Genomic DNA, 72,089 nt, shown 5'->3' on the forward strand with positions numbered 1-72,089 from the left:
TGAACACCCTGAAATGGACCCACAATTATATGGTCAACTAATCTTTAACAAAGCAGGAGATAATATCCAATGGGAAAAAAAAAAGACAATCTCTTCAACAGATTATATTGGGGAAAAGAGGACAGCAACATACAAAAGAATTAAACTGGACCATTTTCTTACACCACACACAAAAATAATTCAAAATGTAAGAAAGATCTATATGTGAGACAGGAAACCATCAAAATCCTAGAAGAGAACACAAACAGTAACCTCTTTGACATTTGCTGTAACAACTTCTTACTAGATATGTCTCCAGAGACAAGAGATACAAAGCAAAAATGAACTATTGAGACTTCATCAGGATAACAAGTGTCTGCACAGTGAAGGAAACAACCAACAAGTAAAAGGCAACCTTCAGAATGGGAGAAGATATTTGCAAATGATAAAGGGTTAGTACACAAAATATATACAGAAATTATCAAAATCAACACCCACAAACAAATAAACCAGTTACAAAATGAACAGAAGCCATGAATATACATTTTTTCAAAGAACACATACAGATGGCCAAAAGACACATGACAAGATGCTGAACATCACACATCATCAGGGAAATACAAATCAAAAGTACAAGGAGCTATCACCTCACATCTGTCAGAATGAATAAAATCAACAACATAGGAAACAGCAGATGTTGGTGAGTATGTGGAGATGATAAGGGGAACCCTCTTACACTGTTGGAGAGAATGCAAACTGGTGCAGCCACTCTAGAAAACAGTATGGAGATTCCTCAAAAGGATAAATATAGAACTAACCTACATCTTACCAATTACACTACAAGGTATTACTGAAAGGATACAGAAATACTGATTAGAGGTATACATGCTCCCCGATGTTTAGAACAGCATTATCAACAATAGCCAAATTACAGAAAGAGCCCAAATATCCATCAAGTGATGAAATTATAAAGGATATGTGGTATGTGTGTGTATTTTTTTATTAGCCATAAAAAAGAATGAAATCTTGCCCCTTTCAAAGACATGAGTGAACTAAAGAGTATTATGCTAAGTGACATAAATAAGTCAGTAAAAAACAAATACCATTTGCCTTCACTCCTATGTGGAATTTAAGAAACAAAACAAACGAACAAAGGAGGAAAAAAAGAGAGGAAAACCACAGAACAGATTCCTAACTAAAGAAAACAAACAGGATGCTGACGGGTAGGTGTGTAGAGGAATAGGTTAAATGGGAGATGGCAATTAGAGAAGGAACAGGTTGTGATGAGCACTGGGTATTGTATGTAAGTGATAAATCATAAAATTCTACACCAAAAACTAAGGTTTCACCATATGTTAACTAATTGGAATTTAAATAAAAACTCAAAACAAGAGAAATGAAGTAGAGCAAAATAGACTACAAAGAGTAGTGGATGTGAAATCAGAATGCTAAGAATTTAGTATAAACTCTCAGTTTATAAAGCTGTGTGACTTTAGATAAATCTTACTACTCTTAGCTTCACTTCCCAGCCATACAATAAAAATATTTTGATGTAGGTTAGTTCTACATTTATCCTTTTGAGGAATCTCCATACTGTTTTCTAGAGTGGCTGCACCAGTTTGCATTCTCTCCAACAGTGTAAGAGGGTTCCCCTTGTCATCTCCACAACTCACCAACATCTGCTGTTTCCTATGTTGTTGATTTTATTCATTCTGACAAGTGTGAGGTGATAGCCCCTTGTACATTTGATTTGTATTTCCCTGATGATGTGTGATTGGTTTAGCTGTACAAAGGTAAAAAGGAAAAGTCTGCCTAAAAAATCTCTTGATATGTGATGTCTGCATAAGCAAAATGGATTAACGTTGATTGTCATTATGGAACCTTCAACCTCTGCCATTCAAAGGAGTCGTATTCTTCCCAATAATAGGATGGAAAAATGGAAATACAGAGTATCAGATATATATTCTAATACCAAGTGGCAGAAAGAACAATCAATAATATAATGTTACCCTCCTGTTACCTAATGTAATACATTCAAGATCACTTACCATGTTCCAGAAGAAAAACAAATTCAAAATACAAATGGGAAAAAAAGAGACAACGTGTTTCTTATTTAATGCTATTAGTAAGCAGGAAAAAAAAAAGGGGGAGAAGATATCGTGGTATTGGTGAGGAAAAGAAGACCTATTTCATAAAGACTAAAAATATTGTATGACTCACTCTCCATTTACCATATCAGGAAAAATGCTAAGAAGATTGCCACTAAAAGCATTTTATTTAAACACACAGAATCTCCATATATATTATATATGTAAACAACTACAAAAAACTGCAAAGATAAACACTGTCTCTGATCAAAACACTCTCTTACTCAGAGTTTTTCTCACAGCAAGTTTAATGTCTTTGTTTCTCAAGCTGTAAATGAAAGGGTTCATCATGGGAACCACATTGGTATAAAAGACAGAGGAGATTTTCCCCTCATCCATAGACCCAGCAGAAGATGGTTTAAGATACATAAATGCACCTGAACCAAAGAAGAGAGTAACTGCAATTATGTGGGCAGTACAGGTGCTGAAGGCTTTGGACCTGCCTTCAGTGGAGCTGATGCGCAGGATGCTGGAGAGGATGAAGCCATAAGAGACAAAGATGGTGACAGTGGGCACAATCACATTGATGCCCTCCACAATCAAAACCACCAGCTCATTCACATACGTGCTGGTGCAGGAGAGCTGGAGCAGAGGGAGGATGTCACACAAGTAATGGTTGATGGTGTTTGCATCACAGAAGGTCAGTCTCAGCATGCATCCAGTGTGGGCCATGGCTCCTGAGAATGCCATCAAATATGAACCAAGCATAAGGAGGGAACACACATTAGGGGACATGACAACATTATACAAAAGTGGGTTACAGATGGCCACATAGCGATCATAGGCCATGGATGTCAGCACATAAGCTTCAGAAATACCAAAAAAACAGAAAAAGAAAAGTTGGGTCATGCACCCCCTGTAGGAGATAATATTTTTCTTGGATGTGAAGTGAATCAGCATTTTGGGTGTAAACACAGATGAATAAAAGAGGTCTATGAAGGACAAATTGAAGAGGAAAAAGTACATGGGGGTATGGAGGTGTGGATTCAGCCCGATTAGAGTGACCAAGCATAAATTTCCCAGCACAGTGACCACATACATGAGTAGAAACAAGCAGAACAGGGGGAGCTGGAGATCTGGTAGGTCTGTGAGCCCCACCAGAACGAATTCAGTCACAAGAGAAGCATTTCCAGGAGCCATTCTTCTCTAAAGGGATCTGTGAGCACAAAAGAAAAAGTTACACAGAGAACAATTCAAATTTTCCCACCATATCTCCTCATAAGAGTTGGGTTTGTTCTGGGAATATCTGAGACTAGCCCAACCTGGACTCACAGAATCCCCTTTACTATTATCATGAATCTAGTGATATGAGCATTCCCTCATTAGAGACTTTATAAGCTGCATAAGCAAACACATTCAAAACGTTACCCACAGCAAGAAGGCCGGTGCTTCCATATGCCAACAGGATTGTTGTGAAAACCAAAGGTTAAGGGAGAAGATTGGACCAAGAGAGAATCGTCTTCTCTCATTTCATTTCTTTGACCACATGACCCTTCCCCTAACCAGTAAATTGGAGGCAACAACCCCAGCAAACTGGTGCTGGCTTCTAATGGGGATTAGATTTGATGTGGTGGGAATGAAGAACATTCTTTCTAATTCAAAACTCAAGGACCAGAGTCTAAGAGTGCTTAAGTTCCTGCCCCATGTCACAAGAGTTAAAACCATAAATGTACAAGAGTGAGAGATCTATCTGTCCATGGAACTGAATGATAAATTGCATCCTTTGAACCTAATAATGTCTCTGAACCTTCCCTGCACCATCACCCTCCCCTCAAACACGTCCTTCTACTAATTTCAGGTAAGTCTCAGGGCTGCAAAACCTAGAAAGAAACTGGCATATCTTAGATCCCTGGACTTCCATCACAAAAGGAAGACATGAATATAAATGGAATTCAGAAACTCACCCTCTTTAGGCAAGAACACCTTGGTTCTTCCTTACCAGAATTGACCCTGTGCTCCTGAAACGGCAGATTTAGTCCTCAAAGGTTGGCTTGTTTTGATCATAGGAGCACTTACCCCACAAGTGATTCTGATGTGTCCTGGAAATCCTTCTGAACCACAGATAGTAACTTCTGACTCTGAGTCCTCTTAAGCAGCACACAGAAATAAACAGCCTTGATTATTATCATTTTTGCCACTTGGTAAATCACAGAATTCTTAAGGTGAGTGGAACGATATAATGTACTCAGTCGTAAACAGGGCAAAAGCTTACTCAGTCTCTCCCACAGGGAATGGTTTCTGGTGTAATAGGGTATTGAGGGGATGTATTTACACAAAGGACCACTATATATCTCTAATTCCTTAGAGACTTAAAATTTTATCCGAGGCGTCCCTTCACTATAGGGATTGGACATCCCCCAAGAGGAGCCAAAAATAAATTCCAACTTCCAGGTCAAAAATATGGCAGAAGAAACCCTAGAACCTCCTGGCCTCCATGAACACTCTAATTCAAAATGTTTCACATACATATTCCTATTTTAAAAAAAATCCAGACAATAGTTAAGGTAGTCTGTTCCCAGTTAAACTACGAATCTAGTCACTTTAATACTGTTACAGAAATTCCAGATGTCCCCTTGTTTTAACACTTATCTTTGCACAGGACCTTCAAATTAGGAAAACTTCTCAGTTCCTGGCTTCTTCCTGGGGAGGATAAGAAGTACACCATATGTCCAATGCTCCAAGTTTTATTAGGTGTGTTAAGAAGACTGGATTCAAGATAGTCTGTGTCAGCAAGTAGAGGGGATACATGACATGGCATACTTTAGCTGCCCAGAGAGAGAGACATAAGAGATGGTGGTTTGGGTGCCCAGAGTTCCATCACCTGTTTCAGCATAGAGCAAACAATTGAAAACCCCTTTCTTACAGCTTCTCTAGGGAGAGGGGGAAATGTGCACTATGTGTCTAGTAACTCAATTTATCTGTGGCTTCCTGAGGAATTGGCTTCAGTGTTGTTCTTTTAGAATACAGACACAACCTGGCACACAATGGATGGGGGTGGGGCCTTGAGAGGAAGCAGGGGGAGGGCTACAACTAAGAACAAAGAGACTTGAGAGATCTTCAGTCTCTGACTGAGTTTGTTGGTGGTGCCTTCTCTAGTCCAAGGCCAGTCCATGAATATTAGGACAGATGTGTGTTTTGTCTACTGTGCAGATACCAATGTAGAGAGTCAATGAAAATGAAGGCAAGTTGAAATACTTTCCAGAAAGGACTAAGAGAAATCTCCACAAAGTGACACTAATGAAATGAAAAGATATGACTTGCCTGACAGAGAATCCAAAACAACTGTCATAAAGATGCTCACTGGAGTCAGAGAGCAATACAGAAAGCAAGAGAAAACTTCAATACAGAGCCAGAAAACTTAAAATTATTCATCAGAAATCATAGAGTTGAAGAATGCAATTTCTGAACTAAAAAATTCAACAGAGGTATTCAACGTCCCTGTAAATTATTCATTCAGAAGGGCAAACTGAAATAAGAAAGAAAGAAAAATAGTGAAGAAAGCATAAAGCACTTATTGGATGCTACCAAGTATATCAATAAATACATTTCAGAAATCCCAGCAGGAGAAGAGAGTGAGAAAGAACCAAAAGCATATTCAAGGGGAAAAAAGACTGAAGATTTCACAAAGCTTGTCAACTTCTCAATACTGTGTCCTATTTATAGAAAGATAAAACCCAGAAAAATTGCATAATGAGTATATATGAATACATAGACCAAGGGTCAACTACTTACCACTCTCCAGTTTGCTTAACTGAGCTAGCGTTACTTCCAACTTCAAACTCAGGTCTATTTCTATTTTGAAAGATGTTGCTCATCCAGGCAGATGAGATATAAAATGCTCTAATCCTATATTCAGAGACTCCACATAAATTTACAGACTGCTAAATCACCTCTAAACTTGAATTATGATTGTGATATCTGGTTCTGATTCAATCATTATACTTTTTAATACCTCCGGTGATTGAAGCAGTCTTTTCTTTATCCCTAAATATATCCACTTTTCTATATTCTCAAATTATCACTACAGAGCTGTCAAAATAATGCCTGAAGAAGGTCTTTAAGAAGAGACCTTATCAAAATAAATTCTGAAAGCAGCAACACAAAAGAAACCCCTAGCTTACAAAGGAACACACATAAAGCTAGCTACATATATCTCAAAAGAAACTTAGATAGCCAGTAGCGAGTGGCATGATATATTTTCCATGCTAACTGGGGAACATTGCAGGCAAGAAGACTCTATATAGCACTGCTATCATTCAGAATAGAAGGAGAGTAAAGTCTCCCAGGCAAACAAAACCTAAAGGTAGTTCATGACCATAAGTCAGCCCTGCAAGAAATATTATACAGAAATCTGACTGGGAAAGTAAGACCAACAGTGACAAAGACTAGAAAGGAACAGAGAAAACCTCCAGAAACAATGACAAATAAGTAATAAAACAGCACAAAATTCATATCCATCAAGAATTACTCTGAATAAAAATGGCTAAATGCTCTAATAAAAAGACATAAAGGGTCAGAATGGATAAAAGAAAAGCAATACCTATTCTTTTGCAACCTCATTTTAGAGATTCATTTTAGACCTAAAGACACCTGCATATTGAAAGTGGGAGGATGGAAAATATTTACCTTGTAACTGGATGTCAAAAGAAAGCCATAGAATCAATACTTACATCAGACAAACAAGATTTTAAACCAAAAACTGTACCAAGAAATGAAGAAAGGTACTTATATCATAATAAAAGGGATTATCCAACAATGCTCTTACAATTAAAAGATTTATACCCCCAACATGGGAGTATACAAATATATCAAACAATTAATAACAAATGTATAGGAACTCATTGATGATAATACAATAATAGTAGGGGACGTTAACACCCTAATTACATCAATGGACAGATCATCTAAGAAAATCAACAAGGAAACAATGGCTTTGAAAAACATACTAAACCAGATAGACCTAACTTATGTATTCAGAACATTTCACCCTAAAGCAGCAGAATACATAGTCTTTTCAAGGGCACATGGGACATTCTCCAGAATAGAAAACATACTAGATAAAAAATCAGACCTCAACAAGTACAAAAAGATTGAGATCACAGTATGCATATTTTCTGACCACAATATTATGTAACCTGAAATCAACAACAAGGAAAAAATTTGGAAAGACCACAAATACATGGAGGTCAAGCAACATACTATGAAACAATGAATCAGTTAACCTGGAAATCAAAAACAAACTTAAAAAAATATGGAAACAAATAAAAATGAATACATGACAATCCAAAACCTTTGAGATGCAGCAAAAGTCATCATAAGAGGGAATTTTATAGCAATATAGACCTACATCAAGAAACAAGAAAAAGCTTAAATGAACAACCTAATCTTAAACCTAAAGGAGCTAGAAAAAGAACAAACAGGTGAAGCTGAAAGCTAGCAGAAGAATAGACATAATAAAGATTAGATAGAACTAAACAATATAGAAACTGAAAAACAATAAAATAGATCAATGAAACCAGGAGCTAGCTCTTTTAAAAAGTTAATAAAATTATAAAACCCCTAGCCAGACTTGTCAAAAAGAAAAGAGAAAGGATCTAAATAAATAAAATCTTAAAAAAGAGCGATAAATGACAACCAATACCACAGAAATACAAACTACTATAGAAGAATATTATGAAAAACTATTATAGAAGAATATTATGAAGAAAGAGATCAATTCCTTGAAAAGTATAAATTACTAAAACCTAGAAGAAATAGAAGAAATAGAAAACTTGAACAGATCAATAGCCAGTAAAGATATCTAATCAGTAATCAAACATTTCCCAACAAACAAAAGTCCAGGGCCAGATGACTTCACGGAGGAATTCTACCAAACATTTAAAGGAGAGGTAATACCTATACTTCCCAAACTATTCCAAAATATAGAAATGGAATGAAAACTTCCAATTTCATTCTTGAGGTCAGCATTATCCCGATGCCAAAACCAGAGAGATATTCCACTAAAAAAGAGAGTTACAGACCAATACTCCTGATTAACATGAATGTAAAAATTCTCAACAAAATACTAGCAAATCTAATCCTTTAGACTAGTAAGGACTAGCAAATACAGTCCTTTAAAGATTTATTTTACTTATTTTAAAGAGAGAGAGAGAGAGAGAACCTGAGGTTGCCAAAAGGCAGAGGGGGAGGGGGAATCTCAAGCAGACTCTCAGCTTTGCACAGAGCCTAATGTAGGTCTTGAACTCATGACCCTGAGATCATGACATGAGTGGAAATCAAGAATCAGATGTTTAATTAACTGAGCCACCTACATGATCTAAAAAAAGTACCTTAAAACAACCATCACCATGATCAAGTAGGATTTATTCCTGGGTTGCCAGGGTGGTTCAGTATTTGCAAATCAACCAAAATGATACGCCACATTAATAAAAGAAAAGACAAGACCATAAGATCCTTTCAACTGATGCAGAAAAAGCATTTAACAAAATACAACAACCATTCATAATTTAGAAAAAAAAACCCTCAACAAAGTAAAGGTAGAGGTAACTTACCTCAACATAATAAAGGCCATATATGAAAAACTCACAACTAATATCATTCTCAAAAAAAATTCTCAAAATTGAGAGCTTTTCCTCTATGGTCAGAAACAACACAGGAATGTACTCTTCCACCACTGTTATTTAAGAGTACTGCAAGTCCTTGCCTCAGCAAGCAGACAACTAAAGGAAATAATAGGCATCCAAATCTGCAAGGAAGAAGTTAAACATTCACTACGTGCACATGACATGATATGTTATATAGAAAAACAAAAAGACTTCATGGAAAACAAAAAGAAAAGTAAAAAGAAAAAATTGCTAAAAACTGATACACAAATTCAGTTTAAAGTCACAGAATACAAAATCAGTGTAGAGAAACGTGTTGTGCTTCTATAAGCCAATAATGAAGCAGCAGAAAGAGAAATCAAGGAATTGATCCCACTTACAATTGAACCAAAATCCATAAAAATACATTGGAAAAACCAGACCAAAGAGGTACAAGATCTGTACTAATGAAAAAAATTCAAGACAACTTTAAAAAATGGAAAGATATTCACGCTTTTGGATTAGAAGAACAAATTTTGTTAAAATGTCCATACCAAATGTATGCATTTAAGGCAATCTCTCTCAAAATACCACTAGCATTTTATCACAGTTAGAACAAACAATCTAAAACTTGTATGGAACCACAAAGACCCTGAATGGCCTAAGCAATTTTCAAAAGGAAAGCAAGCTGGAAGCATCACAATTCCATACTTCAAGTTATTGCAAAGCTGTAGGGTACTGACACAAAAACAGACACATAGATGAATAGAACTGAATAGAACACCCAGAAATGGACCCACAACTGTATGGTCAACTAATCTTTAACAAAGCAGGAAGGGATATTCAATAGAAAAAAAAGTCCCTTCCACAAATGGTGTTGAGAAAACAGGACAGCAACATGCAAAATTATGAAACTAGACCACTTTCTTACATCAGACAGAAACATAAATTCAAAATAGATGAAAGACCTAAATGTGGAACAGAAACCATTTAAATCCTAGAGGAGAACACAAGCAGTTACCTCTTTGACATTGGCTGTAGCAACCTCTTACTAGATATGACTCTGGATTGAGGCAAACAAAAGCAAAAATAAACTACTGGGACTTCATCAAGATAAAAAACTTCTGCACAGTGAAGGAAAGAATCAACACAACTTAAAGGAAACCTACAGAATTGGAGGAGATATTTATACATGACATATGCAATAAAGGTTAGTATCTAAGATATATAAATAACTCATAAAATTCAACATCTAAGAAACAATCCAGGTAAAAAACAGGCAGAAGGCATGAATAGACATTTTTTTCAAAGTAGACATACAGCTGGCCAACAGATACATGAAAAGATGCTAAACATCACTCATCATCAGGGAAATGCAAATAAAAACTACAACTGAGATTTCACCTCACACTTGTCAGAATGGATAAAATTAACAACGCGGGAAACAACAGATTTTAGGGAGGATGCAGAGAAAGAAATTCTCTTACGCTTTAGTGGGAATGCAAACTTGTGCAGCCACTCTAACAAACAGTATGGAGGTTCCACAAAATGTTAAAATGGAACAAAACCCACAATCCAGCAACTTTACTACTAGGTATTTACCCAAAGAATACAAAAATACTGATTTGAAGGGATACATGCCCTCAATGTTGATTCAGCATTATCAACAATACCCAATTTATGGAAAGAGCCCAAATACCTACTGAGTGATGAAATGATAAAGAAATGTGATACACACACATGAATATTAGAGGAGAAAAAAGAATTCCAAAAATAAATTCTTAACTACAGAGAAAAACTGGTGGTTACCGAAGTGGAGGGAGGATGAGTTAAATAGGTGATGGGGATTAAAGAGGACAAATGTAATGAGCACTGGGTGTTTTATGTAAGTGATATATCACTAAATTCTATACCTAAATCTAATTTCACACTATATGTTAACTAGCTGGAATTTATTTTTTTAAAGATTTTATTTATTTATTCATGAGAGACACAGAGAAGGAGAGAGAGAGGCAGAGACACAGGCAGAAGGAGAAGCAGGCGCCGTGCAGGGAGCCTGACGTGGGACTCCATCCAGGGTCTCCAGCATCAGGCCCTGGGCTGAAGGAGGCACTAAATCACTGAGCCACCGGGGCTGCCCAACTAGCTGGAATTTAAATAAAAACATGGAGAAAAAAAGAAAAGAATGTAGAAGAGTTAACAAAATGAAATTATATAATATGTTATGAGAACAATCTCCTCTTTAAATCATCTATACATAATGACATATAGCCTACTATAGGCCTATACAATGGGGCTCTCTATGGACTTTGCTCCTCCTACAGACACTGGTGGAAATTCCTCACTGAGTAGTAAAATCATTATCTCTGCCCCAGACCAGTTTTGATTACTCCACATATTACTTCTAAGGGTTTCTTCTGTGTGAGCCGTTCTGTACTTGGAAGGCTGGTAGCTTTACCTGAACCTTTATTCTGAGTCTTAGCTTTTTGATTACTGGAATATTTAATTTAACTACAGGTATAACCCAAGTTTTTCAGTCTTTATTGTGTAGGTCAGCATGAATACACATATCAATGCCTACAAAATATACACTTCAATCAATATTATAAAATGACCAGCTTATAATGACCATGCAGATGTATAAATAGACTATTCCGTGGCCCAGAGCCATCTATCTGCCTCCAGGTTCTCCCATCCTGAACCTTGATACTGTTGCAATCATGCTCCAGCTTTTGTTCACAGCTTCATAACTTCAGTGGATCCTCATGGTGTTCCACCTCCACCCAGAAGAAGGAGGAAGAGAACATAGAAGTGATTAAAGAAGTCTACCCTTATGTGATTCCAGATATTGCATGGGCCAGTATAAAATAAGAATATATTCACACACCCTAACTTAGGCAATAGAGCTTACAAATATAAAATGGGAAAGATACTTTCTTGACATTTTGCTTAGTTTAGCATTTTGGTTTTATTTGTGTCCTGAGACTTTTTATTTACTGCAACCATTTTCATGTTCACATTTTCATATTTTAAAGTATAGTATGTTAATAATAATGATACCCTGATATATTTAGAATCAAAACACCAAGTCCTAATCTCAGTTCTACCACTTACAAGTTGTAATATGAGACAAACCATAAAGACATTTGAACATTTGTTTCATCATCTATGAAATGAAAATTAAGATTCCCTCTCTTCTTTGTCTCACCTGAATTCTCTTTGGAATTCATAAACTGAGGGATGTGACACAGCAGAAAAACTGAAACACATTAAGAGCAATGGTAACACCCTGTCTGTCTCTATATTAATATTTGAAGTGGGTTAATTTAACTTCATGTCAGACAGAGACTTTCAGCAGCCCCTTTGATACCACCAGCCATCCTACTCACTGAGGAAGCTAGGAGTATTCTTCAGAAGGTAAAACGTCACGCATGATTTTCATCTTCAAAGGTACATATTTCGTTCAACCAAGCCCTGCAGAAAAACCAACTACTTCACCTGGTGGTCAGCTGATAATACAAGGAAATGTCCCAATGCACAAGAGAAAAAACTAGTATGTCAAACTCAGATTAAAATACCATGTCTGTCCCCCTTCATGGATATCAATTCAACAAAACCAATTTTAAGAAGTAATTTTGACCACATAGATTTATTTTATAATCTATCTACTCTGTTGCATTAAGAAAATCTACATTTATATCCTTCCCTTACTATGCCTTATTTATATTTGTGACATATTCCCCAATGCCACACATTGCTGGTACTTAGAGGTACAAAATGCTGTGTGTATGTGTGTGTGTGTGTGTGTGTGTGCATGCAAGTGACTGTGCATGTGTGTTAGTACAATGTGTGTGCATATGTATGTGTGTTTCCATGAACAAGCAAATGATAAAAGCAATAATCATTTCCTTTTCCTAGATTTACAAGTACTTCCTGTTCAGCCCTTCCTCTCAGGAGCTGGAACCAGGAACCTTCTACCTGAAAGTGGGTTGCATACCATGCAATCATGTTAGCAGTGATCTCTTAAAATATGACTTGAACAATGTGTATGTGTGTGTCAGTGAATGTGTGTGAGGGTGTGTGTGTTAAGGAGGCAGTGTAAGGAGGAATGGAGAATGAGGTTCAATACATTTAGGGATTTAGCAATTAAAAAGACATGGAACTCAGAATCTCTGTACTTCTGCTTTAAAAAAAAAAAAAAGTTTTATTTATTTACTCATGAGAGACCCAGGGAGATAGAGACATAGGCAGAGGGAGAAGCAGAGGGAGAAGCAGGCTCCTTGCGGGGAGCCTGATACAGCATTCGATCCCAGCACCCTGGGATCACAACCAGAGCCAAAGGCAGATGCTCAACCACTGGGCCACCCAGGTGTCCCATACTTTTGGTTTTTATGACACCTTAACCTCATTGTTCCCTGATCACACTCCTCCCAAACTTGGTTCCAAGTGACCATAGCAGCTCACTAACAGAAAGTTTACATTAAGCAAATTCAGAAAGTAATCAACTTTGCTTCTGGTCCTAAACAAGGAGGATTATTTGAAGTTATTGCCAAGGAAGTCCAAGCTTTCATACTGACTCAGAGACAACTCTGTCCTAGGACACAGGTGCAGACAAATCCCATGACTTGCCTATTTGACTCCTAGCTGTGACAATTTCAATAGACTCATATCTTCTCTCCTAACTTGTTTTATGGCCATTCACATAACACAGAAAAGCAAAAACCATAAGGGATAACTCACACAAAGTCAGGTGTGTATGTGACACACCTGACTTGTTCTCCTCTTGAAAAATAAAAGTCACCAAACACAGATAGTGCTTAAATTACTAACCACAAACTTGTCAGCCAAGTTGCTTTGACTAAAATATTGCATATCTCAACTTTAGTAAACTGTCTTTATAATTTTTTAAGTTTTAATGACCTTTTTCCCAAATAACATGAAAAAAATGTAATTTAACTCAAAAGAAAGTTTGTTCTTTCTGCAATAAAAAATTATCATTTCTCAAAGTCTTTGTCTGAAATGAGGATTTCACTTGTATTTTGAGGTTTGTCAAGGGAAAGATTAGTGACTAGGTTTAATACATAATTTTAGCTACCTCAAATAGTGATAAAATATATAACTCAGTGCACACATCTTTGCAACGTCTATAAGGGTTCCTGAATAGCACAGACATTATTTATATATTGACATTTTTTTCTCAATAAAGAACACAAGTTCATCAAAACAGGTGATAAAACAATAAAATATAATGAAAATAAACTATTTTGTATAAACAAAACTAGGTAAATGAAAATCAAGTAAGTTGATGTGGAGGTCAGGGGGTGTGGTGTGAGACGTCATTTAAAGCCGTAAGTCAGTGACTATATGGTGACAGTAACTACACGTATCACAGTGAGCATCTCATAGTACATAATGAAATCAGATCATTATGTTGTATACATGAAATTAATACAATATTTATGTTAACTATACTTAAAATAAATTTTCTTTGTGAATACATTGGACTCCAAGTAAAAACATGAATAAACAAATTAATTTTAAAAAATAAATAAACTGTAGTCAAGGTTTTAGTGACATGGAACAACTGAAAAACAAGCCAACAAACCAGTGATGCTGAATTTCACAATACCTAAATCTGAGTCAAAATTTGAAAAATGGTAAATTATCAAATATTATTATTTTCTTAGAAATATTTAAATTATAATTTGATTAAGGATTATGGTTTTTTGGTTCAAGTTTTTATTAAATTCTAGTTAGTTAAAATACAGTGTAATATTGGTTTCAGGTGTAGAATTTAGGATGAAGTCTCTTTAAAGTAGTCAGTCTTTTTTTTATCAAAATTTTATCAAAGCTCTATGGACAGTGGGGAATATTACGGTACTCTAAAGAGCAGGATACAAATTCAGATTGAAATGAGGTTTTTAAATCACATCGTCCTTTTCTTCAGAGCAGTTTCTTGTTTATTGTCCATGTGGTTTTTGGGTCCTGGCCTAATGTTTGTTGCTGGGTCCCTTTCTATGCCATGCCCTCATCTCTGAATTACAAGCACCTACAAACATTCTAAAATCTTTTTTTAAATGATTTGCAGAAAAAGTTCCCTGTTGCGCCAATCATCTCTCAACCATCCCAGCCTAATAGGACTTCTCTTTTACAAGAAAAAGAACTATCAAACTATTTTCTTAAATAAAAAAAAAACACTACCCTGAGAGATATTCTTATGTAAGCCAACAAAGCACAGTTAACCTTCAAAATAAAAAAGTTTTCTTATATTTCATGATTATTGAAATAAAAATAATAAAATGAAGTACACAAGAAAGTGTATTTGAAAAAACAATAGACTTGAAATTAGGAGGCTACACTTGATCTAGCTGTTTCCTTAATAAGCTGTATAACTTAACTCATTAACTTTTCTCAGCTTCCACAATTAGGTCTATGCAATATATATTGACAATCACTTATATGTCCTATGATAAATATGAAATCTCTGCCCAAAGAGGCCTAACACATAATGTTTAGCTGGAAAGTGGATTATATTATATGAATGTCTGGAAACTGCGTTATCTGTGAAACACAGACATTTCTTTTTTTTTTATTGGTGTTCAATTTACCAACATACAGAATAACCCCCAGTGCCCGTCACCCAATCACTCCCACCCCCCGCCCTCCTCCCCTTCTACCACCCCTAGTTCGTTTCCCAGAGTTATCAGTCTTTACGAAACACAGACATTTCAAGGAGGTACATTAGAGTCCAGTGGAGAGTGTAGTCAAGAGTACAGATTATCTGATTCCTGATTCCAAAACCCCCATATGTACAAGATCACTCTACCATGAAAACTTTACATTATCATTTACAGAACTGTTTATCCTTTTCAAGGAGAAAAAAAATGAATTCCATAATGACAATGTGAAAAACAAAGATCTATATACTCATTAACCCTATTCCTAAATGGCTGAAGTGGTGAAAAGGAGAAGATATTGAGGAAATGTTGAGGAAAGAAGATCTACTATTAAAAATTGGAAACAAATTAGGCTCTGTGTTCCTCCGTGTCTGACACACAGCCACATCTGGTACAGTGCCAGCCACATCCCCAAACTTGATGGTGAAGGTCAGAGTAAGTGGATTTAGTTGGGCAGCTGATCAACAGGGCTGCTTTTAACTCCAGAAAAGTGGATGCTGTTGCCATCAAAGACCCATTCATTGACCTCAGCTACATGATGTACATATTCCAGTATGATTCCACCTATAACAAACTCACAGGCACAGTCATGGCTGAGAACAGGAAACGTGTCATCAATGCAAAGCCCATCTCCATCTTCCAGGAAGAGATCCCACCAACATCAAATGAGGTGGTGCTGGTGATGATATGTTGTGGAGTCCACTGGGGTCTTCACTACTATGGAGAACTGTGGGTCTTACTTGAAGGTGTGGACAAGAGGTCATTATCTCTGCCTCTTCTGCTGGTGCTCCCATGTTTCTGATGGGTAAGAGCAATAAGAAGTATGAAACTCCCTCAATATTGTCACCGCCACCAAGAAGACTGTGCACAGGCCTAATGGGAAGCTGTGGTATGATGGCTGAGGGGCCGCCAGAACATTATCCCTCCTTTAACTGGTGCTGCCACAGCTGAAGGTAAGACCATCCCTGAGCCAAAAAGGAAGCTCTCTGCATGGTCTTCTATGTTTCCACCCCTAAAGTGTCAGTTGTGGATCTGATTTGCCACCTGGAGAAAGCTACCTAGTACCATGACATGAAGAAACTAGTGAAGCAGGCATCAGAGGGCCCCCTCAGGGGCATATGGGGCTCCACTGAGGACCAGGTTGTCTCTCTCAACTTTAATAATGAAACCCACTCTTCTACCTTCAATTCTGGGGTTGGCACTGCCCTCAGTGACCTGACTATAGCAAGCAGGTGGTCAACTTTATGGGTCATATGGATACCAAGGAGTATAAGCCCACTGGACCAATAGCCCCAACCAGAATAAGAAAGGAGAGAAAAGCTCTCAGCTGCTGGGGAGTCCTTGCCCCAACACGTACCCAAAACACACTGAGAATCTCTTGACCTCTATATGGTTTCCATCCTATACTCCCTGCAAGGGAGAGGCTTGGGGAGCCCTATCTTGTACCATCAATAAAGTATACATTACTCAGCCAAAAAAAATAGAAAATAAATTGACAGATGACTCAAATTTCCTTCACCATGGGAACAAAGATATAGGATGTGAACTCTTTCACCTAAACTATTCTGATGAAAGAAACAGAATATACCAGTCCTATAACTACACCCACAGATAGTGATTGTGATCAAAACATTCTCCTACTCTGGTTTCTTCTCAAAGCAAGTTTAATGTCTTTGTTTCTTAAGCTGTAAATGAAAGGATTCATCAAGGGAACCGTAGTGGTGTAAAAGACAGAAGAGATTTTCCCTTCATCCATAGACCCAGCAGAAGATGGTTTAAGATACATAAATGCACCTGAACCAAAAAAGAGAGAAACTGCAATTATGTGGGAACTGCAGGTGCTGAAAGCTTTGGATCTGCCTTCAGTGGAGCTGATGCGCAGGATGCTGGAGAGGATGAAGCCATAAGAGACAAAGATGGTGACAGCGGGCACAATCACATTGATACCCACTACAATGTAAACCACCAGTTCATTGACATACGTGCTGGTGCAGGAGAGCTGGAGCAGTGGGAGGATGTCACACAAATAGTGGTTGATGGTGTTTACATCACAGAAGGTCAGTCTCAACATGCGTCCTGTGTGGGCCATGGCACCTGAGAATGCCATCAAATATGAGCCAAGCATAAGACTGAAACACACATTAGGAGACATGACAACATTATACAAAAGTGGGTTACAGATGGCCACATAGCGATCATAGGCCATGGATGTCAGCACATAGCATTCAGAAATAGCAAAAAAACAGAAAAAGTAAAGCTGGGTCATGCACCCCTTGTAGGAGATAATATTCTTTTTGGATATGAAGTTAATCAGCATTTTGGGAGTAAACACAGAGGAATAACAGAAGTCTATGAAGGACAAATTGAAGAGGAAAAAGTACATGGGGGTGTGGAGGTGTGAATTCAGCCCAATCAGAAAGATCAAACCCAAATTTCCCAACAGGGTGACCATATACATGAGTAGAAACAGGCAGAAAAGGGGGAGCTGGAGATCTGGTAAGTCTGTGAGCCCCACCAGAATGAATTCAGTCACAAAAGAGGAGTTTGTAGGAGCCATTCTTCTCCAAGGGGATCTGTGAGCACAGGAAAAAAAGGATTGCATTAGAGAAAAAGCCAGCTCTTCCCACAATATTTCATCCTACAAGAGGGGATATACACTGCGAATACCTGAGGTCTGAGACTAACCAAATCTGGATCCAGAATATCATCATTTACCCCTATCATGATACTAAGAAACACACTAACTTCCCTTTTATTAGAGGTTTATAAGCTAATGATAGCAGAGAGTACCGCAATTAACCCTAGAGAGGAAATACAGTGCTACCATATACATACATGACTGCTGGAAAAACCAAGGGAGAAGGGAGAAGCAGGATGAACAAAGACACAATTGTCCTTCTCTGGACTCACCATTTCCTCATTCATCTAAACCTCCCATCAAGTAAAATTGGGTGCAAAGACCTGAGCTCTAATGCACATTAGACATGGTGTGGGAAGAACCTAGAACATTGTTTCTAATCTAAACCTAAAGGACCAGGGTCTAGGACAGGCCCCATGCCACAAATAAGTCATAAATCAAGAAGAGTAAGCGCTCCATCCACGGAAAGGGAACTTCCTGACAGAAATACTATACCCCTGAGCCCCTTAAGCCTCTGAACATCCCCTAATCTCCCCTAGAACAGATTCTTGCTCACCTGAATCTCAAAACTGCACAAGATAAAAAAAGGAAGTGCATATCTTTGATCTCTGGATTTCCATCTCACAACAAGAGAGACATTAATATAAATGGAATTCAAGAACTTACCTTTCTTTGCCCAGAATATCTCAGTGCTTTCTTATCATTGTTCTTTACCCCTGCAGTTCTGGAACTGTAATTACAGGTTCTGAGGCTTTAGTCTCTTTGATTCCAAAAGGATGTTGCATAACACTTAATTTCAGATATGCCCTAAAAACCTTTCCAAACTACAGATCATAATTTCTGATTATGACATTGGATTCTCTCAAGCAACAGGGGAAAATAATCTTTATTCTTATCTCATTTGCCATTTGATAAGATACAGAAGATTGAGTTGAGTTTAATGACACAATGCACCTGCTTTTGAACACAGTAGAAGCTTGCTCAGTCTCCCCCCCCTTGGGATTAGATTCTATATCTAAAAGGGAAATAAGAGGATTGTATTTACACCTTAGACCATGCATCTGTCTTTACTTCCTTAGGGACTTCAAATTTACTCAAGGTTTCTCATCACTCTAGGGATTGTCCATCTCCCAAGATAGAGCCAAAAATGAGCTCCAATCTCTTTGTCTTCTTCATCTCTGAAGGGAAATCTATTATGCTGTTTATTTCTCTCTTTCTCCCCATACCCTCATTGGAAAATGTTCTCCAAGAGTTCTTTCTCCAGGATTCTTTTTGCCTTTATCATAATCTTTAAAGATATATCTCCTGTCAATTCTCTTCCCTGTGATATCTCTAAAATAATTTGCAATGTTGCATATTCTTTCCGAAGTTTTTACTTCTAAATATCTACTGAAAATTTGTACCTGACCATATTGGGTTTTTGCAACATTTCAGCAACTGAGGCCATCTATTTCTTCTCATCACATACACAAAAAATAATGTATGTATAAGAACCTTACCTCCACTATTACTAATAATACCTTGGATAAATTACTTAATCTCTGTCTTCCTCTGATTTATCTTTGTAAAATGGAATAGTGAAAAAAAAACAGCTCTTCATTAAGTTATTATTGTAAGTAAAAACAAAAATCTAAATACAATGACTAGAACACTATCAGTCCCATGGTAGTCAATTAATGTCAGCTGTCATTATATAGGTTCTCATAAATTCCAAGACATCCTCCATCATCACACTCATCAGATATTTTCCCATTTAACTCCTGTATTCTCCAATAAATTATAAATTACAGAAGAAAATACATCATTTTTGTTTTATTTGCTAACTACAGTACAATGTATACATAGTAGGAACTAAAAGAAATATTTCTGAGTATGAAATTGTACTCTAGTTGCAAACCCTCAGAATATTTTCCACATATCCCACATGCTAAGCAATAGAGTCTGCAACCACAATGACCTCCACCCCTTTCCTCAGCCTGAATTTCCATACAAATTCAGGCAGTTTTTAGGTTTTAACTTAACTTTACTATTGAACTGTAGTGGCTCCTATTTTCTGGCATTTCCACATACTTCCTCTTATTTAACCATCCTCACTGATGCTAGAATGAGCTCTGAAAGCACAGAAAGTCATTCCCTAGTTAAAGAACTTGCAATCATTCTCCATTATCTTGGGCATTTGAAATTTCGCCATAAATCTATGTTTTAAAAATATGATCAGGGACACCTGAGTGGTTCAGGGCATGGTCCTGGCCAGGGAATTGAGTCCCACATCAGGCTACCTGTGAGGGGCTAGCTTCTCCCTCTGCCAATGTCTCTGCCTCTGTCTGTGTGTCTCTTGTGAATAAATAATTAAAAAAAAAAGGTATGATCAGCCCCAGTAAAACTAAAAAAAAAATTGAGTCAAAGTTCTTTTTTCCCCATCTTTATGGGGTATAATTGAAAAATACTAATTTTATATACTTAAGGTACATGACTTGATTTTTATAAGTGTAAAGATTGTCAAATAATTGCCACAATCAAATTAATCAAAATATCTATCACCTTATGTAGTTACCTTTCTTTTTCTTTGTAGTGATAACATTTAAGTTCTACTCTCTTAGCAACTTTAAAAGTTGGCCATAAAATATTGTTAACTATAGTGACAATGTTGTACATTGGCTCTCCAGAACTTAGGTGTCTTGCATGAAGAAAACTTTGCACACCTTGACCAATACTATACAAAGATTCCCTTTTTTCCACAACTCACCAAAGTCTATTGTCTTTTTGATAAGAGCTATTCAAACAGACATATGGTGATATCACATTGGGGTTGGCATTTGCATTTCCTTGGTGATAATGATACTGTGCATCTTTCCATATACTTTTTGGTCTTTATAAGTATATAAGGAATACTTATATGTATTCTTCAGAGAAATGTGTTTTCAGGTCCTCTGCTCATTTTAATAGTTATTTGTTTTGTGAGTTTCAGGTGTTCCTTACATATTTTGGATATGAACTTTTATCCGACATGTGGCTTACCAACATTTCCTCCCATACTATAGATTGCCTTTTCATGTGGCTGATTGTTTCATTTGCTCTAAAGTTTTTTTATCTAAGGTAATCCCACTTACTTATTTTTGTTTCTTTTGTCGGTTTTTGGCATCATATCCAAGAAAATCTTCCTATTATGCAAGAATTTATATCTGCATTTTCTCATGTATTCCATTGGGCTCCCTGTACATCTTTATGCCAACACCACACTGTCTTGGTTACTGTAGCCTTGTAGTAAGTTTTGTAACCAGAAGTATGAGTCTTCCTGCTTTTCTCTTTTTCAAGATTGTTTTTGCTGTTCAGTGATCCTTGAGTTTCCACATGAATTTTAGGATGGGTAACTCTATTTCTGCAAAAAAAGTCATTGGAATTTTGACTTGGATTGTGTTGAATCTGTAGGTCATTTTGGGTAGTGTTAACATCTTAATAATAGTAAGTCTTCCAATCCATGAACATAGAGTATGTTTCCATTTATTTATGCCTTTTGTATTTTCATTTTAGCACTGTTTTCTTTGCTTTCATTTTACAAGTCTTCTATCTCCTTGGGTAAGTATTTGATTCTATTTGATGCTGCTATAAATGGAATTGTTTTTTCTTAATTTTATTTAAGGATTGTTAATTGTTAGTGTTTATAAAGGCAACTGATCTTTGTGTGTTGACTTTGTATCCTAACCAAACTTTCTTAACCTCCTTTGTGGTTTTAATTTTTTGTTGACTCTTTAGAATATTCTACATATAAGATCCCAACATTTGAGAAGCTAGATTATTTTCCTTCTTCTTTTCCAACTTGGATACTATATATTTCTATTTCTTGTCTAATGTCCTGGCTAGAAATTCTAGTGCTGTGTTGAATAGAGGCTGTGTAGGAAATATCAGAAAGGGAGACAGAACATGAAAGACTCCTAACTCTGGGAAACGAACTAGGGGTGGAGGAAGGGGAGGTGGGCGGGGGGGGGGACTGGGTGACGGGCACTGAGGTGGGCACTTGACGGGATGAGCACTGGGTGTTATTCTATATGTTGGCAAATTGAACACCAATAAAAAATAAATTTATTTAAAAAAAAAAAAGAATAGAGGCTGTGAGAGTGAGTGTCCTTCCCTTGACCCTGAACTAGGAGAAAAAGCTCCCAGATTTCACCATGAGTATAATGTTCCCTAGATTTTTCAAATACAACTTTTATTCTGTTGAGGTAGTTTCATTCTAGTCTTAGTCTGAGGAAAAATTTTATTATGTGATGCCTGGATGGCTCAGCGATTAAGCATCTGCCTTCTGCTCAGGGTGTGATCCTGACGACCCGGAACCGAGTCCCACATTGGGCTCCCTGCATGGAGCCTGCTTCTCCCTCTGCCTATGTCTCTGCCTCTCTCTCTCTTTCTCTGTTTCTCTGTGTCTCTCATGAATAAATAAAATCTTTAAGAAATAAAAATTTTATTATGAAAGGACGCTGAATTGGCCCAATGCTTTTTCTGAATCAATTGGCATGATTTTGTGTGTTTGTGTGTGTGTGTGTGTGTGTGTGTGTTTCCTTCATTTTATTAATATGATGTGTCACTTTGATCAGTTTCATATGTTGAACCACCTTGCATTCCTGGAATAATCTCATTTTGTATAGTCCTTTAAAAATGCTGCTGCATTTGATCTGCTTGTATTTGTTGAGGATATTTGCATTAATATTCATGAAGGAGATTCGTCTATAGATTTCAATTCTTGTAGTGTTTCTGTCTGCCTTCAATATCGGGATAATGGTAGCCTGAAAGACTGAGTTAGAAGTGTGCCATACTCTCACATTTATGAAAAGCTTGAGAATTATTGATGTTGGTTATTCCTTAAATGTTTGGCTGACCAGTGAAGTCATGAAGTCAAGGACTTTTCTTTACTGGGAACTTTTTAATTACTGATCCAATATCCTTACTAGTCATAAGTCTACTCAGATTTTCTATTTCTTCAGGACTTAGTCATGGTAAGCTTTGAATTTCCACATATTTATCCATATTCTCTATGTTATCCAATTTATTGGCATAGTTCATAGTACTCTCTTATAATCCTTTTGATTTCAATGGAAGTGATTATAATGTTCACACCTTCAATTCTGACTTTTTCTTTGACATTTTGACATTTGATGTTTTAAATTATATGAAAAATGTCCTACATATACAAGAGTTGAGAGCATGTTATAATTTACTATCCAGACCCCTTCACCAAGTTTCAAAAATATAATATTTCATAGCTAATCCTGTTTACCTATACCATCATTACTCAACACACACACACACAACTGGGTTATTTGGAAGAAAATCCCAGATGTCATATTTTAGTATGTATTTCCAAAGGATAAATATTTATTAAAATTATAATAACAAACTGCTTTGCATCTAAATTAAAATAATAATGTCTTAATACAAGGCACCTGAGTGGTTCAGTGGTTGAGCAGCTGCCTTTGGATCAGGTCGTGATCCTGGAGCCCTGGGATCGAGTCCCGCATCAGACCCCCTGCAGGGAGTCTGCTTCTCCCTCTGTCTATGTCTCTCTCTGTTTGTGTCTCTCATGAATAAATAAAATCTTTTTAAAAATAATAATAATGTCTGAATACTATCAAATGTCCAATCAATATCTCAATTTCCCTGATTGTGGACTAGGATTTTTTTTTGTGGGCTAAGATTTTAATACAGATTCATATTAAAATTGTGAGATACAGCTGTGTGATACAGTTAGTGGATATAGTTGGTTGATTCTGAGAAATCTGCCCTGCAACATCTTTTTATCATACATTATTTAATTTAAAATCTGCTCAATTATAAACTATTTACCCTGGACACTCAACAAGCAGGCAACTATTACAGTTCCATTCTTCATTTAACATAACTTATCGATACAAAAAGTAAAGGACATGAAGAAAAAGTATAGTTCAACTCCTTACCTCAGTCCCTCCAACAAATTGTAGATATCTATTGGGACAAGGAGGAAAGTATTTCTTTTTTAATTTTTATTTATCTATCTATTGGCACAAGGAGGAAAGTTTTTTTTTTTTTTTTTTTTTTTTTATCTACAATAGTCACACAGAGAGAGAGAGAGGCAGAGACACAGGCAGAGGGAGAAGCAGGCTCCATGCACCGGGAGCCCGACATGGGATTCAATCCCCAGTCTCCAGGATCTTGCCCCGGGCCAAAGGCAGGCACCAAACCGCTGCGCCACCCAGGGATCCCAGGAGGAAAGTACTATAGAAAGAAACCTAAGAATGGGATATAAAATCTTTTCCCAGCAACAATAAGGTAGACGTTTATTCTGAGCCGGGAAATATTATTCATAATAATGTTGTTCTTGACAATAGTATCTTGTTCTGATATGATTAATTTGAGTCTTTTTTATCTTAGTCCATTTATAGTTTTATCAATTTTGTTGATTTTTTCCAAAGAGTCAACCTTTGGCCTTATTGATTTTCTCTATTGTTTTATATTCTCTCTTTTATTTATTTCAACTCTTATCTTTATTTCCTTTCTCCTACTAGATCTGTGTTTATTTTGTTCTTATTTTCCTACTTCTTTAATTTGTAATGAGTAAGGTTATTGATTTGAGATCTTTCTTGTTTTTTGATGTAAGCCAACATGGCTATAAATTTCCCCCTAACCACTGCTTTTGCTGCCATTTCCCATGACTTTTGCTATGTTTTGGATTTGTTTTCACTCATACTTAAATTTTACCAACTTCCCCTGTGTTTTCTTCTTTTTTCCATTGTTTTCGTTAAGAGAGTGTTGTTTCATTTCCACAAATTTGTGCATTTTCCTGTTTTCTGTCTGTGATTGATTTCCAACTCTATTTTGTTGTGGTCAGAGGAGATACTTTCTATGTTTCTCTTTTCAAATCTACTGAGATTCAATTTGTAGCCTCACATATGGTCTATTCTGGAAAATATCCCATATGCATTTGAGAAAATGTGTGCTCTGCTGTTTTGTGGTAGATGTTTTATATATGTATGATAAAACTATTTGGTTTATTATGTTATTCAAGTCTTCTATTTCCTTCCTTATCTTATGCTTGGTTGTTCTATCAATTACTGAGAAAGTGGTACTGAAATCTTCAACTATTATAAATACTATTTTAAAGGACAATTTCGCCAGTTTTTGCTTCATATATTTTCATGGTTTCATGTTTACAACTGTTATATCTTCTTACTTTATTGGAATCTTTCAATAAGTATAGTTTCTTTGCATCTAGCAAACTTCTTTTTTAATTGTTTTTAATTTTAATTCCATTATACTTAACACACTGTGTTATATTAGTTCCAAGTGTAAATATAGTGATTCAACAATTCTATGTTACTCAGTGCTCATCATGGAGTGTACTCTTTAATCCTATTTAATCCATCACCTATTTCACTCATCACTCCCTACCCTACCCCACCCCCCCGCCACCTCCCCTCTGGTAACCATCAGTTTGTTCTCTGTAGCTAAGAGTCTGTTTCTTGGTCTCTCTCATTTGTCACCCTTTGTTTATTTGTTTTGTTTCTTAAATTCTATATATGAATGAAATAATAAGGTATTTGTCTTTCTCTGACTTATTTAGCTTAACATTATACCCTCTAGCCCCATCTATGTTGTTGCAAATGGCAACATGCTTAATGTTCATGCTTTGTTATGGCTGAATAACATTCATATATATACATATGTATATATATGTATATTTGGAGATATATATATATAGGAATGTTATGTCCATATATATGTGTTTTATATATATATATATATATATATATGTATATATATATATATATATATCCTCTTTATCCATTTATCTTTTGATAAATATTTGGGCTGCTTCCATAGTTTAGCTATTGTAGGTAATGCTACAATATGTAGAGCTGTATATATCCTTTCAAATTATTGTTTTTGTATTTTAAAAAGATTTTATTTATTCTTGAGAGGCAGAGACATAGGCAGAGGGAGAAGCAGGCTCCCTGGGAAGAGCCTGATGTGGGACTCAATCCTTGATCCTGGGATCAGGCCCTGAGCTGAAGGCAGATGCTCAACCGCTGAGACACCCAGGTGTCTCTGTTTTTGTATTTTTTAGATAAATATCCAGTAATGAAATTACTGGATCATAGGATAATTCTATTTTTAACTTTTTGAGGGAAATCCATACTATCGTTACAGTGGCTGCATCAGTTTGCATTCCTAACCAATAGTGCATAAAGGTTCCTTATTCTCCACATCCTTTTCAACAGTTGCTGTTTCTTATGTCAATTTTATCCACTCTGACAAGTGTGAGGTGATATCTCATTGTAGTTTTGATTTTCATATTTCCCTGATGAACAGTGATGTTAAGAATCCTTTCATGTGTCTGTTGGCTGTCTATACGCCTTCCTTGGGGAAATATCTACTCATGTTTTCTGCCTATTTTTTAATTGGATTATTTGCTTTTTAAGCGTTGAGTTGTACAAGTTCATTATATATTTTGGATATTAACCGTTTATTGGATATGTCATTTGCAAATATCTTCTCCCACTCCATAAGTTGTCTTTTAGTTTTGTTGACTGTTTCCTTCACTGTGCAGAAGCTTTTTATTTTTATATAGTCCCAACGGTTTATTTTTTATTTTGCTTCTCTTGATTCAGGAGACATATCTAGAAAAATGTTCCTATGGTGAAAGTCAAAAATTACTACCTGTGTTCTCTTCTAGGATTTTTATGGTTTCAGGTCTCACATTTAAGTCTTTAACCCATTTTGAGTTTATTTTTGTGTTTGGTATAAGAAAGTGCTCCAGTTTCATTCTTTTGCATGTAGCTGTCTAGTTTTCCCAACACCATTTGTTAAAGACTATCTTTTTCCCATTGCATGCTCTTGACTCCTTTGTCAAAGATTAATTGATAATATAATCAAAAATCTGTTTCTGGGCTTTCTATTCTGCTCCATTTATCTATATGTCTATTTTTGTGCCTATATCATACTGTTTTGATTAGTACAATGTTGTAATATAACTTGAAATATGGGGGCAGCCTGGGTGGCTCAGCAGTTTAGTGCCGCCTTCAGCCCAGGGCATGATCCTGGACACCCGGGATCAAGTCCCACGTCAGGCTCCCTGCACTGGCCTGTTTCTCCCTCTGCCTGTGTCTCTGCCCCCACCCCATGAGTAAATAAATAAAATCTTAAAAAAACATATGGAATTGTGATACCTCCAGCTTTGTTTTTCTTTTTTAAGATTGTTTTGGCTATTCAGGGTCTTCTGTGGATCCATACAAATTTTAGGATTATTTGTTCTAGTTCTGTGAAAAATGCTATTGGTATTTTTATAGGGATTGCATTAAATCTGTAGATTGCTTTGGGTAGTATGGATACTTTAACAATACTTTTATTCCAATCAATGAGCATAGAATACTTTCCATTGGTTTGTGTCATCTCAAATTTCTTTCATCAGTGTTTTATAGTTCTCAGAATACAGGTGTTTCGTCTCCTTGGCTAAGTTTATTCCTAGGTATTTTATTATTTTTATGGAATTGAAAATGAGATTGCTTTCTTAATTTCTCTGGGTTTTTTCATTATTCTTGTATAGAAATGAAACACATTTTTATACATCGATGCTGTATCTTGCAAGCTTACTGAATTCATTTACCCATTCTAGAAGATTTTTCATGGGGTCTTTAGGATTTTATAAATATAGTATAATGTCATATGAGAATAGTGCAAGTTTTACTTCTTCCTTACCAATTTGGTTGCCTTTTAGTCCTTTTTCTTTTCTAATCGCTGCCCTACAACTTCCAGTACTATGTGGAATAAAAATGGTGAGAGTAGATATCCTTACCTTGCTCCCAATTTTAGGGGGAAAGCTCAGTTTTTCAGTATTGAGTATGATGTCAGCTGCAGATTTCTATAATGGCCTTTACTATATTGAAGTATATTTCTTCATGAATGAAGTTTCTATCATGAATGGTTGTACTTTGTCAAATGCTTTTTATGCATGTATTGAAATAATCATATGGTTTGTATCCTTTCTCTTATTGATGTGATATATCACGTTGATTGATTTACAGATATTGAACTTTGAATTCTGGAAATAAATCCAACTTTATCATGGTGAATGATTTTTTAATACATTATTGGATTCAGTTTGCTAATACTTTGTTAAGGATATTTGCATCTATTTTCATCAGAGATATTAACTTGTTCTCTTTTTTGCAGGTCTTTATCTGGTTTTGGTACCAGGGTAATGCAGGCCTTGTAGAATAAATTTGGAAGTTTTCCTTCCTCTTCTTCTTTTGGGATAGTTTGAGAAGAGTAAGTACTATCTCTTCTTTAAATGTTTGGTAGAATTCATCTCTGAAGCTGTCTGGTCCTAAACTTTTGTTTGTTAGAGGAGTTATTTGATTACTGATTCAGTTTCATTGCTGGTAATTGATCTGTCCAAGTTTTCTAATTCTTCTTGATTCAATTTTGGGAGATTATGTTTCTATGAATTTATCTATTTCTTCTAGGTTGCTCAATTTGTCAGCATATAATTTTTCATAGCATTCTCTTATAATCCCTTGTATTTCTGTGGTGTTGGTTGTTATCTTGCAAATTTCTTTTATTTAAAGTTTATTTGTTTTATATCAATATAGCAACCCTTGCTCTACTTTGGTAGAAAGTAGAAAATTTTTGGCTTCCTTCATTTTCAACTTATTAGGGTCTTTAGGTCTAAAGTGAGTCTTTTAGATATAGCATATAGTTGAATTCCTTTAAAAAAAAATCCATTCTTCCTGTCTCTAGTTTTTGTTTAGAGATTTTAATCTATTTATATTTGAAGTAATTATTGATAAGGAGGGATTTACTTCTATAATTTTACTATTTGTTTTCCACTTGTCTTCTAGCTCTTTGTCCCATATTTCCTGTAGTACTCTTTTGTTGTTGGTTAGTTGCTTTTGTACTGAAAGGTTTAAATATTTTTCATTTACTTTGAGTATACTCTATAAATATTTATTTGTAGTTACCATGGGAATTACATTGAATAGCCTACCATTTTAATACTCTAATTTGAATTTATACCAATTTAACTTCAATAACATGTAAGAATTGTATGCTTTTACAGCTATACAACCTCCTTTCAGTGATTGAGACCACAAAATTACATCTTTATTCATTATAGAACACCCAAAACATAAATCAATAATTAATTTACATGCATTACTATCTTAAATTATGTAGGAAACTAAATGTGGTGTTACAAACCAAAGCTACAATGTTAGCTTTTAGACCTTTACTTATTTTTTAATGCACTTGTCTCTTAAGTCATGTAGAAAACAAAAAAAAACTAGAGTTACATACCATTGTTATGATATTACCTTTTAAAATTGCCCTTGTACTTATTAATTGAAAACTTCATTTCCTTATGAGGTTTAAAGTTACTATGTAGTATCATTTCACACTACAGGACTCCGTTAAGCATTTATTACAGGACAATGAACTTTTTAAGCTTTTGTGTATCTGGAAATATCTTAATTTCTTCTTCACTTTTGAAGAAAAGTTTTGTTGGGTATAGGATTCTGGGTTGACAGTTTCTTTAGGAGGTTAACTTAGCACTTTGAACATATTAGCCCACTGTCTTCTTGCCTCCAAAGTTTCTGATGAGAAATCTGCTAAGTTTGTTAAAGAGCTCTTGTATGTGATGTGTCGTTTTCCTCTTGTTTCTATCAAGATTCTCCCTTTATTTGGTCTTGCAAAAGTTTAATTTTCACGTGTCTAGGTGTGAGTTCCTTTGACAACTTTCTTAAAATTCAATGCACTTCTTGGATGTTTATATTCATGATGTTCATTATGTGGGAAGCTTTAACCTTTCTTTTTTTCAAATATTCTCTCTCACACTTTCTCTTCTCCTGGACTCTCACAATGAGTATGTTGGTGAGCTTGATGTTATCACACAAATCTCTTAGATTCTCTACACTTTTTTCAATCTTTTTTCTTTTTGTTCCTCAAATTTTATAAATTCCATTGTTCTACTTTTGAGTTCACTGACTCTTTTTGCCTGTTCAAATATGACTTTGAATTGCTCTAGTGAATTTTTCATTGCAGTTATTGCAATTTTCAGGTCCCGAATTTCTTTTTTGGCTTCATTTCAGGTTTTCTGTTTCTTTACAGACATTTCCATTTTGTTTATAAATTGTTTTACTGACTCTCTTGTCTTCTCCTTTACATACTTCAGCCTCTTGAAACAGTTACTTTAAGTCTTTATTTGGACGCCTGGGTGGCTTAGTGTCTGGTGGTTGAGTGTCTGCCTTCTGCTCAGGGCGTGATCCCAGGGTCTGGGGATGGAGTCCCACATCGTTCCCTGAAGGGAGCCTGATTCTCCCTTTGCCTATGTCTTAGCCTTTCTTTCTGTGTCTCTCATGGAAAAATTAATAAAATCTTGAAAAAAAAAGTCTTTGTTTAGTAGATCTGCCATGAAGTCTTTTTTAGGGACAGTTTCTGTTGATTGCTATTTCCTCTAAAGAGCCCAAACTTTTTGCTTCATTATATAATTTGTGATTTCTTGTTGAAAACAGAACATATGAATTTAATAATATGGTAACCCTAGAAATTGGATTTCCCCCTTCACCAGGGTTTACTGTTTTATTGTTGTTGTTTGTTTGTTTGTTTTTTTAAATTGTTGTAGAGTGTATTGGTGCCAAGCATCAGTCTGAGGTGTTAACTTAAGGTCTTTTCAGATTTTTCAGATGCAGCCCATCTCCCTATACATTTGCAAAGAGTTTCTAATTTCTCTTGTGTATACAATGGCTTTTGAAAGTCCTTGTTTTTAAAGGACTCTCAAAAGGCTCTCAAAGGCTGAAAAAAGGAAGCCAAAAAGAAAAGGGGTAAAAAGGGCACTGGTATTTAAATCTACTGGAAGTCAATTCAGTAAGAAGGGAAGGAGCTTTCCACAGTGGAGGAGTGCAACAATAAACACTACTCATCTTTTCATCTGCACCTCAGAAATTGGAAGTAGCAATCATTAATCAGAGCATGTTTCCCCAACATATTTGGAGTACAGGGTCTTATTTACCCACTCTAGTTCCTATAATTTGAATGCAAGCTGATTCTGGAGACATGGATGGCTATCTGCCACAAAGTTAGAGTGGAGGATGGGAGCTTCTACCGTACTAAGAACTGAAATTGAAATTAACTGGAATATACTATCCAAAACTTTCCTAGAAATTACAAGCCTTCAGTAGACTCTAGAGTTCCAAAATGGTTACATCAGAAAGACTCTACAAGTGCAATTTTTGTTGAGAAGGAGAGAGAGATTTCTGGTGTATTGTACTTAGCCATTCTCCTAGATTCCTCTTTTCTTTTTCTCAGCACTCCCTTTCCATATTCAGCTCCCCTCAACTCATCAATGACATTTATTCATGTTTAAACCTAGCACACACCTTCCCACAGTTCCATACTTGCTCATACATTCAAATGCATTCATAGGAGCCATGTCCTGTATTTATGAAGAAATATTTTGTTAACCTATCACTTTTGTCATTTAAAAATATTCCATTGAAATGATTTCAATGTTGTATGCTGTAGATATATCAAAACTTATCCATTTGCTCCATACTGATAGAAGTTCACTATCTTCCAGCTTTTTACCATCAAATCAATGCCATCACTATTATACATACATCTTTATATGACAGTAACTTTATTTCAATGAGATATGTTCCCAGAATATTGTCTTTCATTTTGTACATTTATATATTGGATTTCCCAAAGACTATTGCAATTCATATTCCCATGGATAACTTATGAACTGTATCTCTTCTCCTAGTATTTTTAAATTGCATTCCACTAAATATTAATGAGCTTGAGTATTCTTTTATAAATCTATAAGCCTTTGAAATTTGGCTTTCTGTGACTTGTCTGTTAATGTCTTTCCTTCATTTTCTCTATGCCTAAATATTTCCATATTTCTACATTCCCAAATTCTTTTCATCACAGAGCTATTAAAAATAATTCCTGAAGAAGAAAAATAGAAGACTGTATGAAGAAAGTAGAAAAGGTTAATAAAATGAAATCATATGATATGGAATAAGAACTATATCCTCATTACCATTACCCTAAAAATAAATGACATATAACCCTCTGCAAATCTATACAATGGGATTGTACATTGACCTTCTTCTTCCCTCAGACACCAGTGGAAATTATTCAAGTATGGTAAAGGGATTGTCTCTGCCCTGGACTGCTCTGGATTACTTTGGAAGTGTTATTTGACCTCCACTGATTTCTTCTGTGTGAACCAATCAGTACTGTCAATGAAATGTGAAAGACACTTCCTGGACATTTTCTTCTTTGAGTACTTCGTGTTCTGAGTCATTTTAACTCACTAAAACCACTGTTCATGTTTTACAAGCTTTAAAAGAATGGCAAATTTTAAAATAATTTTAAAATTTCTGATAGATTTAGAATGAAAACACCTGGGTCCCCAACTCAACTTCTACCATTTATAAATTGTGATTGGGAACAAGCCAATGAAATCTGAGAATCAGTTTCATCATCCATAAGTTGGAAACTGGATGTCCTTCCCTATTGACCTCCCAGTTCTTTGCTGAGAAGGACATGGACTGACAGATGTAACAGCACAAAGAAAACAGTAACACTACACACTGAGAGTGATTTTAATGTTCAAATATGCATTTTTCTTTTACCACAGAGCCCTGCATATAAACCATCTGGTGCTTAGCTGAATGTATAGTGAAATGTCCCAATGCTAGGGAGAAAAACCAACGGCACCAGACTTTTGGAAAAATACCATGACAGTTCCCAACATGGACAATGATTCACCATAATCAATTTTCAATAATAATTTTGACTATATAAGACAGATTTTATATTCTATCTATGTGTAGCATGTAACTCTTCTGTGTTGTTATACGAAAATCTACCTTTCTATCCTTCTACCTTATTTATGTTTGTGATATATCACACATTGCACACATCACTAAATACTTAGCAGGTGTAAACATATTTGCTGCTGCTGCTGTTATTGTTGTTATTACATAATTAAATGAATGACTGAAACAATAACCATTTCCTCTTGCAGGATTCAGCAGCATGTCCCACTCAGCCCTGCCTCACTGGAGCTGGAAACAGGACCCATGTACCCAAATGCTCTTGCAAAGATTGAAAGTGGGTTGCATCCCATTCACGAAATGTTGGTGGGAATGTGAACGGGTACAACCACTCTGGAAAACTGTGTGGAGGTTCCTCAAAGAGTTAAAAATAAAGCTACCCTACGACCCAGCAATTGCACTACTGGGGATTTACCCCCAAAGATACAGATGCAATGAAAAACTGAGACACCTGCACCTCAATGTTTGTAGCAGCAATGTCCACAATAGCCAAACTGTGGAAGGAGCCTCAGTGTCCATTGAAAGATGAATGGATAAAGAAGATGTGGTCCATATATACAATGGAATATTACTCAGCCATTAGAAACTACAAATACCCACCATTTGCTTCGACGTGGATAGAACTGGAAGGTATTATGCTGAATGAAGTAAGTCAATCGGAGAAGGACAAACATTATATGGTTTCATTCATTCGGGAAATATAAAAAATAGTGAAAGAGATTAAAAGGGAAAGGAGAGAAAATGAGTGGGAAAAATCAGAAAGGGTGACAAAACATGAAAGACTCCTAACTCTGGGGAACAAACAAGGGGTAGTGGAAGGGGAGGTGGGCAGGGGGATGGGGTGACTGGGTGACAGGCACTGAGGGGGGCACTTGATGGGATGAGCATTGGGTGTTATACTATGTGTTGGCAAATCGAATTACAATTTAAAAATATACCAAAAAAGAAAAAAAGAAAAAAAGAAATGTTAGGCAGAAATCTCATAAGACTTAAATACACTGTGTGCACGTGTGTGTGTGTGTGTGTGTGTGTGTGTGTGTAGGGAGGCAATATAAATATGAGTTTAACAAAGCTGGGGTTCAGGAATTAAAAACACTAGAATTAAAACCCCTTTTATATCTGATTTTTGCCAATTCTTAACCACAGCACAATCTGGTCATGCCCATTCCAAACCTAATCCTGAGTAACAATAGTAGGTCACTTACAGAAAGTTCACATTAAACAACTTTACAGAATCAGGAAATTTTCTTTATGGTTTGTCTAAGAGGACCACTTTTTATTATAGCTGAGAAAATCCAAGCCTTCACACCAAATTACAAAAATCCCCTTCCAAATATACAGGCACAGGTGAATCCTATGGCTTACCTATTTGACTCTCAGCTGTGACAACTTCAGTAGCATTATACTTCCTCTCAAAACTCCTTTTATCACATTTCATATAACAAAAGAATACAAGACTACAAAGGATAATCCTATGCTGTGGATGTAAAACACCTGACTTGTTTCCTTTAACATATTCTTCCCTTTGAAAGAAGTTACAAACAGCTTCTTAGTACTTAAATTTATTAACAATAAATAAATAAATAAACAGCCTCTACTAAAACTTTACCACCCTTAAATTTTACAATCTGTCTTTATGTCTGTTTTTCTTATTGTTTCCAAAGTAATCTGAAAGAATGGAACCTAATTTTAAAGAAAGAATTTTTTCTGAAATTGAAAGATTTTATTTGTATTTGAGTGTCATCAAAAAAAAAGATTAATGACTTTTAAATCCACTCTTTGGGCCACCTAAAATAGTAATAAAATACATAAAGAGCGAATGCATCTCTGCAATGTCTACAAACTATCTCAAATACCACAGCTATAAACTCTTTTCCAATATCTCAAACAATTTTATCAAAACATTTAGTAAAAGAAAAGCAAAATGAAAACTCCACCCAAGATCCGCTATTTCATATAAATAGTTAAGTGAAAATCAAGCATATTAATATTGAGGTAGAAGAAGGGGAACAGTAGTCATTTAAAAACCACAAAAGGCCAATAATCTAGCTATGCTAACTTTCAAAATACCTAAACATTTAGTGAAGATTAGAAAACATTAATATAGTAAATGTTATTAAAGTTATCTTAGAACTTGTTTAAATTATCACTTCACACATCATATTAAGGATTTTTGAATAATCATTGTTTTGCCCATTCTCTCAAAAGAAAAACAATCCACATCCCATTATAGAAAAGACATCATCACAATTTCATTTATTCATCAAATAGTTCTTTCAAATTGCCATTGTTCTTCCAGCTTTTGCACTTGAAAATCCATACGGGAGTAGCATATGGAAGCCACAAAAACAAGAGTGATGTTATTGTTTCTAGTTCCATCACTCCTATGAGTTTAACTTTTTAAAATCAAATAACTTCAGCTTTTACTCTATCCAGAGAAATTCTATCATCCACATAATATTCTAGAGCCTTCCCAAAAGTAAGTTACAGAAAGCTTTATTTTCCCATCATTTTACTTTCTTTTCTTTTCTTTTTTCTTTTTTTATTTTTTTCTTTCTTTTTCATTTTTTTTCATTTTACTTTCTATTCCTTCTTCCCAAATTGAATTTTGATCACCATCCATTATTTTATCTCCTTAATATGCTGTCCTCACTTTACCTGGTTCCCCACAAATGTGGCCGTAGTATTGATATTCATTCCCAAGACCACTATTAATATATGGTCATTGTGTATTATAGCTTTTAATGCAAACTTTATGGACAGTGAAGGATAATGACACTATTCTATGGAACAGGTTACAAATTCAGAATGAAATACAGTTTCTAAAAATCCCATTGTCCATTCGTTACTGATGGAGCTTTTATTTATTGGCCATATATCTCTTTGGGTTATACACCAATGGCATGCTCCTGGGAAAATTTTTCTCCTGTATCTGGTTCTTTGAATTACAAGACCCTGAAAATATTTCACATTCCTTTTTTCTTACAAAAAAAGTCAGCATTCAAAATGGAAACATTTTCTCATATTTCATGTTTACTAAAATAGAAATAAAATTAATTAGAAAGTATACTAGAAATGGGGCACCTAGGTGGCTCTGTCAGTTAAACATCAGACTCTTGGTTTCAGCTCAGGTCATGATATCATGAGATGCAACTCAACATTGGGCTCTGGGCTCAGCAGAGAGTCTACTTGAAGATTCTCTCCCTCTGCCCCTCCTCCCACTCATGCACATGTGTGCTTTCTCTTTCTCTCTCTAAAATAAATAAATCCTTTTTAAAAAAAAAAAAAGAAAGTATGCTTAAAAAGAGTAGTTGGCTTGAAATCAGGTAGCTAGTAGCTTATTCTAGAATTCTTCATGAAAAGCTGTGTGACTTGAAGTTAACATTAATGTCAATATATAGATGTGTGAGGGTTCCCTTTTCTCCACATCCTCTCCAACATTTGTTGTTTCCTGCCTTGTTAATTTTCCCCATTCTCACTGGTGTGAGGGAAATATCAGAAAGGGAGACAGAACGTAAAGACTCCTAACTCTGGGAAACGAACTAGGGGTGTTGGAAGGGGAGGAGGGCGGGGGGTGGGAGTGAATGGGTGACGGGCACTGGGGGTTATTCTGTATGTTAGTAAATTGAACACCAATAAAAAAAATAAAAAAATATATATAGATGTGTGACTTTAAGTGAAAAGAGGTAAATATGAAATCTTTACTAAAGAATTTTAATGTATAGGGTTTACATCTGCAAAGTGGAGTAAAATTGATAGCTGCCATGGAATCTGTTAGAATTGTGAAACACTGACATTTGAAGAAGTCACATTCCACAGTAGAAAGGAAAAAAAAAAGAGTACAGACAGATTATCTGATTCATGTTTCCAACAGCACATTACAGATGACAGTTAAGAAACCCCACAAGGCACAAAGTCATACTGGTGTTATTTTATGATCTTTGCAGAATCATTCATCTTTTTCCAGGAGAAAAAAAATCCATTAATGACAATAAAAATAGAGATGAATTTCTTCTTTACTGTTATTCTTAAATTGGAAAATAAGGGAAAGGAACAAAAGTTGCAAAAATGATGATGAAAGGAAGCAGACCAACCCTAAAAAAATTGGAACCAATTTAAATCAAATTTCCTTTACCACAGTGAGAAAATAATAGGATAAGGCACTATCAGTAAAAGTATTGTAAGTAAACACATGGAATCTCCCTGCCCTGTAACTTCCTGCACAGAGACACTGATTCTGATCAAAACGTTCTTCTACTGAGGGTTTTTTGCAAAGCAATTTTAACATCTTTGTTCCTCAAGCTATAGATTAAAGGGTTCATCATGGGAACCACATTGGTATAAAAGACAGAAGAGATTTTTCCCTCATCCATAGACTCAGTGGATGATGGTTTAAGATACATAAATGCACCTGACCCAAAGAAGAGAGAAACAGCAATTATGTGGGAACTACAGGCACTGAATGCCTTGGACCTGCCCTCAGTGGAGCTTATGCGCAGGATGCTGGAGAGGATGAAACCATAAGACACAAAGACGGTGACACTGGGCACAATGATGTTGATGCCCACCACAATGAAAACCACCAGCTCATTCACATACGTGCTGGTGCAGGAGAGCTGGAGCAGAGGGAGAATGTCACACAAATAATGGTTGATGGTGTTTGCATCACAGAAGATCAGTCTCAGCATGCATCCAGTGTGGGCCATGGCACCTGAGAATGCCATCAAATATGAACCAAGCATAAGGAGGGAACACACATTAGGGGACATGGCAACATTATACAAAAGTGGGTTACAGATGGCCACATAGCGATCATAGGCCATGGATGTCAGCACATAGCATTCAGAAACAACAAAAAAACAGAAAAAGTAAAGCTGGGTCATGCACCCCATGTAGGAGATAATATTCTTCTTGGATGTGAAGTTAATCAACATTTTGGGTGTAAACACAGAAGAATAACAGAGGTCTATGAAGGACAAATTGAAGAGGAAAAAGTACATGGGGGTGTGGAGGTGAGAATTCAGCCTGATAAGAGTGACCAAGCATAAGTTTCCCAGCACAGTGACCACATACATGAGTAGAAACAGGCAGAACAGGGGGAGCTGGAGATATGGTAAGTCTGTGAGCCCCACCAGAATGAATTCAGTCACAAGAGAAGCATTTCCAGGAGGCATTCTTCTCTGAGGAGATCTGTGAACACAGGAGAAAATGGTTGCATTACAGAAAAACTTGCTCTTCTTGAAACAGCTTATCTTGCAGGAGAGTGTGTACATTGGGAATGTCTGAGACTAGCCCAACCAGGACCCATCGAATCTACCTTTTCCATTAGCATAAGACTAAGTGAGGGAACTTTCTCTTACTAGAGTCTTAATAAGGTAAATATAGCAAAGGACATCACAGACTTAACAGCAGAGGGAAAGCCAGGGCTGTCATATGTAAATGTCACTGCTGGAAGGCCAAGGGTCAGTAAGAAGAAGCATGACCCAGGATAGAATCATGCTTCCCTGATCGCACTATTTCTTTATTCATTGGAACCATCTTACCAGAAAAATTGGAGGTAGAGACCCTAACAACCTAAAGCTGGTCTCTAATGAGCCAGATTAGACTTGGTGGATTGGAAACCATGAATATTGTTCCTAATCCAACACCAAGGGACCAGAGTCTAGGGGATATTGAGTTACTCTCCAATGTCACAGATAAAAAATCATAAATCCAGAAGACTGAGAGCTCCATCTATGGAAAGGGAACTTACTGAGATACTGCATCCACTGTACCCCCTGATCTCCAAACATTCTCTAATTTCCCTGAAGCATATCCTCCTCCCCATTTCACTTGAGTCTCAGGACTACACAAAATGGGAAAGAAAGGGGCTTATCTTAGATTTTTAGACTTCCATCTCAAAATAAGAAGGACATCGATATAAACAGAATTGAGACACTCACCCTCCTTAGACCAGAAAACATCAGTACTTCCTTATCTTTAGTATTTATCCCCGTGGTCCTCGAAGGGCAATTTCAGGCTCTGAGGCTTTGGTTTCTTTAATTCTAAAAAGATTTAGCCCAAACCTAATTTCAAATATTGCTGGACTTCAAATCATTATGATTTGAAAGATTATAACTTTGAGTTCTCTCAAGCACCAGAGAAAAATAGTCTTTATTATCACATTTGCTACTTGATAAAAGACACGGAAGATTGAATGTGAGTTGAATGATAAAGTGCACTTGGTTATAAAAACAGGGTAGAAGTTTGCTCAGTCTCTTCCCCGAGGAATAGATTCTATATGTAAAAGGGAAACAAGGGGATTGATTGCTTTTACACCCAGGACCACAATCTCTATTTAGTCCCTTAGGGACTCAGTATCTAATCAAGTTTACACTCCACTCTCAGGATTGTACATCCCTCAAGGCAAAAGCAAAAATAAATTCCTTTCTTTCTACCATCTTCATCTATTGCATAGGTTTGTTCTTTCTTTCCATATTCTAAATGAAAAATTTCCATAGGATCTGCCTACAGGCTTCTATATTTCTCTACATGAAATATTTCAAAGATTCCAATAATTCAATTCAGTTGTTGTCTCTCCTGGATTACTTCTATAAAGAAAGGTTAATGCCTTTCTCTCTAATAAAGATTTTTTAATTTCTTATTTCTTTATTCCAGTATAATTAAGGTACAGTTTTATTAGTTTCAAGAGTAGTGATTCAACAATTCTATACATTACAAAGTGTTCATCACAATAAGTGTGCTCTTAATCACCTTCATTTATTTCACCCATCCTTCCATCCACCTTCCCTCTGGCAACCATCAGCTTGTTCTCTATTTAAGCGTCTGATTTTTTTTTTTTAATTTATGATAGTCACACAGAGAGAGAGAGAGGGAGAGAGAGGCAGAGACACAGGCAGAGGGAGAAGCAGGCTCCATGCACTGGGAGCCCGCGTGGGACTCGATCCCGGGTCTCCAGGATCGCGCCCTGGGCCAAAGGCAGGCGTTAAACCGCTGCGCCACCCAGGGTTCCCTGATTTTTTTTTTTAATGACTGATTTTTTTTCTTTGTTTTGTTCTGTTTCTTAAAATCCACATATGAGTGAATATGGTAATTTGTCTTTCTCTGGCTGATTTATTCCACTTAGCATTATACTCTCTAAATACATCACTGTTGTGGCAAATGGCAAGATTTCATTCTTTTTTTATGGCTACTATTCTATTGAATTTACATACCATCTCTTCATTCATCCATCAATGGACACTTAGGTTTCTTTCATATTTTAGCTTTTATAAATAATGTGGGTTCATGTAACTTTTAAATTAGTGTTTTCGATTCTTTGGGTAAATATCCAGTAGTGGAATTACTGTATCATAAGTAACTCGATTTTTAACTTCTTGAGGGACCTCAATACTGTATTCACCAGTGACTGCACTAGTTTGCATTCCCACCAACAGTGCATGAAAGTTCGGTGTCCTATGTTGTTGATTTTAGCCATTCTGACAGTTGTGAGATGATATTCCTCACCTCACAGTGAGTGATTTTTTTAAATTTTTTTTTTTTTTTTATGATAGTCACAGAGAGAGAGAGAGAGAGGCAGAGACACAGGCAGAGAGAGAAGCAGGCTCCATGCACCGGGAGCCTGATGTGGGATTCGATCCCGGGTCTCCAGGATCACGCCCTGGGCCAAAGGCAGGCGCCAAAAGGCTGCGCCACCCAGGGATCCCTAAGTGAGTGATGTTGAGCAAATGTTCATGTGTCTGTGGGCCATCTGTATGTCTTCTCCTGGAGAACTGTCTACTCATGTCTTCTGCCCATTTCTAAATTGAATTACTTTTTGTGTGTTGAATTATATACGTTCTTTATACATTTTGGATACTTACCTCTTTTTTTTTTTATATTTACCCCTTGTTGGATATATCATTTGTAAATGTCTTCTTCTGTTCAGTATTCAGTGGGTTGTCTTTTTGTTTGCTGTTTCCTTTGCTGTGCAGTTTTTTATTTTGATGTAATCCCAATAGTTTATTTTTCTTTTGTTTCCCTTGCTTCAAAGAGACATAACTAGAAAGATGTTGTTTTGGCCAATATCAGAGAAATTATTCCTTGTGCTCTTCTAGAATTTTTATTGTTTCAGGCCTCGCATTAAGGTCTTTAATCCATTTTATGTACATTTTTGTGTAGGCTGTTAAGAAAATTTCTTTTTTTTCTGTAGCTGTCCAGTTTTCCCAATACCACTTGTTGAAGAAACTGTATTTTTCTGTTGTATATTCTTGCATCCTTGGTCTAAGACTAATTGATCATATAATTATAGATCTATTTCTGGAGTCTCTACTCTCTTATACTGATCTATATTTCTATTCTTATGCTAGTATCATACTGTCTTGATTACTACAGATCCGTAGTATAACTTGAAATCTAGTATTGTGATACCTACGGCTTTGTTTTTCTTTTTTTTTAATTTATTTTTTATTGGTGTTCAATTTACTAACATACAGAATAACCCCCAGTGCCCGTCACCCATTCACTCCCACCCCCCGCCCTCCCCCCCTTCTACCACCCCTAGTTCATTTCCCAGAGTTAGCAGTCTTTACGTTCTGTCTCCCTTTCTTCAAGATTGTTTTAACTATTTGGGGTCTTTTTGGTCCCACACAAATTTTAGTATTAATTTTTCTAGTTTTGTGAAAAATGCTGTTGATATTTTGATAGAAATTACATTAAATCTGTAGACTTCTTTGGGTAGTATAGAAATTTTAACAGTATTTGTTCTCCCAATCCATGAGCATGAAATATGTTTGCAATTGTTTTTTGTCATCTTCAATTTCAGTCATGTTTTATAGTTCTCAGAGAACAAGTCTTTTATCTTCTTGGTGAAGTTTATTCCTAGGTATTTTATTATTTATGGTGCAATCATGTATGGGATTGTTTGTTTAATTTCTCTTTCTGCTACTTCATTATTAATGTATAGAAACTCAACGGATTATGCATATTGATTTTGTAGCTTGCAACCTTACATTTATCAGTCTAGTAGTTTTTTGGTGGAATCTTTAGGGTTTTCTATATATAGTATCATGTCATCTACAAATAGTAAAAGTTTTACTTCTGCTTTACCAATTTGGATGCTCTGTATTCCTTTTTCTTGTTTGATTGCAATTGCTAGGACTCCCAGTACTATGTGGAATGAAAGTGGCAAGAGTGGACATCTTTGTCTTATTCCTGATTTAGAAGGAAAAGCTCTCAGTTTTTCACTATTGTTTATAATATACTAGCTGATGTCAGCTGTTACTTTATTGAGACTGTTTATTATGAATGGATGCTGTACTCTGTCAAATGCTTTTTCAGCATATTGAAATGAGGATATGGGTTTTTATCCTTTCTCTTATTGATGGGATATATCATGTTAGATGTTTTGTGAATATCGAACCACCTTGCATCCCAGTTATCCCAGGAATAAATCCCACTTGATTGTGGTGAATGATTTTTTAATGTATTGTTGGATTCAGTTGGCTAATATTTTGTTGAGGATTTCTGTTTCTATGTTCATCAGCGATATTGACCTACAGTTCTCTTTTTTTGTAATGTCTTTACCTGGCTTAGGGATGAGTGTAATGCTGGCCTTGTAGGATGAGTTTGGAAGTGTTTCTTCTATTTTTTGGAAGAGCTTGAGGAAGAATAGGTATTGATTCTTCTTTAAATATTTGGTAGAATCTGCCTGTGAAGCCATCTGGTCCTGGACTTTTGTTTTTTGGGAGTTTTTTGATTATTGATTCTATTTCATTGCTGGTAATCCATCTGTTCATATTTTCTATTCTTCCTGCTTCTGTTTTAAGAGGTTATACATTTCCCAGAATTTTTTCCATTTCTTCTAGTTTGTCCAATTTGTTGGCATATAACTTTTCATAATATTCACTTGTACTCTTTTGTATTTCTGTGGTGTTGGTTGTTATTTCTCCTCTTTTATTTCTGATTTTGAGTTCTCTCTCTCTCTTTCTCTTTCTTCTCTCTCTCTCTCTCTCTCTCTCTCTCCCTCCCTCCCTCCCTCTCTCCTAGGAGTCTGGCTAAAGGTTTATCAATTTTGTTGATCTTTTCAAAGAATCAGCCCATGGTTTCATTGATCTGTTCCATTATGATTTTTTAGTTTCTATTTCATCTATTTCAGCTTTAATCTTTATACCTCCTTCTTTACTGATTTGGGATTTTGTTTGTTCTTCTTTTTCTAGCTCCTTTAGGTATAAGATTAGGTAGACCTGTATTGCTATAAACTCCACTCGTAGAAAAGCTTTGCTGCATCCCAAAGGTTTTACACCATCGTGTATTTATTTTCATTTGTCGCTATGTATTTCCAATTTCCTCTTTGAGGTCTTGGTTGTCTCATCTTTAGTAGCATGTTATTTAACTTCCATGTATTTGTGGTCTTTCCAAATTTTTTCTTCAAGTTGATTTCTATTTTCATAGTGTTTTGGTCAGAAAAGATGCATGGTATGACTTCAATTCTTTTGAATTTGTTGACACTTGTTTTGTGTCCTAATGTATGATCGATTCTGGAGAATGTTCCATGTGCACTTGAGAAGAATATTTACTCCACTCTTTTCAGACACAATTTCTGAATATATCTGTTAGATCCATATGATACAATATATCACTCGAAGCCGCTGTTTCCTTACTGATTTTCTGTTTAGATTATCTATCCATTGATGTAAGTGGGGTATTAAAGTCCCTTATTATTATTGTATCACTATCAATTATTTCCTTTTTATTAGTAGCTACTTTGTTTATTTGGGTGCTCTCGTGTTGGTTGCATAAATATTTACAATTGTTATACCTTCTTTGTTGGATTATTCCCTTTATTATTATGTATTGTCTGTGTCTCTTATTACAGTTTTTGTTTTCAAGTCTATTTTGTTTGATATAAATATTGCTACCTTTGCTTTCTTTTCACTTGCACTTGCATAATAAATGCTTCTCCATCCCTTTACTTTCAATCTATATGCATCTTTAGGTCCAAAATGAGTCCTTTGTAGGCAGTATATAGACAAGCCTTGTTTTGTTTTTATCCATTCAGTCACCCTACATCTTTTGATTGAAGCGTTTAGTCCATTTATATTCAAGGTAATTATTGACAGGTATGAACTTACTGCCATTTTGTTACTTGTTTTATGGCTGTTTTTATAGTCTTTCTCTTCCTGTCTTTTCTCACAATTTGCTGGATTTCTTTAGTGGTATAATTAGATTCCTTTCTTTTTATTTTTTGCTCATCCATTACTGGGTTTTGATTTGTGGTTACTATCATGTTTGTATATAATACCTTATGCATATAGGAGTCTATATTGAATAAACAGATGTTTAAGTTTGAACCCATTCTAAAAGCACTAAATTTTTACTCCTCTCCCCCACCATGTTTTAGGTAGATGGTGTCGTGGTTGATCTCCTTTTACCTTGTGAACCCCTTGACTGATTTTTATAGATATGTTTATTTTACTATGTTTGTGCTTCCCACTTTTCTTACTCCTGCTTATGGTCTTTCCCATACACTCAATGAGTCCCCTTTTGTATTTCTTGGAGGGCTGGTTTAGTGGTCATGAATTCCTTTAACTGTTATTGTCTGGGAAACTCTTTATCTTTCTTTCTATTCTGAATAAAAGCCTTGTTGGATAGAGTATTCTTGATAGCAAGTTGTTTTCTTTCCATACTTTGAATATGTCATGCCATGCCCTTCTAGCCTTCAATGTTTCTACTGGAAAATCACCTAATCTCCTTATGGGATTTTCCTTGTATACAACTGGTTTTTCTTTTTTTTCTCTTGTTGCTTTTAACATACTCTTCATCATTGCTTTTTTTTTTTTTTTACCATTTTAATTACTATGTATCTTGGTGTGGACCATCTTGAGTTGGTTTTTGAGGGTTTTGTGTGGCACATGGATCTGGATTTGTTCCCTTCCTTAGATTCAGGAATTTTTCAGCTATTATTTATTTAAATAAATTTTCTGCCCCCTTTTCTCTCTCTTCTCCTCCTGGAATCCCTAAAATGCAAATGCTATTATGATTAATAATGTCACTGAATTCCCTTAATCTATCCTCACTTTTTGTTATCTTTCTTTCCACTGTTCAGGTTGACTGCTTTTCATTATTCTGTCTTCTAGGTCACAGATCCATTCTTCTGCTTCCTCTAGTCTATTTTAAATTTCAGCTGAATTCTTCACCTCTGACTGGTTCCTTTTTTATTTTTCCTATTGTTTTGTTGAGGGACTCACTGAGACTCTCCATTCTTTCCTCAAGTCTAGTGAATACTTTTCTCAAGTCTAGTGAATACTTTTATTAACATTCTTTTAAATTCTGTATCGGGCTTATTATCTCCATTTCATTTAGCTCTTTTGCTGAAATTTTGTCCTGTTCTTTCATTTGGAACATATTTCTCTATCTATTTATTTTGTCTAACTCTGTCTGTTTCGATGTTTTAGGCAGCTATGTCTCCTGCTCTGGAAAGTAGTGACCTTATGAATAAGAGGTCCTGCAATGTCCCCTATTCACCAGAACTTGGCACTTCAAGAGTGTCTCCTCTTCATGTTACCTATTATGTGTTACCTGTCTATTACCTGCTATGTGTTACCTCCTCTGTCTATTGCCCTACTGTTGTGGATCAGGCATGTTCGCCTTTGGTCCAGTTGTCTGCAATGGTTCTCCTTGCCTGTTGTGGGCAGGGTTTAGTCCTTCTATTGTTCATGGGCCAATCTGGAGCCACCCTGGGCTTGAATGGGGTAGACTTGGCCTTTGCCAGCAGTCTGATTGCATGGAACTGCAGGCACTCTCTTGGTTCCTTTAAGAAGCTTTCATTGGTGGATACGGCTACCATCATGTCAGATATCTGCCCCCAGCCTACTGCTGGAGCCATAATTGAACTGATGTGTTTATCTTGCCCTCTCTCCAAGGCAGGAGTCATTTGGAGTGGTATTGTTCCATGTCAGGATATTTGTCTCAGGTCAGTACCATACTTCCATAGTTGTGGCACTGATTTGGATGGGCTCCTACCAAGGGTGTGTTGGATAGGGTGGATCAACAAGAGAATGCAAGTGCAGGGCACATTGGCACATTTTTTTTCTATCATATTTTGTGAATTACACAGTTACTGATCAGGAATTCTTAATAATTATAGCCATAATTTATTTTACAATCACCATAATTCAAAAATTATGAACATAAAGGTAACACAGAGTCTGAAATCATTTTTTAATTCAAAATTTACAATTGAAATCATTCAAATAATGAAAGCTTTTTTCTTTCATTGAGATTTAATGGTAAAGCAATTTAGAGCCAATTTCATGTTTTCATTTCAAATGCTTCAAAATAACAAAGAAGCCCTAATTTGAAGAAGGCTTGTACATTCTTAGAGCAACCGCACTAGTTTAAATGGTACTAACAGGATACATCAGCTGGAAATTGTCAGGAGTATCTGAAATGAGGAAACAGATGTTGGTCATCTTTCTGAAGCAACTTCAGGATTTCCTGCCTGGCTTCCCACTACCATAGACAGCAGTACCTATGGGTGCTCCTTGGGCACCTAAAACACAAACTTCTCCAGTAGCTCCATGAGTCTCATGTTCCTTGTCCTGGAGACCTCACTGCTGCTAGACCTTCTACTCTACAATCCTGAGGGGTCAAAGTTTCTGACTAGGAAGGAGGCAATATCCATCAGCAGAGCCCTCAGGCTTTGACATTGCTAAAAGAGGTATTCTGGAGAACAGGCCATGATCTCTATTTGAGAATTGCCCAGAAGTCCTCTTAACTTGCAAGGCCAAAAACAATCTTATATGAACTCCAAAACAACCAGTTGACTCAAATGGAAATCTATTCCATGACCTGTAGTTCTGAGAAAATTTATTAGAAGCACAGAAAATTATTCTCTCCCTCATTATTTCCTTCCAAGTAAATGAGTTCCACTGAGGGTAGAAATTATTGAGCTCGTGTTCATATTCTGTGTCACAGGTTTAGGATTGGATCCTTTGAGACTCAATATTTTGCTCAGGTTATCATTTTACAATAGGAATTCCTAATCCCCAATGCAGAGGAATGAGTGCCTCCCTTTATCATTTCCTTTATCATTTTCTGGAGTCTACACAGTGCTAAGAGGAAAGTCTGGGGCATAGTCACTTGCCATTTCTAGCACTTTCTTAAACTCTTGGGGACTGCATGAGTAAAGTATTAAATCATACCTTTAGCACTATCCAAGCATGGGGATTTCACTTCTGTAAAAGGATGTTCTGCAAAGTGGTTAAGAGAGTAGGAGTGGACACCCAAGTCAGACTGAGTTTAAATCTGGACTTTAAAATCCTCAATTGTGAGGCTGAAGACCATAATATAAATTCTCTGGCCCTTGTATGTATATTTTTATATCTAGATACACCTATGTATATCTATAAAATGCATTTAAAGGATCAATCATCCCATATGGTTGTTGTGGGGATTAAATGAGTTAAATCATATAAAGTGTCAGAAAAAAGACTGACACACAAAAAAGAGCCTGATAAGTGTTGATACCCCTCCCCTGTTCCCAAACCATAGTTATTATATCAAGGTTCTTCATTCCTGGCACTACTGACATTTTGGACTAGATAATTCTTTATTGTGAAGCTGTCCTGTGTATCATAAGATGAAAGCATCCCTGGCCTCTACCCATTAGATTCCAGTAGTAACCCCCTCCACCAGGTGTGACAATCAAGATGTTCTCTAGACATTGGCATGTGTCCCTTTGGTGGCAAAATCACTTATATTGAGAAATGCAGATCCATATATAGATCTGTATCTACATGTATATGGACTTCCATAAATACCCCTCAGAAAGTTCTATATTATGTCTACTTACATGCCTTAAGCCCAAAGTGCCCAAAACTAAAGTCAGCATTTTCTGATGATTCCCACTGCTCCTCCTCCAGGTCATCATTTTCCACATTATTTTCACCATCATCCAGGCAACTAATCTACAAACTAAATTCAAGAAACTTCTTGCTTACCATCTTCATCCAGTCTCCAAATCCCAGAGAATCCAACTCCTTGAAAGATTTGGCCTTCCCTCTTACACAGCTTCTATATTCTCTCTTCATCTCCAATTCAGATTACTCTAATAGTTTTCTAACCTGAACTACTACCAAGATGAGAATTTGTAACTTTTCCAACCTGTACCATCATTGTACAGACATGCACATCCTCTTCTTGCTCTCTATTCCTAATTCCTACTATTGTATGATTATAATAATAAATCAGGTGAATGGGTGCCATTTTAATCCCTTTTCTGTCATGTTAGTGATTTCAAAAAGAAATAGAGACAACTTGCTTACATTAGTCTTTCATCCTTAACCAGAGTCCTCCACTGTACTTTTAGGATGAAACCTAGGAGAACACTAAGTCCACAGGAACCTGAAGCCTGGAATTTAATGTTCTAGGTCTTGAGAGTTCTATTCTACCCAAAGTAGATGGTACATGAGTGCTAAAACTCCATAAATAGACACTCTTTATTTTAGAGGTCTTCCTGGCTCATTTCATTTAATGAACAATTTTTGAGCATTTAGACTGCAAGACAGACTGAACACACACAGAATGAGGTATAGGCCTTGACCTTATGATTTCTCAGTATAATTAGAGAGAAATCTAAGGACATAGATTTATACCACTATTAGTTATTGTTAGCTAGTCACAGTGCTAGACTCTTTATCCACCTTCCCTCATATCCTCCTTGATGCCCATCCTCTAAATTAGGCAGGAAGGATTAATTGACTGTTCCATGTTCAAAACAGCAACTGCCAGAACAAGATTCATATTTTAGTATCTATGGATCCAGAATTAATTTCTTTTACTACTACATTATGCAGAATTATGTGGTATATGTGGAATATTTTGTAGATTACATTAAGAATATATGTTCTCATTCATTTGGGGAATATAAATAATAGTGAAAGGGAATATAAGGGAAGGGAGAAGAAATGTGTGGGAAATATCAGAAAGGGAGACAGAACGTAAAGACTGCTAACTCTGGGAAACGAACTAGGGGTGGTAGAAGGGGAGGAGGGCGGGGGGTGGGAGTGAATGGGTGACGGGCACTGGGGGTTATTCTGTATGTTAGTAAATTGAACACCAATAAAAAATTAAAAAAAAAAGAATCCTTCAAATTAAGTGACAGAAATTCAAAGTGAATCTAACTAAATAAGCCAGCCTATGCCACAAAACTGGTAAATGAAATCAGTAAATTGAGGATGTACATGGCTTCTTGTATGGATGTACAGGACCAAGTCATTCAAGTGTGTGTCTCTCTTCCCACTTTTTGTTCTGCTTAGTTCTACACAGTTTTAATCTCAGAAAGGTTCTCCCAAGGTAGCAAAAAGAACCAACACAATTCCTAGACTTAATCTTAACAACTCAGTAACTCTAGGGAGAAAAGAAAGGTTAAAAAAATAGTTATGGTAGAAAAGACAAATCAAATGTCTACTATTGACTAATCACTGCCATTGAGGTTTGGAATGTGTTGATTGGACAAGATAATGTCTCCTAAAGTAAGTAAATCCACCTATAAAAATCACATAAAATGTACTACCTGTATCAGACACGGTATAATCAGAAAAACAAATGGCATGATATGTGCTTCCTATAGAGTGTATTTACTTAATATCTTTTTTTTTTTTTTTTTTTTTTTGCTTCAACGTGGATGGAACTGGAGGGTATTATGCTGAGTGAAGTAAGTCAGTCAGAGAAGGACAAACATTATATGTTCTCATTCATTTGGGGAATATAAATAGTAGTGAAAGGGAATATAAGGGAAGGGAGAAGAAATGTGTGGGAAATATCAGAAAGGGAGACAGAACGTAAAGACTGCTAACTCTGGGAAACGAACTAGGGGTGGTAGAAGGGGAGGAGGGCGGGGGGTGGGAGTGAATGGGTGACGGGCACTGGGGGTTATTCTGTATGTTAGTAAATTGAACACCAATAGAGTGTATTTAAAACAAAGAATTGGTTTATACAGATATTGTAAGGGGGGGAGAGAAAAAAGTTGAAAAATATAGACTAACTACAGAAAATAGCTACTGCTCTCACAACTGGTAAAACACATGAAAAGAGGAAGTATAACCAGATTCTAGAATCTCCTCATCTAGAGGAGAAGCTCTATATGCCTGTGCTTGGATGAATGGAGGGTTTCAAGGTGCCCCACATATGGTGCTTGGACCTCTGAAGTAGAGGCTCAACCCAGGGTGGGGCCCAACATGGAAGAAGACCAATGAGCAGGCCTAACAAGTGCTTAAACCTCTCAAGTGGCATAGCCCATGCAATGAAGCGAGGGACGACAGTATAGCTGCCAAGAGAGTGTTGTGCAGCTACTGACTACACATCTAAGGAGATGCAGAAGGTTAAACACATTTCCATTGGCTTATCGGCCATTTGCATGCCTTTTGGGGGGATATGTCTTTCAAATCATCTGTCCATTTATGAAATATTATTTTATTGTCAAGGCATCTTTCAGTTTTTAACTTGTTATATATTATGGTTACAATACCTTTATCAGATAAATGTATTTGAAATATTCTTCAAATCTGTGGTTGCCTATGAATCTTTTTGGTAAACAGATGCTCTAATTTTAATGCAGTTTATTTTATATTTGTTTTTTTTCTTTTGAGACTAGTGCTTTCTAGAATATGTTTTAGAAATTCTGTCTACACCAACATACTTTTTTATGTTTTCTTCTAGAAGATTTATGTTTAAACTTCATGTGTGCAGTGTGATCCATTTAAAACTAATCATTGTATATGGTGTGATATGGAGATGGTTTTTCTCAAGAACAGCATTTTCAGCATGATTGCTTTAAAAAGTTTCCTATCCCTATGAATTTACTTTGTTGCCTGGTCAAAAATCAATTGACTATATAAGTAAGGGTCTCTTTCTGAACCTTCTATACTGTACCATGACTTATCTATCTTTATAACAAAACCAATCTATCTGCATTATCAGAGGATATACTTAAGTGTTAAAATCAGTTAGTGTGAAGTGTAAATTTTCTGTGTCATGTAGAGTTCCACAAGAAGCAGATGCCAAGAAATAATTACACCTGCAAGACATTTATTGTGAAAGAGTTGTGAAGGATAAAATCAGAGAGAGAGGGAGCCAGTGATAAAGGCCTTCAGACTGAGTTGAAACTCTGACACCTAAGAAAGAAGAGAGAAAGGAAGGACACAGTAGGAAAATCTCGGACTATAGTGCAGTCCTAAAAACTCTCTATTTAGGATGACAAGAAGTCCCTATGAAAAGATTGCCTATCAGAAGACACCTGTGTTATATAGATAATGGCCAGCTCCTGTATGACTCATCATGCTAAGCTACTACCTGGGGACAAACATCTCAGAGTGAGCGTGGACTCTACCTGAACACGATGGTGAATCCAAAGGAGTATCAGCTTTGGACTATCAGTCAACAAAGAGCTGAGCAATACCTCTCTATGATTGCCACAATCCACTCCCAGAAGCAACTTATACCCCAAAGTTCTTTCTGATTTATTTATTACTTTATTATATTTTATTAATTATTATTTTAGCAATAAACATTGTTATTCAAGCAAGATAATCTAATTCTTGTCCTCCCAATATCTGACATTCTAAATATACAAATGAGAAAACATTGAGAAATAGGAACATTATGGGAAACAGAATCTACTTTAAATGCTTATTATCTTATTCATGAGACAAAGTGCTATGGTCAAATATTGAAATCCTAACCCCCAAATATATTAGAATGTGGGACCTTTGGGAGATGCGTAGGTCACGACAATGGAATTCTCATGAGTGTGGTTTGTGCCTTATAAAAGAAGCTACATGGAGATCACTAGTCCTTTCACCATGTGAGGACATAATGAGAGGTCTGCAAACTACAAGAGTGCCCTTACCTATTCCACCAGGCACCTCGATCTTGGACTTAATGGCTTTCAGAACTGTGAGAAATAAATTTCTGTTTATAAGCCACCAAGTCTGTGATATTGCTATAACAGCCAAATGGACTAAGACATAGGTGTAAATAAGCTCAAAATGTTGTTAGAAATAAAGTTTATTATCATTAATATATACCCTTTTTTCATGGAAAACTTCATTAAATAAGTAAAACAATGTCTGTTTCTCCCAATATGTGGTATTTTCTTTTAAGTGATAAATAACAGACTACAGTGAGAATTTTATGCTCTTTTTCAAAATATTTGATGTTATTTTAGATAGTAATGAAGACAAGCCTTATAATACATCAGTCATCCCCCCATATTTGGATCCTGAGATATATATTATTCCCTTAATCATACTATGCTAATATGATTGTTGGCAATAAAAGGTGGAGTCATATGTATTCAATTCAATATTAAATGAACTGGACTGATTGAAATTCTCAAAAGCATGTGGTATGTAGTATAGATTTTACCATTTTCAAGGGGAACAAGAAAGAAGAGAATAACAAAAAGAAAAGTTGATAAGAAAATAGAAAAAAAGAAAATAGAACAAAATGCAAACATCAGAGGGATTTGATTACACTTTAAGCTATATACACAGTTTGTAACAATATGGAGAATAAGAATGTTTCTATAGTATTTGGCACTTTTGTGTTTAGGGGAGCAAGCTGTGATTTCAACTTCCTGTGACTTATGAAGCTTACCATATTTGTCCAGATTAGAAATAGCCTAGAGACAGAAACAGTAAGGGCAAAAAAAAAAAAAAAAAGAGTCAATATATTTATTCTTTTCATACACATGTTATTAGTTACTTAGTTACTGGTATTAGTTAGTTAGTTAGTTAGTTAGTAAACTGGTATCAGGTACAGAAATATGGAAGCAAAAAATGAAACAAGGTAGCTATAAGGAAAATGATTAAGTCTATTAAACCACACATGACACAATCCACAGAAACAATATTGGTAATGCTCAAAACACCTTCTTAAAAAACAATAATAAAAATTTTTTAAACTTGAATTTCTTTACATTATAACTTCTAATGAAAACATGTTTCTACTCTGGATTTTAAGCAAGGTTTTCTGCAGTGTAACTTTGATATCCTTGTTCCACAAACTGTAGATCAGGGGATTGAGCATGGGTACCACATTAGTATAAAACACTGAAGAAATTTTTCCCAGGTCCATAGATCCAGAAGAAGAATATTTAAGATACATGAATGCTGCTGATCCAAGAAAAAAGGCAAAGAGCAATGATGTGAAAGCTACAGGTACTGAAGGCTTTTGACCTTCCTTGAGCAGTTTTGATGTGAAAAATGTTAGTGAGAATGAAGACATAAGAAATCAGAATGGTAAAACTGGGTACTGTGATATTAATTCCCATGACTATCAGAACTACTATCTCACTGATATAGGTGCTGGTGCAAGAGAGTTGGAGGAGAGGAAGGATGTCACACAGGTAATGGTTGATGATATTGACATTGCAGAACGTTAGTCTAAGCATGCACCCTGTGTGGGCAGAGGCTCCGGCAAATCCCATCATATATGCAGCAACAGTTAGCAAGGAACAGACCTGATGGGACATGGTGACCTTATACAGCAATGGATTACAGATGGCCACGTAGCGGTCATAGGCCATCGAGGTCAACATGTAGCATTCTGAGATGACAAAAAAGAGAAAGAAGAACAGTTGAGTCATGCACCCAACATAGGAGATGATATTGTCCTTTGATACAAAGTTCATCAGCATCTTGGGGGTGAAAACAGAAGAGTAACAGAGATCAATGAAGGATAGATTGAAGAGGAAATAGTACATGGGGGTGTGGAGGTGAGAATTGAGACCGATGAGGATGATCAAGCCAAGGTTGCCCACCATGGTGACGATGTAGATCATCAGAAACAGGAAGAAGAGGGGTTGCTGGAGCACAGGGGATGGAAGAACACAAGGAGGGTGAGGCCCTTATCCAGAAAAAGAGGCCCAAGCCCTGGTTCTCCAAGCAGGATCCAAAATGATGCAAGAGGAGGTGGTGGTCACCATGTACCCAGAACACAAGCAGCAGCAGACTACGTAGCATCTCTTCTGAAACTCAGCCACTGCCATGGCCCAGCTCTACAAAGACCAAGTGTATCAGCAGCCTGAACTTTCTCTCTGGATTGCACCGCCATCACCAGCCTCTACAAAGAAGCATGGATACCCATCAGTGAAATTTTGACATTGACATCAGATTGGTGGTCAGCATAGCAATAAGGATGTATTCATTGGCCTAGGTTATAAAGCTCAAAACTGTTGATAGAGATTTCATCAGCTTCCTGTGTGGAAGAGCTCCCCCACCAAGAAACTCTAGAGACACCCCAAGACTGACTAGTGTCCCCCAACTTAGCTACTTCAACAAAAACTAGCTCATCAGTACAGACTGATTTACGACCCTTCTGGAAGCCCTGGCTCTAAGTGTTAAAACTGTTTAACATATTTCAGTGGAAAAGTGATGAAGAGTGGACCCACTTTCACATTTAGGTTTAGATCCGGGTAGACATTGTCTGGTTTTTGTCTATTATACTATGTGCTCTAGTAATGCTTAAGTAGAATGTAAGCTAAAAACTTATGTGGGTAATTTTTGAGTGTTAGCTAGCCTACCCTAAAAAGAGCAGAAAGTGGTTTAGTTTAAGCTTATTGCTGTCACAAAAACAATTTTGCAACACCGATTAGAATGTATTGCTTTAAAAGAAACAATCCAATCATGAAATGGGCAAAAGACATGAACAGAAATCTCACAGGGGAAGACGTAGACATGGCCAACAAGCACATGAGAAAATGCTCCGCATCCCTTGCCATCAGGGAAATACAAATCAAAACCACAATGAGATACCACCTCACACCAGTGAGAATGGGGAAAATTAACAAGGCAGGAAACAACAAATTTTGGAGAGGATGTGGAGAAAGGGGAACCCTCTTGAACCGCTGGTGGGAATGTGAACTGGTGCAGCCACTCTGGAAAACTATGTGGAAGTTCCTCAAAGAGTGAAAAATAGATCTGCCCTATGACCCAGCAATTGCACTGCTGGGGATTTACCCCAAAGATACAGATGCAGTGAAATGCCGGGACACCTGCACCCCTATGTTTATAGCAGCAGTGTCCACAGCAGCCAAACTATGGAACGAGCCTTGGTGTCCATTGAAAGATGAAGGGATAAAGAAGATGTGGTCTATGTATACAATGGAATATTACTCAGCCATTAGAAATGACAAATACCCACCATTTGCTTCGACGTGGATGGAACTGGAGGGTATTATGCTGAGTGAAATAAGTCAATCAGAGAAGGACAAACATTATATGGTCTCATTCATTTGAGGAATATAAAAAATAGTGAAAGGGAATAAAGGGGAAAGGAGAAAAAAATGAGTGGGAAATATCAGAAAGGAAGACAGAACATGAGACACTCCTAACTCTGGGAAAAAAACAAGGGGTAGTGGAAAGGAAGGTGGGCGGGGGGTGGGGGTTACTGGGTGACGGGCACTGAGGGAGGCACTGGATGTTATGCTATATATGAACTCCAATAAAAAAAAATAAAAAATATTAATTCTGCCAATCCATGAGCATGGAATATTTTTCCATCTCTTTGTGTCTTCCTCAATTTCTTTCAGAAGTGTTCTATAGTTTTGAGGGTATAGATCCTTTACATCTTTGGTTAGGTTTATTCCTAGGTATCTTATGCTTTTGTTACCCAGGGCAATATACACGTTTAATGCAATCCCTATCAAAATACCATGGACTTTCTTCAGAGAGTTAGAACAAATTATTTTAAGATTTGTGTGGAATCAGAAAAGACCCCGAATAGCCAGGGGAATTTTAAAAAAGAAAACCATATCTGGGGGCATCACAATGCCAGATTTCAGGTTGTACTGCAAAGCTGTGGTCATCAAGACAGTGTGGTACTGGCACAAAAACAGACACATAGATCAGTGGAACAGAATAGAGAATCCAGAAGTGGACCCTGAACTTTATGGGCAACTAATATTCGATAAAGGAGGAAAGACTATCCATTGGAAGAAAGACAGTCTCTTCAATAAATGGTGCTGGGAAAATTGGACATCCACATGCAGAAGAATGAAACTAGACCACTCTCACCATACACAAAGATAAACTCAAAATGGATGAAAGATCTAAATGTCAGACAAGATTCCATCAAAATCCTAGAGAAGAACACAGGCAACACCCTTTTTGAACTCGGCCATAGTAACTTCTTGCAAGATACATCCACGAAGACAAAAGAAACAAAAGCAAAAATGAACTATTGGGACTTCATCAAGATAAGAAGCTTTTGCACAGCAAAGGATACAGTCAACAAAACTCAAAGACAACCTACAGAATGGGAGAAGATATTTGCAAATGACATATCAGATAAAGGGCTAGTTTCCAAGATCTATAAAGAACTTATTAAACTCAACACCAAAGAAACAAACAATCCAATCATGAAATGGGCAAAAGACATGAACAGAAATCTCACAGAGGAAGACATAGACATGGCCAACATGCATATGAGAAAATGTTCTGCATCACTTGCCATCAGGGAAATACAAATCAAAACTACAATGAGATACCACCTCACACCAGTGAGAATGGGGAAAATTAACAAGGCAGGAAACAACAAATGTTGGAGAGGATGCGGAGAAAAGGGAACCCTCTTACACTGTTGGTGGGAATGTGAACTGGTGCAGCCACTCTGGAAAACTGTGTGGAGGTTCCTCAAACAGTTAAAAATATACCTGCCCTATGACCCAGCAATTGCACTGTTGGGGATTTACCCCAAAGATACAGATGCAATGAAACGCTGGGACACCTGCACCCCGATGTTTATAGCAGCAATGGCCACGATAGCCAAACTGTGGAAGGAGCCTCGGTGTCCAACGAAAGATGAATGGATAAAGAAGATGTGGTTTATGTATACAATGGAATATTACTCAGCTATTAGAAATGACAAATACCCACCATTTGCTTCAACGTGGATGGAACTGGAGGGTATTATGCTGAGTGAAGTAAGTCAGTCGGAGAAGGACAAACATTATATGTTCTCATTCATTTGGGGAATATAAATAATAGTGAAAGGGAATATAAGGGAAGGGAGAAGAAATGTGTGGGAAATATCAGAAAGGGAGACAGAACATAAAGACTGCTAACTCTGGGAAACGAACTAGGGGTGGTAGAAGGGGAGGAGGGCGGGGGGTGGGAGTGAATGGGTGACGGGCACTGGGTGTTATTCTGTATGTTAGTAAATTGAACACCAATAAAAAATAAATTAAAAAAAAATGAAATCACAAAAGAAAAAAAAAAGAAAATCTTTAATTATAAAGCTGTATAGACAATTAGTCTTTAACTTTAATAAATTTATTAGGTAGAGCCAACCCTGAAAGAGAAAGAGAGAGAAATGATATCTAACATACATATTAAATTTTGTTTTTAAATCATGAATCTCTCATCAGAAACCATGAAAGTTAGAAGGAAATGGAGTAGCGTTTCTCAAGTGCTAAAAGAAAAGAACTGTCACCCATAATCTGATAGTCAGGGAAAATATTCTTTACAAATGAAGGGGAAATCACAACATTTTCAGTAAAGACAAGTGACGGAATCTGTTGTTAGCATCCTTCCCTTAAAGAATGGCTAGAATATAAATAATAGTGAAAGGGAATAGAAGGGAAGGGAGAAGAAATGGGTAGGAAATATCAAAAAGAGAGATAGAACATAAAGACTCCTAACTCTGGGAAACAAACTAGGGGTGGTGGAAGGGGAGGAGAATGGGGGGGTGGGGGTGAATGGGTGACGGGCACTGAGGGGGGCACTTCACCGGATGAGCACTGGGTGTTATTCTGTATGTTGGTAAATTGAACACCAATAAAAAATAAATTTATTATTTAAAAAAGAAATACTAAAAAAAAAGAATAGCTAGAAGAGGTTCCATAAACTAGAGGCAAATGATTTTTTAAAAATTGGAACACCAAGAAGTAAGAAAGTATATGCAAAGCAAAAATAAAGGTTTTCCTTACTGTAGTTGGTTTCATTCTCCTCTTGAATTTTCTAAATTACATTTAACTGTTAAAGCAAAAATTATATCATCATCTCATGTGATTCCAAGTAATACATAGGAGAAATGTTAAAGATAATTACGACCAAGAGAGGGCAAAAGAACATAAACAAGTGTATACTTCACTTAAATTGCTAAACTATGATATGCATACTTAACTCAATATCTAGAAAATTTATTTTTAAATGCTATCCAAAGAGATAAACATAAAAACACTACAGACAAGTCAAAATGGAATTCTAAAACTAGTTCCAGTAACCAACAGAAATGCAGGGGGAAAAAAAAAAAGAAACAAAACAAAAAGAAGAAAAACAAACAAAAACCAAAAGATAAAATGGCAAGTGTAATCCCAAATATAACAATAATTATAGTAAATATAAAATGACCTAAACACACCAATTAAAAGTCAGAGATTAGAATCATGAATTTAAAATTTAAGCCGATTAAGAGGCACCTGGGTGGCTCAGTTGGTTGAGTGTGAGACTTAGTTTTGGATCAGGTCATGATCTCAGTCATGGGATGGAGCCCTGCAATGGGCTCTGTGCTCAGTGTAGAGTCGGCTGGAGATTGTTTCCCTTTCCCTTTCCCTCTGTCTCTGATCTTCCCCCTGCTTATGCTCTCTGTCTCTGTCTCTCTCTCTCTTTCCCTAAGGTAGATAAATAAAATCTTTTAAATATATATATTTATATATATATATGTATCCCAAATTAAGTGCTGTCTCCAACATATTAACATATTGACTAAAATAATGACATAAGGAAGTTAAAAATAAAAGAATGAAAATAAGTATATCTGTAAATATCATAAAAAGATGAAAGTAGGAGTGGCTATACTTATCAGATAAAATATACTTCAAAAAAAGAAAATTACCAGAGATAAAGATACACATATTATATAAGGATAAAAATGTTAATCTACCAAGAACACAAAGCAATCATAAATGTGCTTAAACAAGGAACAGAGCTTAAAATATATGTGAAATAAACTTGACACAACTGAAAGGAGAAATAGACATACACACAATTACAGAGATGTCCATTCTTCTCTCAACAACTGATGGACAAACTAGACCAGCAAACCAGTAGGATATAGAAAAACCCAACAAGACCATCAACCTACAGGATCTAAATGACATTTATAGAATATCTACTCAACAACAAAAGAATATATATTATTTTCAAGTGTCTGTGGAGCATATAGTAATATTTCTCATTTCCTAGGTCATAAAATTAACATCAACACATTCTCAAAACATGACATCATATAGGCTGTTCTAGAACTACAATGGAATCAAACAAGAAATCAATGACAGAAGGGCGCCTGGGTGGCTCATTCAGTTAAGCATCTGTCTTTGGCTCAGGTCATGATCCCGGGATCATGGGATGGAGCCCTAAGTCAGGCTCCCTGCTCAGAGGGGAGTCTGCTTCTCCTTCTCCTTCTGCCCTTCACCTCACTCCTCCACCCCCACTCAACGTTCTCTCTCCCTCTATCAAATAAATAAATAATATTTTTTAAAAAATCAATGATAGATAACAGGAAAATCTCCAAAGACCCGGAAACTAAATAACATACTTTTAAATGATCCATGGGTCAAAAAGGAAGTCCCAAGGGAATTTGATAAATATATTGTAAACTGGTTTCAGATTAGATATGTAAAGAGCTTAGAAGATGACATTCCTGTCATTACAACAAGAAAAAGTTAGATAAGCTGAGATCAATTACTTTTCTTGGATCCATCAGAGAACTGAGGTTGAGAGAATATTGTCACTGTGAAGTACGGAGAGATAGGCTCATCTGGAGAGACACAGCCAAGATCAGTTTACCTGGAGCAACCACTGATACAATAAACTTGTAGACACATGTAAGTGGTGTTTTTGGTGAGTTTCTATGGGTTGAGTGTGGACTATGGTGACAATGAGGATTTTCTGAGAACCACAATTTTAGGGGCACCTCCACACTTTTTGGACTCATCTCCAGCAACACCACCTGGTTTTCATAATGAAGATCTGAGAAAGAACCATCATGGCTCTTGAAGGAGAGGAAAAGAGTAATAATAATTATGAAATATTCCCTGCACCTTTGCCTTAATGCTCCATGAGAAAAGAACATTATGTATAAGTACTAGGCCCACTTATACACTGAGATTTATTCAAATGATTATGAAATGTTCCCATATACCCTACTACCACACCACAAGGAATCTAGTATAATGATGGCTAATTATAGCTAAGAGACTTGCAAGATGCAGACACTCTCCAAAGAGGCCTACTTATCTAAAACACACAAAAAACAAAGACACTAGAGAAATTTGAAGACTCTGGCCCCTATACTTACTACAAAATTAAACATAGCCAAAATCCTAGCCAGAATGGTCTCACACTAATGGTCATTGACCTGTTGTTAGTACCTGATACAGCATGTCTGTCATGCAACAAAAAATTGTAAGACATGACAAAACACAAGATAAAAATGCAACAGTCTGAAGAGATAATGCAATCCCCAGAACCAGACTCAGATTAAGAAGCAGATGTAGGAATTATTAAATAGGAATTTAAAATATCTATATTGAGAATGTTAGGGCCTTAAGGAAAAATAGATAACATGCAAGAGTAGATGGATAATATGAGCAGAAAGATGGAAACTCTAAGAAAAAATATCAAAAGAAAATGCTAGAAATAAAAGGAACGGTAACATAAATAAAGCTCTTCTGTTGCTCATCAGAACTCAACACAATTTAGAAAGTGAGCTGATGGGCAGCCTGGATGGCTCAGTGGTTTAGCGCCGCCTTCAGCCCAAGGTATGATCCTGGAGACCTGGGATCAAGTCCTGCATTGGGCTCCCTGCATGGAGCCTGCTTTTTCTCCCTCTGTCTGTGTCTCTGCCTCTTTCTCTCTGTGTCTCTCATGAATAAATAAATAGAATAAAAAAAGGAAGAAAGTGAAATAAAAACAAAAGAAATATAACAAAATTTAACAAAATATAACAAATTTTAAATTTAATATAACAAAAAAAAATAAAACAAAAGAAATAAGAAACCCCCATAATATCCAGTAACTTGATGGAGGGAGACAGAATATCCAATAACTTTGGAAAAGTAATTTGGAAAACTAATTTCAAAAAGGAGAAATACACATAATTGGAATATCAGAAGGATAAGAAAGGGTGGAGCAGAAGAAATTTTTGAAATAACAATGGCCAAGAATTTTCCAAAATAAATATAAATTTTCCAAAATAAATAACAGATATGAAACCACAAATCTAGGAAGCTCAGAGAATGCCAAGCAAAATAAATTACACACACACACACACACACACACACACCCCAAAACACACACAGGCTTATCATATTCCAACTGCAGAAAAATCAAATACAAAGAGAAAAATCTTGCAAGAAGCCAACAGAAAAAAAGTATTTTCCCTGTAGTGAACAGGGATAGGAATTACATAGTGGAACTCTCATCAGAAAGTATTCAATCAAGAAAAGAGTGGAATAAAAAGTTTTAAAATGTTGAAATTAAAAAAAAAAACCCACTCCAGAGTTTTGTATCCAATGAAATTATACTTCCAAAGTGAAATAATGACTTTCTCAAACAAAGTATGAGAATGTATTGCCAGCAAATCTGTCTTGCAAGAACTATTGAAGTTCTACAAGCCAAAGGAAAATAATGTAGGTCAGAAGTTTGAATTAACAGAAAGAAAGAGCACTAGCAAAGGAATAAATGGAAGTAAAATAAAATATTTAATTTTCTTCTTCTTAACTTATCTAAAAGATAACTGTATTTTAAATAATAATAGTTAACAACACATTGGTGATTACAGTGAGGATCAGTGAAATGACTAACAGCAATGGCAGGGAGGAAGAAGTAGAAATATTCTGAGGTAACTAATTGTACTATACATGAAGTGGTAGACTGTGTGAAGGTGAACTTAGAGTAATTTAAAATGTGTATTGTAAACTATAGGGAAACCAGTGTAAATATTTTAAAAGAAGTATTTGATAATGCTGAGAGGAAATAAGATGGAATAATATAAAATGTTCCGTTAAATCTGAAGAATAAAAAAAGCAGAAAAGAAGAGAAAAAGAAACGTGTGCACTAGTAGAAAGCAGGTTAGGAACAGATAATAATCCAACTACATTAATAATCACTTTAAATGTGAATGGTCTAGATATACCAATACAAAGACAGAGATTTTCAAAGTCAAAAAACCCCAACTACATGCTGTCTCTAAGAAAGTCATTTTAAACGTAAAGACTTAGGTTAAAAGAAGGAAGAAGAAATATATACCATGCTAACACTTAAAAGAAAGCTGGAGTAGCTATCTTAATTTCAGTAGGGTGATATAAGAACAAGGCAGCTTATCAGGGACACTTAATCTTTATTGAAGAGTTATGAATTCATAAAAATCACCCAGGCTGAAAAGTCAGTAAGGATAATATCACCTGAATGGCAAATCAACTTGATCTCATTTAAATTTACAAATTTAGGAGATGAAATGGCATCCACCACAGCAGTAAACACATTTTTCTCAAACTCATATAGAACAAGGAATGGGTTTCTCTCTTTCTTCCACCAAAGCGCTAATAAAACCAGCATAGTTTGGATGCCTGGGATCAGCTAAAAACAAAAGGAGAAAGCCAGCAGATTGCTTCAGCCCAGAACTGAGACTGGCTTCTATCCCAGAAGGGAGAGGAGTGGAGCATGCCTCCGGTGTCCTTGCCTATAACCTGGGTTCTAGTAAAATTTGCTCAAAAAGCTTTAATTCTGGAAAAACATAAAAATACTTTCTGACATCTCGATGAACACTATTTTTGATAGTCTTGAAATGCAAAGTGAATTAAAGAGATGATTCAATTAATCGACTGATTACTTTCAGTAAAAGTGAGATTGGTAGGTATGCCTTTTTGACCATTAAATTTGATAATAGCTATGTGTAGCAGGGCATTTTTTAAGATTTTTATTTATTTATTCATGAGAGACACAGAGAAAGGCAGAGACATAGGCAGAGGAAGAAGCAGGCTCCCTCCAGGGAGCCTGATGTGGGTCTCAATCCCAGGGCCCTAGGATCACGACCTGAGCCAAAGGCAGATGCTCAACCACTGAGCCACTCAGGCACCCCAAATGGTATAATATTTATTTATTTGTTAAATAAATAAAATATGTTTAATATTAAATCAAACATTTATACCATGAATCCAACTCTTAAAAAGTATTTCATAGTGTTAAAAAGAAAAACATGGACTCCAAAAGGTGTCACTTAAACCAAACCAGGGCTTATACCAAGCCAGGTGCCCCAAAAACCCTTGCATTTTTAATAACTCTTGGGTACACTCCTCTATTTACTAGATGGGACACTGTCCATTAATTAGTCATTTAATAAAGACAATTAGACCTCTAAAATTTACTCAGTTGAGGGGTGCCTGGTTGGCTCAGTCGGTTAAGTGTCCAACTCTTGATTTCAGCTCAAGTCATGATCTCAGAGTTGTGAGACTGAGCCCAGCAACAGGCTCCCCACTGGGTGTGGAGCCAACTTGGGATTCTCTCTCTCTCTCTCTCTCTCTCCCTCTCTCTCTCTCTCTCCCTCTACCCCCCCATGCTCACTCTCTCTCTCCCGGTCTATAAATAAATAAATAAATAAATAAATAAATAAATAAATAAATAAATAAAATTTACTCAGCTACATTTTTGCTACTTATACTGTATAGTGTATTTTTATTACTTATAGTACTTAGTAAATACATTCCTGTTTAATAAATTTCATGTTTAGTAAAAATCATATATATATTGTTTTGCTGGGGCTACCATAACAAAATATCACAGACTAGGTGTCTTACAGAGCAGAAATGTATTTTCTCACAGTTCTGGAAGCTTGAAGTCCAAGATCAAGGTGTTAGCAAGTTTGAGTTCTTCTGAGGCAACATCCCTTGGCTTACAGATGGCTATCCTTTGCCTATATCCTCACATGGTTTTTTCTCCATTTGCACACATTCATGCCTTTAATGTCTCTCTGTGTCCAAATTATCTCTTCTAAGACATTAGTCAAGTTGGATTAGGCCCCATCCTTCTGCCCTCATTTTAATCTCCTCTTTAAAGATTTTATTTCCAAATACAGTCACATTCTGAGGTACTGGAGGGTAAGGTATCCACATGAATTTGAGTGACCACAGTTCAGCCCACAACAACCATTATTAACTAAACAAGGTAAAGATAATTTGAGGTTTTACTGAAATTTTAATGTTGCTGTTTGTAAGACATGACATTGGGAGGGGGGGCTTGCATGCTAAGAAAAAAAGACTGCCAACTATATAGTGGCATGATAATCACATGCCACTTAGAATTTCCTTTTTATACTTAATAAAAGTATTCTTCTAGCAGTTTCTAGACATTACAAAGAATTCAGCAATCCACCCTGTCTTCAGTTACATTGCTTTTCGTGTTATGATGTTCTTTTGCATGTGTCTCGGTAATGAAATATGATCCAGCTTCATTGACTTGTGGGTATCTTACTTTCTTAGGGCCTATAAAACTCTTTTGCTATTGTTTTACAATAAATAAATAGAAAAGACAGATGGATGAATGGATAAATGAAATTGTGGCCATTCCACCAATGAAGTCTAATTACTTCACTATTTTCTAATTTACACCCACTGCTCCTGTTTCCATATATTTCTGATCCTTCTGCATACATGATAACTTTATACTCAGTACTATATAATAATGATAATGTAACTTAAATTATAGTTATAAACACTATAGAATTAAATTTTTATATAAAATATATATTTAAAACTGAAGAATTTTAAATGGCAATTAACCCCATACATGTGTTACCAATTCTAACACAGTTGCAATGACAACAGCATGAATAGCTGTGATCAAATTTGCACATGCATGAGCAATGACTACTACATCACAACTGCCACAAGCCAACAACAAAGGTAAGACAGTACTGATAAGATGCATACTAATTTCAGGGAAGTTACATAAAAAGATGTGTACATCTTAGATTTATTGGATTATGATTTTTAAAACATGAAAACTATGTAACATCTTTTAAACATTTCATTTAATCTGCAACAGAGCACTTTGAAATATTAGCCATGAAGAAACTAAGGCTGAGAGAGCTAGAATACAACAAATCACAAATAACTGGAGCCAAACCTGATTACATGGTTCTAAATTCAACAGTCTTTCTATTTTGGGACATTTGTATCTAGTCGGTGAAAAGACAAGATCAAGGGTATTTCCATCTAATTCATACTCCTGTTTTAGATGACATCCTGTAGGCTTTGGTTCATCTTCTTTAAGCAAGCAAAATTAGCAGCAGAAAAATCCCTCATGCAGGAAATGGCAATCTGGTGTTATTGAAGGTATACTGCTTCATGGGTTTCACTAGAAATCAGTTAGGGAAACCTGAACTTTTCTACAGGGTTATTTAGAAATAATGGACAGGGCCCCCCAAGAAGAGGAGAAAGCAGACATAAGGTTTTTTGTGTGATTAACATCACATGGATTTTTACAGTGCTTAAGATAATATTCACTTTTTTCAAGGCTTGCACAGCCCTGATTCTCTATCCTTATTTCCTAATTCTTTTACTATGTACTACATATACTTCCTAATACTTACACTTCTACCCCTATGTCACAGTCACACTGGCTTGTTTTTCTGTCCCTCAAGCTCACCTGTATGATTACTTGCCAAAATTCCCTTGGCCTGGAATGCTCTACATATGGCTATTCTTCTTGTCAGTGAGATCTCAGCTGAAATGTCACCTCTTCAGAAAAGCCCTTCCACCCAATCTAAAGTAATCACACAGTTATTCTCTGTACCATTACCTTAACTTAAGACTCTGCAAAGCAGGGACTCCTGGCTCAGTTGGTTAGACATCCAGCTCATCATTTCGGCTCAGGTTATGATCTCAGGGTCATGAGATCAAGCCCAACAGTGTGGAGCTTGCTTGGTATTCTCTCTTCTCCCTCTGCCTCTCTACACTCACACTCTCTCGCTCTTAAAAAAAAAAAAAAAAAAAAAAGACTCTGCAAAGCATTTTTCTGATCTTTTCACATGTGCTCATCTGTCTCCTCTTCCTGTCCATGTGCACCCCAGCTCCACCTTCCTGTAGACTATGAACCCTATGAGAGTGCATACATTGTCTCTCTTATTCACCACTGTATCTTTTAATGTTTAAAAACAGCATCTGGTACAGGATAGGTGTTTCTATTTGTTAATTAAGTAAACCGTATCTTTTGTAGCATAAGAACTTGAGACAAAAGGGATAATGAAAATAATAAAGGGAAGATGCTGAGTGCTAATGAATTAGAGCTGTGAAAGCCCATTTCAGTAAAGAACAAATATTCCTCTGTTAATAATTGGTAAATATTCCTAGTAAAATTCTTCCCACTGAAGACATAGCAAGTCCTATTTCCTGTCTTAAAGTCCCAAAAGGTAAAATCCAGTGTAGATTCCCTTCATTCTTGATGGCTCTAAAAGGTTATCTCAGTTTCCTGTCCTTAGGAACAGGAACCAGACGGAAATCTTGCTTTACCACATTCCCTTGAGACTAAAGTGAAAAGAGACCAGAGACCAGAGTGACAGGAGCATATACCCATTCTTACCTCTTTTGAGGAGATAAAGGAATCTCCTGAAACAAAATATTAACAACACTCAAAAAAACCTCCTTCAGTTCCTCAAACTCAATGGTCTTTCAGGGGAGGTTTATCGAATGAATAAATAAATGGCCAAACCTAAAGTCCACCAAAGTCTATGTAACCATAACAAAATTTCGTAGGAATTCCAGACATGCCTCAGTCAAAAAAATCTCACAATTTGCCATTTCTGGATTTACCTCCGTTCTACCTTTTATACTTAAAACTTTATAACTTCTGAAAATAAGCTGGAGAATGACAAATGAACTCCTTTACCTTCTATGAAAAGATAAAGCACTGATCCTTGATCCTCTTCTTCCTTATATTGTTTGTGTAAAGTGACTTATAAATAATTAATTTACCCTGTTATTTGAATCATTTGCATTTCTATTTTGGCTCCTTACACTATGTGCCCTTGCTAGGATTTGGAATCCATTTATGAGAACACCCTTTTCTTCAAAGTCTTACTCAGTGCAATTTTAACATCTTTGTTCCTTAAACTGTAGATAAAAGGATTCATCATTGGCCCCACGATGGTATAAAAAACTGTGGATACTTTATCTCGATCCAGGGACCCAGCAGGAGAGGGCTTAAGGTACATGAATGCCGATGCTCCAAAGAAGAGAGAAACAGTAACTATGTGAGAGCTACAGGTACTGAAGGCTTTGGACCTGCCCTCTGTAGAACGGATATGGAATATGTTGGAGAGGATCAAGGTGTAAGAAATGGAGATAGTGAGACTGGGCACTATTACATTGATGCCCACCACAATGAAAACCACCACCTCATTGATGTAGGTGCTCGTGCAAGAGAGCTGGAGAAGAGGAGGTATGTCACACATGTAATGATTGATGATGTTGCCATCACAGAAGCTGAGTCTCAGCATACATCCGGTGTGGGCCATTGCACCCACAAACCCCATCCCATATGTTCCTGCCATGAACATGAGGCAGACCTGATGGGACATGATGGCTTTGTAGAGCAGGGGCTTACAGATGGCCACATACCGGTCATAGGCCATTGATGTCAAAATACAGCACTCACTGATAACAAAGAAAGCGAAGAAACAGAGCTGTGTCATGCACTCTGGATAAGAGATAATATTTTGTTTTACAAAACCCATCAGCATTCTAGGGATTATGACAGACGAGTAGCAGAAATCAATGAAGGAAAGGTTGAAGAGAAAGTAGTACATGGGAGTGTGCAGGTGAGAGTTCAGCCCAATCAGAAGAATCAAGCCCATGTTCCCCACCATGGTGACCACATAGAATCCTAAGAAAATGAAGAAGAGAGGCAGCTGGAGTTCTGGCTGTTGTGTTAAACCCAGCAGGATAAACTCGGTCACTGAAGAGTCATTTCCTATGGCCATTCTTCCCGAGGGCGTATCTGTGAGAACAGGACAAACGGTGACATTAAAATGAGTATCCGGCTGTCTCTCCCTAATTCCTCCATAATGAGACTGAGACCCAGAATGAAAGAATGAACTCAAACCCACCCTGCTGTGTGCCTTTGTCACCTCCACTGTATAAAGGCTGCACATCTGTTTAAAGATGTATATCAAAAAGCCATAAAAGGCAATTTCCATAGGGATAAAATTCAGGAACTCTGTTGTAGCGTGACTCTGCAGCATCCCTACTGCACTTATGCTTTGACAGTCCACTAGTCCCACCTCAGAGACAACTGCCATCTCAACGGAAGATGTACCATTTCAAGGAGTCTATGGCTCTCATAGAAAATATTTGGAAAAAGAATAGCAGGACAGAAAAAATCCAACACTCACCCTTCTGCATCTGAACTTCAATACTGGACTTTGGCTCTGATGAATTTCAGGGAGTGACAACCCAAAAGAGAGATTTTTTGTTTTCAGTGAGTTTTGGACTAAAGATGCCAGAGCACAGACCTCAGTACCACAGACTCTGAGGAGCCATGAGTTACAGATCATAATTACTGATGGTGATGGTTTGCCCAGTGTCCTCTCCAACTAGAGGGTAGTTGCTGGTGCAACTGCTGGTGCAATATCATCTGCTGGTGCCAGAAGATCCATCTGCTAATATGACCCAAGAGGCTTTCAAGGGTGGGAAATCCTAGGGACCTGATTAAAAGTTGGAAGGCCTATGTTTTCCCCAGAGATCAGGGTTTGCAGTGGAAAACAATTTTTACCTAGTCTGCATTTACAACTCAGTTCATGATAATAACATTGACCACTGGAAATGTATCATTTTATACACATTTTAATTTCCTACCAAGTGGAGTACATTCTCAAATAGAAAAATATGATGATCTTTCCTGCATCCACAATAGTTTCTTTCTAGCCCCTATCACTATATGAAATACTACACATTTATTCATTTATTGTATGTTCCCACCACATATAAACATACACTCATGTACCTGCTTACATTTAAATCTAAGCTCTAAATGTGCCTATTTTCTTCAGTGCTATCCCCATAGCATCTTAGAGCAATACTTGGCAAGGACAGTAATATTCAATAAATATTTGTATAAAGAAGAATAGATGAGGATCCTTTTCCCATCTTGCCTGGAACTTATATTGGATACTACAACAGAATTCCTTTGCCACACAGGCAAAGGCTTATGTAGTGCCAATGTTTTTTCTGTGTAGACCAGAATGTGGGCTGGAAAAAAAAACCTCAGTAACAAATGTAAAGGACACTGCTAAATTCTTAGATACCATCCAGATGAGAGCTACTGAGCTCAAAGAAAGAATGTAATTTTCCTTCTCCCTGAATGTCACATAGAGGACATAGCTTCACAGGCTCTCCAAGAGGTCCCAGTGCCCCCACAGCCCCGACCACCACCACCCCTCTCTGGATTGCAGCATGAAGTCAGATCAAAAGTCAGATTTGGATGAGTATAGGAAGCTTTCAAATGCCAAAATCAAGGTCAGCTTATTATAAGAGGTCATTAAGCCACTTAAGATTTTTATTCCTACTTTGGCTCAGGATAGAAATAATCAAAGTGCAGACTTGGAAGGATGAATATGGTGGAAACCAGCAGGATGCACTGGTATAAAAGAGACTGGAGGCAGGATGAACTATAAGAGGCAATTATAATGCAATGTTATTATAAACAAATACATAATAAATAAATGAATAATAAATATAATGCAAAAGATGTTGTAAGGAAAGATTCATCGGGACTTCTCACAAAGGGGATGAAAACAGACAAGAAATCCCCAAAGATACTAGCATTAGGTACTTGGATAAACTATGGTGTTACTATAAGTAGAGAATTCAGGAAGAGTAGAAATATTCATAAAACATATACATTCGGTGTATATGTGGTGGACTTGAGTTGCCAACTGGACCTTCAAGTAGAATTATACAGCCTACTTAAGGCTAAATAAAGTTTAAATCGAAGACCAGAATATGAAAAAAAAAGATTTGGAGATTATTTCTATAAAGGTTAAAGCCATGACTTTATGTGAACGCAATGAGAGAGAGAGTAAAGAGAAAAAAAGCAGAGGTCAAGAAAAATATTTGGGAAATCCCTCGTATGGGTGTTACACTTAGGATAATTTAAAACCCAACCATTACTAAAATGGGTTCTCATTATCATTCTCAGACTCCTCAAAATTACAAGGGTACTAAACATTCCTCAGAGCAAATTTGAAATATATCCCACAAGATAGACATTCCCTGGGCTGCAGCAGTGATGAGGACCTTGGAGATTCATTAAAACATGTGTTTCCTATGGAAATGTTAAGAACTCTTATTTAGGTGATGTAAGAACCAGAAACACTCCCTCTGAGTTCATATTATATCAAATCATATTGCAGAAAGAGTTTATGCCAAGATTCTAAGCAAGATTTAAAAGTCATTCTTTCACATTTAATACAACCAATATTAATGTCTGCAAATACAGAATGAGTGTAGAGAGACACTGAGCTTATTCTTACATAGCAAAACTATCCCATTCATTTCCTTTGTTCCATCTACATAACAGTCACCTTAGCCTAATTCAATTATATCAAAGTATATGAAATGGTCATCCTTTTCATGATATACCAAACCATCTCTTTTTTTTAATAATAAATTTATTTTTTATTGGTGTTCAATTTACCAACATACAGAATAACAACCAGTGCTCATCCCGTCAAGTGCCCCGCTCAGTGCCCGTCACCCATTCACTCCCACCCCCCGCCCTCCTCCCCTTCCACCACCCCTAGTTTGTTTCCCAGAGTTAGCAGTCTTTACGTTCTGTCTCCCTTTCTGATATTTCCCACACATTTCTTCTCCCTTCCCTTCTATTCCCTTTCACTATTATTTATATTCCCCAAATGAATGAGAACATACAATGTTTGTCCTTCTCCGATTGACTTACTTCACTCAGCATAATACCTTCCAGTTCCATCCACGTTGAAGCAAATGGTGGGTATTTGTCATTTCTAATGGCTGAGTAATATTCCATTGTATACATAAACCACATCTTCTTTATCCATTCATCTTTCGATGGACACCAAGGCTCCTTCCACAGACCAAACCATCTCTTAACTCCTTTGTAAGCAACTCAAGCCCAGCATGTTCTAATAGGTCAAAGTTAGTGATGATAATTTAAGCCGTGGAGTACATTATCATGAAGATGCAGAAAAGGAAAACTTATTTTTAACTAAATAGATTTTTAATTTGTAGGATTATGTCACACTGAGCTAACATGCTATAAACACCCAGAAACATTAGCTAATATCTCTTTAAATGTAAATATATACCTGAGGTAGTAAAAAGAAAATTAAATCTTCAAGTTCTAGGAGGGAAAAGGGAAACCAGAATCTAATTCAATAAATCTGAAGTGGGGTACTAGACTTTGTACTTCTAATAACTTCCCAGCTAATGCAGAAGCTGCTATTCAGATGACCATATCTTGAGGAGAAAAACTTTAGGTCACCCAGTGTTTAGACTGTGGCAGGTGTCTGCAGCTTATCACAGTTTTTTTCACAGGTGAATGCCTATTTCAGTACAGACAGAGCAACATGGTTCTGAGTCTCGATAAAGGTGCATGGGCTTCAAAAAAGGGAATAAAGCAAAAATCCAAGCCAACTTTAAGAAACAAAAGGGCAGTGGAAACAGAGAGAGATTTGGGGGAAAGGGTCAGCTAAATGCCAGGTAATCTGAGCAAATACCCCCTACACAGACCCTGACAGCCTGGAATGAAAGCAAATGAACAATTACTATATCTATGAACAAGAATAAATACCAAACATGATTCTGAATTAAAAATTCAAAAGGAAAAAAATCTAAAGGCCAGGCACAGTATGAAAACATAAATTTTTAAATATATAAAACTACTCTAATTGTAAATTATTGGTACATATATAGGTAGTAAAATTATAAAAACTGTATTCTGAAGTGAAAAGTTTTCTCTTCTACCTCGTAAGGTCCTCCAGCTGGGTCTAAGAATTAAACTGTCTTAAGACAGATTAATAGGGAAAAACATACACCTTTTAATTATTTTTTACATGTGCATGGGAGCCTTGATGAGAAAAGTGAAGAGTAAAAAAACTGCTTAGAGCCAAATGCTTATGAT

At 36.4% G+C, this 72,089-nt stretch overlaps 4 protein-coding genes, 1 long non-coding RNA gene and 2 pseudogenes across 5 annotated transcripts; 1 reads left to right on the forward strand and 6 right to left on the reverse strand.

Moving 5' to 3' along the window:
• Positions 1–2,333: 2,333 nt before the first annotated feature.
• On the reverse strand, positions 2,334–3,266 carry LOC144305889 (olfactory receptor 8B3-like). The gene has a single exon (XM_077885037.1). The coding sequence runs from the start codon at positions 3,264–3,266 to the stop codon at positions 2,334–2,336; it is 933 nt and encodes a 310-aa protein (XP_077741163.1).
• An 8,645-nt stretch (positions 3,267–11,911) lies between these two features.
• On the reverse strand, positions 11,912–17,941 carry LOC144305895 (olfactory receptor 8B8-like). Its single transcript, XM_077885044.1, has 2 exons — positions 17,026–17,941; positions 11,912–11,940 (listed from the first exon to the last, which is right to left on the reverse strand). The coding sequence occupies exons 1-2, from the start codon at positions 17,939–17,941 to the stop codon at positions 11,912–11,914; spliced, it is 945 nt and encodes a 314-aa protein (XP_077741170.1).
• A 19,192-nt stretch (positions 17,942–37,133) lies between these two features.
• On the reverse strand, positions 37,134–38,069 carry LOC144305901 (olfactory receptor 8B8-like). The gene has a single exon (XM_077885050.1). The coding sequence runs from the start codon at positions 38,064–38,066 to the stop codon at positions 37,134–37,136; it is 933 nt and encodes a 310-aa protein (XP_077741176.1). The 5' UTR covers positions 38,067–38,069.
• An 8,078-nt stretch (positions 38,070–46,147) lies between these two features.
• On the reverse strand, positions 46,148–59,114 carry LOC144311451 (uncharacterized). Its single transcript, XR_013377053.1, has 4 exons — positions 58,918–59,114; positions 52,531–52,555; positions 47,076–47,123; positions 46,148–46,315 (listed from the first exon to the last, which is right to left on the reverse strand). It is a non-coding gene; the product is annotated as an uncharacterized LOC144311451 (long non-coding RNA).
• Positions 52,662–58,789, reverse strand: LOC144311595 (olfactory receptor 8B3-like; annotated as a pseudogene).
• Positions 53,755–54,271, forward strand: LOC144311596 (HUWE1-associated protein modifying stress responses 1 pseudogene; annotated as a pseudogene).
• Positions 59,115–66,981: 7,867 nt separating the features above from the next.
• On the reverse strand, positions 66,982–67,914 carry LOC144305910 (olfactory receptor 8B8-like). The gene has a single exon (XM_077885056.1). It carries the CDS (start codon positions 67,912–67,914, stop codon positions 66,982–66,984), a length of 933 nt encoding a protein of 310 aa, XP_077741182.1.
• Between the last annotated feature and the right edge of the window lie 4,175 nt (positions 67,915–72,089).

The sequence above is a fragment of the Canis aureus genome, chromosome 3, assembly GCF_053574225.1.
Source record: "Canis aureus isolate CA01 chromosome 3, VMU_Caureus_v.1.0, whole genome shotgun sequence".
Lineage (NCBI taxonomy): Eukaryota > Metazoa > Chordata > Mammalia > Carnivora > Canidae > Canis > Canis aureus.

Excerpts from the sequence above, each read along its gene's own strand:
- LOC144305889 (XM_077885037.1), bottom strand. The coding sequence starts at position 3,266 with ATGGCTCCTGGAAATGCTTCTCTTGTGACTGAATTCGTTCTGGTGGGG.
- LOC144305895 (XM_077885044.1), bottom strand. The coding sequence starts at position 17,941 with ATGGCTCCTACAAACTCCTCTTTTGTGACTGAATTCATTCTGGTGGGG. Across the intron at positions 11,941-17,025 it reads TGCTTTGAGAAGAAACCAGA|TTTATGAATTCCAAAGAGAA; the intron begins GTAGGAGAATGT and ends CACATCCCTCAG.
- LOC144305901 (XM_077885050.1), bottom strand. The coding sequence starts at position 38,066 with ATGCCTCCTGGAAATGCTTCTCTTGTGACTGAATTCATTCTGGTGGGG.
- LOC144305910 (XM_077885056.1), bottom strand. The coding sequence starts at position 67,914 with ATGGCCATAGGAAATGACTCTTCAGTGACCGAGTTTATCCTGCTGGGT.